The 71,045-nt window shown below is 51.6% G+C and overlaps 2 protein-coding genes across 9 annotated transcripts; both read left to right on the top strand.

Annotated features, from left to right (window-relative positions):
* Positions 1 to 6,474: 6,474 nt before the first annotated feature.
* LOC140429904 (interferon alpha-inducible protein 27-like protein 2A) lies at positions 6,475 to 31,495 on the top strand. 2 transcript variants are annotated; one of them, XM_072517456.1, is made up of 4 exons: positions 6,475 to 6,571; positions 21,157 to 21,214; positions 27,149 to 27,310; positions 31,323 to 31,495. In XM_072517456.1, the coding sequence occupies exons 1-4, from the start codon at positions 6,497 to 6,499 to the stop codon at positions 31,400 to 31,402; spliced, it is 375 nt and encodes a 124-aa protein (XP_072373557.1). In that variant the 5' UTR covers positions 6,475 to 6,496; the 3' UTR covers positions 31,403 to 31,495. The 2 variants fall into 2 exon arrangements, with proteins under 2 accessions (XP_072373557.1, XP_072373567.1); XM_072517466.1 differs by lacking the exon at positions 6,475 to 6,571 and adding an exon at positions 8,141 to 8,276.
* A 4,917-nt stretch (positions 31,496 to 36,412) lies between these two features.
* On the top strand, positions 36,413 to 59,075 carry LOC140429911 (interferon alpha-inducible protein 27-like protein 2A). Of its 7 annotated transcripts, XR_011949242.1 has the most exons (5): positions 36,602 to 36,732; positions 48,705 to 48,762; positions 49,615 to 49,684; positions 54,704 to 54,865; positions 58,903 to 59,075. XR_011949242.1 is itself a non-coding variant. In XM_072517516.1 (4 exons), exons 2-4 carry the CDS (start codon positions 48,732 to 48,734, stop codon positions 58,980 to 58,982), a joined length of 273 nt encoding a protein of 90 aa, XP_072373617.1. In that variant the 5' UTR covers positions 36,413 to 36,507; positions 48,705 to 48,731; the 3' UTR covers positions 58,983 to 59,075. The 7 variants fall into 7 exon arrangements, 5 of the variants coding, with proteins under 5 accessions (XP_072373617.1, XP_072373590.1, XP_072373609.1 ...); XM_072517516.1 differs by lacking the exons at positions 36,602 to 36,732; positions 49,615 to 49,684 and adding an exon at positions 36,413 to 36,507; XM_072517489.1 differs by lacking the exon at positions 49,615 to 49,684.
* The last annotated feature ends 11,970 nt before the right edge of the window (positions 59,076 to 71,045 follow it).

Genomic DNA, 71,045 nt, shown 5'->3' on the forward strand with positions numbered 1-71,045 from the left:
GAGGACTGAATCCCAAGTGGTTTTGTTTTGCTGGACCATTTTTCTGAGGGTTGGTTTTAGGGTCCGATTCATGCGCTTCACGATACCACTTGACTGGGGGTGGTACGCAATGTGGAATTTTTGGGTAATGCCAAATATCGTGAGGACGTTCTTCATGACACGTCCCGTAAAATGGGAACCTTGGTCGGATTCTAATGCTGCGGGGGAGTCCCCATCTCGTAAAGATGTGGTGGGTTAAGATCTTGGCTGTGGTCTTTGCCGTGTTCGTTCTGGATAGGAATGCGTCCACCCATTTTGTAAATGTGTCTATCACCACGAGTACATATTTATAACCATTCCTGCAAGGGGGCAATGGTCCAATATAATCAATCTGGAGGTTAGTCCAGGTATTATTAACAGGTCGGGTGTGACTGAGTTGAGCTTTCTTGGCATATCTGTCCGGATTGTTCTGGGCACAGATAAGGCAATTCTCAACGTAGTGGGTTACATCTTCTTTCAAACTCGGCCACCAACAGAGCTGCCTGAGGTGGGCTGTATTGGGATCAATTCCCTGATGTCCATGACTGTCATGGAATAAACAAATCAGTTGATTCCTGTCCTGTTCAGGAACCACATAAAGGGTGTCTTTTAACACCACACCGTCATGTGTGGTCAGAGCATTTTTAAATCTCTCGTAAGGTGCCTTAAATTTTCCTTTTAAAATCTCCCTGGGATTGCTATCCTGCTTCTGGGCCTGCACTAAATCCTTGATATTAGTCTGCGAAACCTGAACTGCATTCACTGGTGCGCTTTCGGGGGGTGTCCAATAATATCCGTGCCTGGAACCTGCTTTAGCCAGTGCGTCGGCTTTTACATTTCCAGGGGAGGAGGAATGATGGTGACTTCGAACTTTGATGATTCCAAAGATCCTGTTGTGTGCTCTTTCTAAAATGTGACGGAGCAATAGGGCTGAGGGGAGGGGTTTTCTGTCTGCGGAAACAAATCCTGTTGCTTTCCACAGGGGTCGGAATTCCGTAAGGCTGTTGCAGACATAGAGGTTGTCCGAATATATGTCTGCTGGGCTGGGGAAGGAATCTGGGTGTTCCACTATGTATGCAATGGCCGCAAGTTCTGCCGCCTGCGCGCCTAAGTGTCCTGGAAGTTTTATTGCTATTTCTTCTAGGGCGTGTCCCTGCGCGTCCTCAACGTAAATGCCGCATCCTGTTATGCGCTTCCCTTCTAATATTGTGAAAGATCCATCCACATATATCCTAATGGGTTCGCACGTGTCTGTGTGCTTGGGGCTCTGGGTTGAACTACCTATCTTTCTGGGGGGGGGGGTTTAGCAATAAAGGTGCCTGTGTTGTGGTGTGGAGAGATAATTTCACATTCATGGGGGGTTCCGGGGTACTGTAGGTTATCGGCTAAAAAAGTATGGGTCTTTGTCCTTTTAACAGTGATGTCCCGTCCCTGCAAAAGAAGGGTCCATCTGGCTGCTCTAATCTGACTGACTGTACCGTCCTTAAGTCGCGATCCAGTAAAAGTTGGGTGGTGGTGTGTTTCGTGAGGATTGTGATGGGGGTTCAGTCCGGTTATGTACGAAAAATACTGTACTGCCCAAAAAACTGTGAGCAGGTGCCTTTCACATGCTGAAAATCCCTGCTCCACAGCATTGAAAACTCTGGAGGCGTAAGCCACGGGCCTTAACTGTTCGTGCCATTCCTGAAGGAGCACGGCTGAAAGGGTGCGGTCTGTGGTCGCTACCTCTGTCGCATAGGGGGAAAGCGGGTCTGGAACTTGTAGTGTGGGGGCTGCTATGAGTGCTCTTTTCAACGAGTCACAGCAGCCGTATGCTGCGGAAGCCATTCCCAGGGGGCTCCTTTCTTTAGGAGTTCCGAGAGGGCTGCTGCCTTGCTGGCGAAACCATCAATGTGGTTTCGGCAGTAGCCAACCAGTCCTAAAAACGACCGGAGGGCTGAAACATTCTGGGGAAGGGGCAATTTGGCAATCGAGTCAATCCTTTTATGCTCGATCTCGTGTTTACCATGCATGATAATTGTACCCAAATATATCACTTTGTGTTCCAAAATCTGGGCCTTTTTGGGATTAACTTTACATCCAATTGCTTGTAGGAGTTCCAGGAGTTCGGACAGAAGCTCGATGTGCTCTTCCTTGGTGTCTGTCTGCAGTAGTAGGTCGTCTACGTACTGGACCAGACATTCGGGGCCAGAAAACTTTGACAAACCATTTGCCAGCAGTCGGTGGAAAATGGAGGGGGAGTTGTGGAAGCCTTGTGGCAGGCATGTCCACGTGTACTGCTGTGCTCTAAAGGTGAAGGCAAATTTGTACTGGCACGCCTTTGCCAATGGAATGGACCAGAATCCATTACTGACATCCAAAACCGTAAAGAATCGGGAATTGAGTCCCTGCTTGAGCATGGTCTGGGGACTTGTGGCTACTGTGGGGGCTGCTGCGGGGGGTGACTTTGTTGAGTTCCTGGTAATCGACGGTCATTCGCCATGATCCATCGGGCTTTCTCACTGGCCAAATCGGGGCATTATTAGTGGAGGCTACTGATCTAAGTATGCCCTGCTCTAATAAGCTGTCGATTACTTTTGCGATTTCTCCCTCTGCCTCTTGGGGAAATCCATATTGCTTTGGGGTCTCGGGTCAGGTCCTGTGATTTGTACTGAACCAGTCATCCGGCCACAGTCGTGTTTGTGGGTCGCGAATGCTGTCCTGTTCTTTTGTAACACTGCCCTAACCTGCTTGTCCGTGCTAATTGTAGTCGGGTTAAACCAAAATTCGCCTACTGCGCTAATTTTGTTGGCGTATTCACCTATTGTGAGCGTTGGGGGGGCTCTTGCGGATTTTGCCATTTTCCAGACACATTGGTTGACTGGATCAAAGGATAGGTTGTGGGAATTCATAAAATCATTGCCCAAAATTTGTTCTGCTGTGTGGGGTAGATCGACTAAAACCACGGGGTGCTTGGTGGTGATGTTGCCGATTTGAATGGGTGCAGGGGCTGTGATGTGTCCCTGCTGTGAGTGACCTGTAAAGCCGCTGAGGGTGATAGTGGCTGTAGTGGGCCACGTGTCCTTTTGAAACATGGTGGAGGAATTTATTGTGGTGCGGGACCCTCCTGTGTCCCAGAGAAACTCGATGGGCTGTCCCCGTATCTTTGCTGCAACTACCGATCGGCCGGACCTACCCCAAAGGGTGTCGCAAACCCAAATGGGGGAGCCCGAACACCATCAGGCCATTCCGTTCAGGTCCATCTGATCTGAACGGGTGCTCACACTATGTATGGGCTCTGTCTTATTCTTATTCAGGGTGCCTGCCTAGTGTGCTCTCTGTGGCTTTCGTGGGGCATTGCATTCTCTTGCAAAGTGTCCCAAATGGCCACAGTTGTAACACTCCTGTGACTTTAGTGGGGGGCTGTTCTTGCCTTCATTTATCCATGCGGGGTTCTGGTGTGCCTTAACTGCTTGTATGTCTGCTTCTGCCTGCTGTCCTTCGAGATTTTCAACTGCGGGTTTGTTTTGTACAGACTGCTCCCAGGCGCGGGACAATCTTTTTACGACCCGTTTCTCATTATGAGCCTCCTCTGAGGGGTCATAATTCGCACAAGCTTTTTGTCGTGTTTCTGTGGCATGGGAGATAAGGGTTTGGGTCCATTTGGCCATGTTGTCTGGGGACAAATGGGTGCGGTCTAAGTCTCGAAAACTGCTGCAAAATGGATCCACAGGCGTCCAGCAAACGCTGTGGGGTGCTCGGTTTTCTTTTGCCTGCATTTATTGAGGCCATCTACGGGGTCACCCCTGTTAGACCCGATCGCGTCTAGGATCGCGGTATGCATTTCTGCAAGGGTGACTCCTCCTACATTCTGTGGGTCGGGAAGGACTGCTACGACCTAAGGGTCTAAACTCAAACTGTGAGCTTTACGTGCTCACGCTCGTCCAGGCCGTACATGGTCGCCTGCAGCTTTACACTGGCAAAGAAGTGGTGGGGGTCTGAGGTGGGGAGGAACAGTTGGATTTTATCGCACGTGTCCCGTAATTGGGTCACTGTTAAGGGGGTGGTGTACAGAAATTCCATGTCGTCCGATGTGGCTGTGCGGTGGGTGGTGACTGGGTTCATTGGAGCCTGAACTATCTGCTCGGTGGGGGGTTGGGGCGCTTTTCTCTTTTGGGGCTTTCCCTGCGCACATGTTCCCTGAACATATCTCTGCACTGTCTCATTTAACTCTTCCCAATCAGGGCCGTCTTCTTCATCTAACTTTGATCCAAAAGTTTCCTGGAATCCTCTTTGAACTGAAAGCAGAGATTGCAGCTCTGCAATCTGCTTCCGGTACTTTGCGTGGTCTAGTGAGCTTTGTCTTTGCTCCGTGGTGGCAGCATGGAGTGCTCTTAACGCTGCCTTCAGGTCACTACACTGCCTCTGCAATGCCTCTACCTGCTTCTCGGTTTACTCTCGTACCAGGACTGCACATTGCGTGTCCTGATATGCCTTTTCGTCCTGGGACTGGAACCTGCTCAAGTGCGCCAGACAAGACTGGTAGCCCACTTGGCATCATCCACCTCTCCGTCCTTTGCTGCCAACTTCCTCCTTAACTCTACGTTCTCTCTCTCTACCTCACTGACACGACCTTGCTCATTCGATGTATGCCTTCTATCTCTTTCTGGAGTGTCCTAACAACCTCCTCTGTGCCTCGCAATTGTGCCAACAGGACACGATTGCCATCGGCTTGCGAGCTTTTCCTAAGCTCTTCTTGTGAATCTCGCTCGGGTTCTCCCACCAAGTATGTCCTATACTCCCGGGACCTGTTTCCTCATTGTTACAGAATTCGCTCCAAAGGGGCCATTCTTTCCCTTTGCGGTACTTCCTGATTTCTTCTTCCCAAACGGGACATTGTCCTACTGTACCGCTGCTGGTCGCTGCGACCACAAATTCTTCTGGGTTCATGAGGCGTTGCATTGCCATCTTTCCTATCTGAATGCTTTCTTAAATTTGGAACAAGGGGTATTAAGGCGGTGCTGTAACTACGGGTATGGCTTTCGCTATTTTCCAGAATACAAACTCCCGACAGTTTTGTCGCAACATAAAATCTATCAGTTTACCTTATCGCCCTGTTAGTTACGCAAACATTTAACACACTTCCGAATTATGAGGATTGATCAGAACTGCATGAACACTTGTGGTTTTCTGTTCCCAATTGGATCTCTAATTCAAATTTTTGGGTTCTCCCGGAGTGGTTAAGCCACTTCTAGATCGGGTCCCATCAGATGTTGCCAGTAATATGTTGGCAACTTTTGGTTGGTTCAATTGGCTCTGTTTTATAACCTTTGCTCTCGAGTCCCCAGGTATCTTTATGATACCGCCACGAGGTTCAAGTAATGATCAATAACTCAATACACCAATTTGTAAGATTCAAATCAAAGCACATTTATTATACATGGTAAATCGCTACTCATGCATAAATTCTACTTCTCAAATACTTCTACAACTAACAGGCCTATACTTAGCTTCGGACTGGCCCACCAGGTCAGGGGAACAAATAGCCTTTCGTTCGGGTTCTGAGTCTGCGGGATTCAAAAGCTGGTATAGACTGGTAGCTAGGAGTGCATATCTCGTAGCAAGCATTGACTTAAGACTTACAGTCTTTTGGCGGCAGCTGAACAGGTCACGGTCAAGGGTTGGTTCGCGTTGCTGAGTGACCCTGTCAAGAAAGACGATTTGAACTTGGGGGCTTAACTTTATAGTCCCCAGGGGCTTCCCGCCTTGCGGGGCGGACCCCGTACCTGGTTTCAAGTGATTGGACTTCGTTCCAATCGCTTGGTTCGATTTCTCCAATACTGGAGCGGTTCCCTGATCGATGGGCGGTCTTGAGGTGTCCGTTAACCTCTTTTGTGTTGGCTCCTGCTGGCGCTGAGGAGTTTGGCTTGGCGTTGTTTATCCCAAATTTTTTGATTGTTCCTGGGGATCGCTCATTAGGATGTAGATGCTGCTACATTATTATGCAGATGGCTGCTTGTATCGATGCTGTCTAGGCTTTTGCAGAGTTTAAAACACAGTAAACTTGCAGCTGCTAGTTTCTGCCTCTGTTGGCTGAATTTCCCTTCAGCCTTTGCTGTTCCTCATTTTACGTTGGGAGTTGGCCAACCCAGGTGGCTACAAAGCTAAGTACAGATTGTTGTGGTGTTAGGTGTAATTTAGCTTGTAGTGTTTTATGTTGCATGTCAAAGTAATTCTTGTGTGTAAATAAACTATGATTGAACTTGAACTAACTAATTGGTTGTTGGGTCTTTGATCGATATCTGGTTGAACCTTATGGTGGTATCATTTGATATCTGGCGACTCTGAAAAGCAATATTATCAAAAATAACTGTCATATCAGTATCTAATTAAAAAGAGCAACATTATTGGCGTCTTCGGTGCAAATTGGCAACAAGCACTATATTATATTTTGTTTTATCCTCATCAGCAGTAAATTCAAAGGAGTTATAAAGCTCTAATGCTTGCGTTCCAGCCAAATTTAGAAGAAGTGCTATTTTTCTCTGATTGGAAGCATTTTCTACCATGGAGGCAGGTAGGAAAACTTCAAACTGCTGTTTAAAGAATGCCCAATTTTGACATAGTTTACTGTTTGTCCCGAAGCAGTCAGACTTCTTGAGACTCTCCATCTTACGATTTTTCTTCTGTGTAGATTTTCTGATCTGTGTAGCGATTGTTTTCTTCAATCTTCTTAAAGCTAACTTGCTTAATCTAACTGCTTATTGCTTGTAGAAATAAACTCCTGGTACCATGTGGGAACGTGGTACCCTACTATTTTTTTTACTACTGGTACCATGTGGTCGTCTTTGTTTATGCTAAATTTAGGATGGTTGGCATAATGTTCACAAAGACCACAAAATAGCTTTAACTTGAACAAAGCTATAAATTTATTAACACTACTAATTTGGACTTGACATGCACTCCTACATAATACAATTGATAATTAACATACAATCTGCACTCATCTCTAACAAATCTCTACACTATTATAAACTATGATCTGCTCTCACTCACACAATCTTTCCTTCAGTCTGTACTCTAGCTATCTTCTTCACGTCCCTCCCCACAAGGCTTAACATCAATGTCTTATATAATTGTAACTCTAGTTCACTCTAGTGGCTGATCTAGACATTTCATTAACCCTTGCAGTTCTTACATTTATCATAATACCACACAGAGGAACCCAGCGCAGACAGAGGTCGAATGTGCAGACTCCGCACAGACAGTGACAAAAGCCGGGAATCGAAACTGGGCTCTTGGCGCTGTCAAGCAACAGTGCTGAACACTGTTCTACCGTGCTGCCCATCCCATACATCTGCTTACATCCCATAAACAAATAAAATAATGTTTGTATGATTTTTGATCTGGGCCAGTGCAACGGGTTCCTGATGTCCCCAGTGGGGTACAGGCGAGGCAGAGGAAAGGAAGATACACCATTTTTTATGGCACTAGCTGCCACTGTTTAATGGTCCAGCCACTTTGAGAAGCCAAGCAGTACATAAGTGTGTAAGTTGGTAGCATAGGGTGAGGTGATAAAATGAGTCATGGGGTGGGGGTTGTGTGGATGGTCAGTGGGAAGGTGATTAGCGCGCAGTGGGGAGGGGAGTTGGATGATCAATGAGGGTAGTGATCAGTGGGATGGTTGGTTCAGAGGGACGTCGGGGGTGAAGGGTTTGGTGTAAGATTTGGGGATTCTCAGGGGATGTTATGGGGGTAGTTGGGAGGTGGGGGGGATTAGTCAAGAGGTCTGGAGGATAGTCAGGGGTTTGGGACAGTAGTCAGATGTGTTGGAGTTGTAATCAGTAGTTCAGGTGGGCAGTCAAGAGGATGGGGTGTGGAGGGTGGTCAGGAAAGTATTTAGAGGTCCAGTCGGAGGTTGGTGAGGGGCAGTACTATAGTTACCCAGGGGTTCAAAATGGTGGACAATTGGAACCAACCAAAGTCACCCATTTAAATTTCAAAATATTTCAACTGGTTCCCAGTGCAGGGGAATTGCCAACAAAAGTTAGAATTTCCGGTCTTTCACATACCCCTGCCCTCCATTAACGACAACCCCCCCCCCCCCCAGTAACACTCTTGCACTGTAGTACTGGGCGTAGCCTGTTTGCTTTGGGGAGGGGAAACAGCAACTACGTGTCCTTAAATGGACAGCATCGCCGATCCTCGGCATTCAGGGTCCAGTGTCTGCACAGGGAGTGTATGGTCAACTGAGATCCGGTGTGTGTGGCTCAGTCCTGTGGGTAAGTCCAACATATATCAGGTTTGGATGAAGATATGAAAGTGAAATCTGAGGTGGTGATTTAGTGCAGCATTTTTAAAATCAATGTAGAGACCAATATGTTCAAAAGCTGTCTGTATTTGTGTTAGTTGCTCCGTCGCTTGTGCGTTGTTGAAGCAGCTCCGTTACTCGATGAGAAACAGTAAAATTCCCAACTTTGACTGCAGAAGATGTTTTTCTTCTCCCGAAATTACTCTTTGCATTTTTTTTGTCTTGACAAAAGTCCCTTTCATATCTTGGGCACAGTACGAAGTCTGACAAATAACCTGTGTTGGACTTTGACCTGGTGTTGTAAGGCTTCTTACTGTGCTCACCCCAGTCCAACGCCGGCATCTCCACATGAAAGAAATTGGGAGCAGTGGATTGTGTCATCTTGTACAATCATTCGAGCGAGAAGTTCAGCTCAAACACTTAAATCATGGAAAGGAGGGAAAAGGATTGGGAACGAGAATTGAAATGCTGGAAGAGATGAGTGAAGATGTCACAGAATACTAGAAGTTTCACCCAAGTGATGAGCCATGGGCTCCGACGGGGATTTGGACCGGCAATGAGAGATAAGAAAACAACTTTGTCGATACATATGGGGCGTCATTCTCCGCCGGCGGGAGTCTCCATTTTGCCGGTGCCCGGGGGCTTCCCGACGGCGTGGGGCTGCCCCACAATGGGAAACCCCATTGACCAGCCGGCCGGTCGGGGCAGAAATGTGGCGGGGCGGGTAGGAGAATTTCGCCCATGGTTCAAGACGCTTGTTAGAAGTGACCACAGATGGGCAGGGTGATACATGGGGCGTCATTCTCCGACCCCCCCGCCGGGTCGGAGAATGGCCGTTGGCCGCCGTGAATCCCGCCCCCGCCGAAGTCTCCGCTCCTGGAGATTGGGCGGGGGCGGGAATCCGGTTGGCGGGACCCCCCGCTGGATTCTCTGGCCCGGATGGGCCGAAGTCCCGCCCAGAAATTGCCTGCCCGCCGGCGTAAATCAAACCTGGTATTTACCGGCGGGACCAGGCAGCGTGGGCGGGCTCCGGGATTCTGGGGCGGGCGTGGGGCAATCTGACCCCGGGGGTGCCCCCACGGTGGCCTAGCCCGCGATCGGGGCCCACCAATCCGCGGGCGGGCCTGTGCCATGGGGGGCACTCTTTCCCTTCCGCCTCCGCCACGGCCTCCACCATGGCGGAGGCGGAAGAGACTCTCCCCACTGCGCATGCGTGGGAAACTGGCAGCTGACGCTCCCGCGCATGCGCCGGGAAACTGACAGCAGCCGCTGACGCTCCCGCGCATGCGCCGCATTTCCGCGCCAGCTGGCGGGGAAACAAATGCCATTTCCGCCAGCTGGCGGGGCGGAAATCCCTCCGGCGTCGGCCTAGCCCCTCAATGTTGGGGCTAGGCTGCCAAAGATGCGGGGCATTCCGCACCTTTGGGCCGGCGCGATGCCCTTCTGATTGGCGCCGGCTTTGGCGCCAGTCGGCGGACATCCCGTGTTGGGGGAGAATTTCGCCCATGGAGCGGGAGGTGGCCCTTTGAGCCTGCTCTGCCATTTGTCATGATCATGACTGATCATCCAACACAACCTACCTGCTTTCTCCCCATTTCCTTTGATCCCATTTGCCTCCAGTGCCCTATCTAGCTGCCTCTTGAATGTATTCCATGTCTGAGCCTCAACTACTCCAGGCTCCCAACTCTTTGGGTGAAGAAACAACCCTCATGTCTATCCTGAATCCTCACAATGTGACCCCTAGTTCTGGACACACTACCATCGGAAACATCCTACCTAGTCCACTACCATCGGAAACATCCAATCTAGTCCTGTTAGAATTTTCTATGTCTCTGAAATCCCTCCTCATTCGTCTGACCTCCAGTGAAAACAATTCTAACCTAGTCAATCTCCCCTCGTCAATCTCCCCTCATACGTCAGTCCCGCCATCCCCGGAATCGGTCTGGTAACCTTCGCTGAACATCCTTCCTCAGAAAGGGAGACCAAATCTGCACACAACCTCTGATCCTATACTCGAAACGTCTTGCAATAATGGCCAACATACCATTTGCCTTCTTTTCCACCTGTATGCTTGCCTTCAGCGACTGGTGCACAAGGACAACCAGGTCCTGCTACATACTCCCCTCTCTCAATTTCCAGCCATTCGGGTAGTAATCTGCCTTCTTGTTTTTGCTTCCAAAGTGAATAACCTTACATTTCTCCAAATTATACTGCATCTGCCATTGATTTGCCCACTCACCCAACCTGTCCAAATCATGCTAAAGGATCTCTGCATCCTCGTCACAGTTCACCTCCCACCCAACTTGTTATCATCTGCAACCTTTGGCATGTTACATTTTGTTCCCTCATCCAAATCATTGTTATATATTGTGACTAGCTGGGGTCTCAGCACTAATCCCTGTGGCACCCCACTATTTACTGCCTGCCAATTTGAAAATCCCTGTGGCACTCCACTATTTACTGCCTGCCAATTTGAAAATCCCTGTGGCACTCCACTATTTACTGCCTGCCAATTTGAAAAGGACTGTTGATTCCTACTCTATTTCCTTTCTGCCACCCAGTTTTCTATCCATCTCGATACACTTCTCCAATCCCATGCACTTCAACCTTGCACAATAATCTCTTATGCGGGACTTTGTCAAACGCCTTCTGAAAGTCCAAATATACCACATCGACTGGCTCCCCCTTGTCAATTCCACTTGTTACATCTTCAAAGAATGCCAATCGATCTGTCAAGCATGATTTCCCCTTTGTCAGTGGAAACGCTTTGTTGAAACTGAGTGAAATGTCAATGTCAGGGCCCAGGTCAGTGAGGAAACCGCGTTCTCATTGCAACAGCACATCCATTTGGGAGTGAGCAAAGAGCCTCAGAGAGCATTACTGACTCGGTGGGGGGGGGGGGGGGGTGAGTTCAGGGCGAATCGGGGGCTGTTTGCAAGAGGCGCGGCGGAGCACGATCTTGTTCCGTGACTTGGAGTGAGCAGGGAGGAAGGGAGAGCTCTTTCTGGGACTGGCTTATTTGTCCGATTCTTGGTTAGGATTTGGAGAGTATTTTCTTTTTGTTTTACTGATTCAGTTTAAAGAATAGATTGATCTATCATTGGTAGCACAGTTGCTTGACAGCTCCAGGATCCCAACTTCGATTCCTGCCTTGGGTCACTGTCTGTGCGGAGTCTGCAAGTTCTCTCCGTGTCTGAGTGGGTTTCCTCTGGACGCTCCGGTTTCCTCCCACAGTCCAAAGATGTGCAGGTTGGGTGGATTGGCCATGATAAATTTCCTTTCGTGGCAAAAAAGGTTAGGTGGACTTACTGGGTTACAGGGACAGAATGGAGGCTCAGGCTGAAGGATGGTGCTCTTTCCAAGAGCCGGTGCAGACTTGATGGGCTGAATGGCCTCCTTCTGCACTGTAAATTCTATGTAAGTCCATACTGATTCTGTCTGATCCTGCCACTGTTTTCTAAATGCTCCGCTATAAAGTCCATGATGGTGGATTCGAGAATTTTCCCTGCTACCGACATTGGGCTTCCTGGTCTATAATTCCCTGTTTTCTCTCTACCTCCCTTTTTGAATGTTGGAGTCACGTTAGCTGCACTGCAGTCTGCAGGGATTGCTCCAGAGTCTATAGAATCCCGGAAGATGACCAACAATGCATCCACTATTTCGAGGGCGACTTCCGTAAGTACTCTGGGATGTAGATTATCAGGCCCTGGGGATTTATCAGCCTTCAATCCCATCAATTGTCCCCAGTACCATGGGCGAAATTCTCCGTTATCGGCGGAAAGTCCGCCGATCGGCGCAAATCCGACTTGCGTCACGTCGGAAAAATGGGTCGATAGTCTCCGGCCCGAAATGGGCTAGCAGCGACGTAACGGGATCCGCGCTTGCGCAGTGGTTCACGCCGTGCAGCGTCATACGCGCTGCACGGCGTGACGGCTCATAAGGCCGCGCTGCTCCCCCCACCCGACCGCAACACCCGACTGGATGGCTGGCCATCGCTCAGCCCCGAGGTTTGAGTCACGCGATGTGGAGGCGCTCCTGGACGCGGTGGAGCAGAGGAGGGACGCCCTGTATCCCGGGCACGGCCACAGAGTTGCCCCACGCCCCAGCCAGCGTCTGTGGAGGGAAGTGGCAGAGGCCGTCACCGCTGTGGCCCTGACACCACGGACAGGCACCCAGTGCCACAAGAAGGTGAACGACCTCGTCAGAGCAGGCAGGGTGAGCCTCCTCCCCCCCTGCCCAATATCCATATCCCCCCTCCCCCATATCCCCCCTCCCCATATCCCCCCTCCCCCATATCCCCCCTCCCCCATATCCCCCCTCCCCCATATCCCCCCTCCCCCATATCCCCCCTCCCCCATATCCCCCCTCCCCCATATCCCCCCTCCCCATATCCCCCCTCCCCCATATCCCCCCTCCCCCATATCCCCTCTCCCCCATATCCCCCCTCCCCCATATCCCCCTCCCCCATATCCCCCTCCCCATATCCCCCTCCCCATATCCCCACTCCCCCATATCCCCCACTCCCCCATATCCCCCCTCCCCCATATCCCCCCTCCCCCATATCCCCCCTCCCCCATATCCCCCATCCCCCCATATCCCCCTCTCCCCCCATATCCCCCCTCCCCCCATATCCCCCCTCCTCCCCATATACCCCCTCCCCCATATCCCCCCTCCCCCATATTCCCCCTCCCCCATATCCCCCTCCCCCATATCCCCCTCCCCCATATCCCCCTCCCCCATATCCCCCTCCCCATATCCCCCTCCCCATATCCCCCCTCCCCATATCCCCCCTCCCCCATATCCCCCCTCCCCCATATCCCCCCTCCCCCATATCCCCCCTCCCCCATGTCCCCCCTCCCCCATGTCCCCCCTCCCCCATATCCCCCCTCCCCCATATCCCCACTCCCCCATATCCCCACTCCCCCATATCCCCACTCCCCCATATCCCCACTCCCCCATATCCCCACTCCCCCATATCCCCACTCCCCATATCCCCCCTCCCCATATCCCCCCTCCCCCATATCCCCCCTCCCCCATATCCCCCCTCCCCCATATCCCCCCTCCCCCATATCCCCCCTCCCCCATATCCCCCTCCCCCATATCCCCCTCCCCCATATCCCCCTCCCCCATATCCCCCTCCCCCATGTCCCCCCTCCCCCATGTCCCCACTCCCCCATGTCCCCACTCCCCCATGTCCCCACTCCCCCATGTCCCCACTCCCCCATATCCCCCCTCCCCCATATCCCCCCTCCCCCATATCCCCCCTCCCCCATATCCCCCCTCCCCCATATCCCCCCTCCCCCATATCCCCCCTCCCCCATATCCCCCCTCCCCCATATCCCCCCTCCCCCATATCCCCCCTCCCCCATATCCCCCCTCCCCCATATCCCCCTCCCCCATATCCCCCCTCCCCCATATCCCCCCTCCCCCATATCCCCCCTCCCCCATATCCCCCCTCCCCCATATCCCCCCTCCCCCATATCCCCCCTCCCCCATATCCCCCCTCCCCCATATCCCCCCTCCCCCATATCCCCCCTCCCCCATATCCCCCCTCCCCCATATCCCCACTCCCCCATATCCCCACTCCCCCATATCCCCACTCCCCCATATCCCATATCCCCCCTCCCCCCCATATCCCCCCTTCCCCGTCATATCCCCCCTCCCCCCCATATCCCCCCTCTCCCCCATATCCCCCCTATCCCCATATCCCCCCCTCACCCATATCCCCCATATACCCAAGTGAATCCAGCCCTAACCTTAACCTCTGCAATGCACGTGCAACCGATGGCGTGCATTCATATACCTGCCTAACTCTGTTGCCTTTTACCCCTGCCACCCCCCCCCACAGGAGAAGCGCGCACACAACAATAGGGAGCATGTGAGGACTGGAGGAGGGCCCGCTGATGAGAGGCCACTGACCGAACAGCAGGAAAGGGCCCTGGAACTGGCTGGCGGACCTGAGGACCGGAAGGTTGCTGATGCAGAGGTCGGGGGCGTATTAGCAAGTGAGCCACCGACAGCCCGTCCCCAAATCCCCCCTCCCCTATATCCCCCTCCCCCGTATCACCTGATCACTGCCTGATGTCTAACCATGCATGCTTCATTGTGTATCGCAGGACCAAACGTCCAGGCACCCATCCCCGCAGATGCAGACCGCCCGCAGGATGCCCCTCGGAGACCACAGGAGACGGAGAGACCCGCACCCTCCAGCATGCGACGCCCGCAGGATGCCCCTCGGAGACCACGGGAGACGGAGAGACCCGGACCCACCAGCATGCGACGCCCGCAGGATGCCCCTCGCACACCACGGGAGACGGAGAGACCTGGAGCAACAGGGAGACGACACCCCCGTCACGTGCGGGAGCGACCACCCAGCGATGAGGGGGGCAGCCACAGGCCCCCGTCACATCCGAGCCAGGACACCACTACCCAGGACACCACTACCCAGGACACCACTACCCAGGACACCACTACCCAGGACACCCCTACCCGGGACAGCACTACCCAGGAAGACGAAATACCGGACAGTGACTCAGAGTGAATGGGTGGAGACGAACCCCCACCCCAAAGTGCCATGGACTCAGAGTGGGACGAAGAGCACGACACAACGCCACTGGTGTCACTAACACCCTCCACCATCGCAGAAACACTCACCACGGTTGGGCACTTTAGTGATGAGGCGTCTGGTACACTCACTGGTGCGCACAACACCGCCGTCCTGGTACAGCAGGTGGAGGTAGGAGCAGCAGAGGAGCCGGGCGGTCGGAGGGCAGCCCAGCCCAAGCGAACATCTGCCGCCCAGATGGATCCCGGGTTCCTGGAGTTACCACACCCACACATAGATCCGATGCAACCACCGACCCGGAGACGAGCGAAGAGGGTGACGGGCGGCTTGCGGCGGCTGCGGTCGCAGGTGGAGGAGTCCACCCGCATCCAGGAGCTGGGAGTGGTGCCGGTCATGCGTGTCTCCCAGTCCGACACCGCACGGGTGGCGTCCGCGGTGGAGGCAATGGGTGCGATGGTGTCAGACATGGGGAACGGTTTGCGAGGCCTGGGGCCTTCCATGCAGGCGGCGTCTGTGGCCCAGGAAATGGCTGCCCTCTCACAGGAGGCCATGAGCCAGTGCCAGCGCCAGATGGCAGAGGCGCTCAACGCCATGGCCCAGTCTCTGCAGGCCATGGCCCAGTCTCTGCAGGCCATGGCCCAGTCTCAGCAGGCCATGGCCCAGTCTCTGCAGGCCATCACTGAGGGCATCGGCGCCAGTGGCCATGTGCGAGCCGGCGTCGCACTGTCACAGAAAGGGTTTGCCAACCCCCTGGGCTCCATGGCTGCAAACCTGCAGACCCCTGTCGATACCAGCACGGGCCTCCAGGACTGGCAGCGCCAGATGTCGGGGGGGCGTCGGATGGCCAGTCCGTTCGCATCCCGCACCCATGTAGAGGCCTGGGGGCCATCGGGCACCCCGAGGGAGGAGGAGGTGGTGTGGTCCGTCTCGGCTCCCTCTGTAGGGGAGGTCCCGGTACACCGCGACACCTCAGACTCCACCCCCCTCCCCCCCCCCCTTCCGTCCCAGGTGCATCGGGTGGGAAACGGGCAGGACAGGCTGGCAGCTCGCCATCCTAGTCGCCCGGGCCGCAGCCTGGCCCATCTAGGCCAGGACGCCCCAGGAAACGGCCGCCAAAGCGATCCAGTGTCAGAGGGCAGGAATCACAGGAGTCCACCTCCAGTTCTGCTGTACCGTCTGGGGAACCACGTAGACGTAGTCAAAGGGCCCGGAAGGCCAAACAATTAGACACGGAGTAAGTTGGCACGGATGCAGGGCACAAATGAGTTTTAGGGGCTAGGGCACGTGCATGAACTCCTTTGGTTATTAAAGTCAATGTTACACCTACAGAAGCTGCCTTTGTGCTCTGTCCAAAGTGTGCGGGGGTGTCATGTACGTTGAGCGCAAGTGTGTGTGTGAGGGGTGGTCTTACCTCAGCCCCAGGTGAGTCTGCCCCCTTCCCCCTGGGCCGCAATCAACATCCCCCGGGCAGAGGACGGGACCGTGCGCTGCAGTGTCACAGCCGCATGCAGGGATGGTCCGGGTGGATGGTGGTACTGTGGCCATGGGTCAGACATAGTCCAACGATGTAGAGCCAGGAGCTCATCGCAGGGCGGGTTGTCATCATCCTCCATGGCCTGCGATAGACACGCGTCCACCCGCAACTGTGTGAGCCCGGCCCGTTGTGCCGCAGGTGGATCGGCAATGGGGGGGGGGGGTGGTGTGCATGCGGGTGGGGTTGGGAGGGGGGTGACGGTGCTGGGTGGGTGGATGGGTGGGGGGTGTGGGTGGTCGGCTGTTGCCATGGTGTGCGGTCTGTGGCCATACTACCCGATTCCCACGCCCATCTAGTCAGTGAAGCGGGCGTCTATCAGTCTGTCCCGTGCCCGCTGGGCCAGCCGGTAACGGTGGACAGCCACCCGCCTGTGTCTACCCCGTCTGCCCTGACCATTGCCCCCATCCCCCACATCTGGGGAGGACTGGGCCTCTTCCTGCTGTTCCTCCACTCCGCCCTCCTCTGCCTGCGGCACATCGCCCCTCTGCTGGGCTATGTTGTGCAGGACGCAGCACACCACAATGATGCGGCCGACCCTATCTGACCAATACTGGAGGGCGCCCCCAGAGAGGTCCAGGCACCTGAAACGCATCTTCAACACGCCAAAGCACCTCTCGATCACTCCCCTTGTCGCTACATGGGTATCATTGTAGCGGTTCTCCGCCTCATTGCGTGGCCTCCGTATAGGCGTCATCAGCCACGATCGCAATAGGTAGCCCCTGTCGCCCAGCAACCAGCCCCTCAGCTGGGGATGGCGTCCCTCGTACATGCCGGGGATGGATGACCGCGACAACACGAATGAGTCGTGTACACTGCCTGGGTGACGGGCGCAGACGTGCAGGATCATCATGCGGTGGTCGCAGACCACCTGTACGTTCATCGAATAGGTGCCCTTCCTATTAGTGATCACGGCCCTGTTATCTGCAGGTGGCCGCACGGCGACGTGCATCCCATCGATCGTGCCCTGGACCATGGGGAACCCGGCCACGGCAGAGCAGCCCACGGCCCGGGCATCTTGGCTGGCCCGGTCCACGGGGAAGCGGATGTAGCAGTGCGCCATGGCAAATAGGGCACCTGTCACTGCCCGGATGCACCGGTGCACCGATGTCTGCGATATGCCGGACAGGACCCCTCTCGGTGCCTGGAATGACCCCGTTGCATAAAAGTTCAGGGCCACCGTAACCTTGAAGGACACGGGGAGAGGGTGTCCCCCGCCAGTGCCACGCGGTGACAGGTGTGCCAGCAGGTGGCAGATGTGTGCCACGGTCTCCCGGCTCATCCGGAGTCTCCTCCTGCATTCCCGGTCCGTGAGGTCCTGGTATGACTGCCGGGGCCGGTACACACGGGGCGCCCTCGGGTGCCTCCGTTGCCGTGGGGCCGCGACGTCTTCCTCCCCCTCCTCATTCTGTCGGTCAGGTGTCCCTCCAGCCTGGACAGCTGCCGCCTGCCCCTCTGCGGCAGCCTGCGCCGCCTCTCTGGCACGCTCCTCCTCCTCCTCCTCCTCCTCCTCATCCAGGGCAACATAGACATGAGCGGCAGCCACCACGGCGGCCAACATCGCTGGATGATCTGAAAACATGACGGCCTGGTGGGGGGGGAGGGGAACGACGACATGTCATCATTGCCCATATCCCATCCTCCCCCCAGCCAGGTGGCATGGACTGCATGGATCCAACTGTTGGAGGCTGGCACCTGGCCTGGTGGACCAACTCACTTGCCCTCCCATCCCCCTCCTCGGCACGGAACCCCCCTCCCCCCCAACCTCCACCCCGGCACAGACCCCCCCCCCCAACATCCACCCCAGCACGGACACCCCCCAACCTCCACCCCGGCACGGACCCCCCCCCCCACTAACCTCCACCCCGGCACGGACCCCACCCCAACCTCCCCCCCAGCACGGACCCCCCCCCAACCTCCACCCCAGCAAGGACTCCCCCCCCAACCTCCACCCCGGCACGGACCCCCCCCCAACCTCCACCCTGACACGGACCCCCCCCCCAGCATCCACCCCGGCACGGACCCCCCCCAACCTCCACCCCGGCACGGACCCCCCCCAACCTCCACCCCGGCACGGACCCCCCCAACCTCCAGCCCGGCACGGACCCCCCCCCAACCTCCACCCCGGCACGGAACCCCTGCCCCAACCTCCACCCCGGCACGGAACCCCCCCCCCCCAACCTCCACCCCGGCACGGACCCTCCCCCCAACCTCCACCGCAGCACGGAGCCCCCCCCAACCTCCACCCCAGCATGGACCCCCCCCAACCTCCACCCCGGCAAGGACTCCCCCCCCCAACCTCCACCCCGGCACGGACCCCCCCCCCCCCACTAACCTCCACCCCGGCACGGACCCCCCCCCAACCTCCCCCCCAGCACGGACCCCCCCCCAACCTCCACCCCAGCAAGGACTCCCCCCCCCAACCTCCACCCCGGCACGGACCCCCCCCCAACCTCCACCGCAGCACGGAGCCCCCCCCCAACCTCCACCGCAGCACGGACCCCCCCCAACCTCCACCCCGGCACGGACCCCCCCCCCAACCTCCACCCCGGCACGGACCCCCCCCCACTAACCTCCACCCCGGCACGGACCCTCCCCCCAACCTCCCCCCCAGCACGGACCCCCCCCCAACCTCCACCCCAGCAAGGACTCCCCCCCCCAACCTCCACCCCGGCACGGACCCCCCCCCAACCTCCACCCTGACACGGACCCCACCCCCCAGCATCCACCCCGGCACGGACCCCCCCCAACCTCCACCCCGGCACGGACCCCCCCAACCTCCACCCCGGCACGGACCCCCCCAACCTCCAGCCCGGCACGGACCCCCCCCCAACCTCCACCCCGGCACGGAACCCCTGCCCCAACTTCCACCCCGGCACGGAACCCCCCCCCCCAACCTCCACCCCGGCACGGACCCCCCCCCCCAAACTCCACCGCAGCACGGAGCCCCCCCCAACCTCCACCCCAGCACGGACCCCCCCCCAACCTCCACCCCAGCACGGACCCCCCCCAACCTCCACCCCGGCACGGACCCCCCAACCTCCACCCCAGCACGGACCCCCCCCAACCTCACCCCGGCACGGACCCCGCCCCCCCCCAACCTCCACCCCAGCACGGACCCCCCTCCACCTCCACCCCAGCACGGCCCCCCCCCCCCAACCTCCACCCCAGCACGGACCACCCCCAACCTCCACCCCAACACAGACCCCCCCCCCCAACCTCCACCCCAGCACGGACCCCCCCCAACCTCACCCCGGCACGGACCCCCCCCCAACCCTCCACCCCAGCACGGAACCCCCCCAACCCTCCACCCCAGCACGGACCCCCCCCAACCCTCCACCCCAGCACGGAACCCCCCCAACCTCACCCCAGCACGGACACCCCCCCCCCCAACCTCCACCCCGGCACGGACCCCCCCCCAAGCTCCACCCCGGCACGGACCCCCCATCCACCTCCCCGGCACGGACCCCCTCCCGGCACTCCCCCGGAGCCCAGCCTACTCTAACCACCCCCCCTCCCCCGCCCCCGCCGCGCACACACACACACAACCCGAGACACACCTCTCCTCACGCATTCAGACTGCGGCCACGCCATTGCCTGCCCAGAGCCAACCCCCCAGGCCGTCACTCACCTCCACGCTGGTCGGCGTGACCCTGGAGCACAGGGTCACGCCGATGAAAAGGAGGTTTGATTCACGTTGACGTGAACGGTCATCACGTCGACGGGACTTGGGCCCATCCGGAAGGGAGAATATCGGCAGGCCGAAAATCGGCTGCCTTGCGCAGACCCGTGACATTCTCCGCGGCACTGAACAGACAGGGACATACTGTTGGATCCAATAGCTCCTCTTGCAGGAAATATGGAAACATGTTTCCACATATGTAGGTCTTGTTTTATACAATTAAATCATAATGATGACCTTCAGTTATAATTGGGTTCAGGATTAGGGGCTGAATTTAACATTTCTATGGGTTTGAAGGTTGGGGTGGCCAGGGGTCTCATGAAACTCAGCAGGTGGACGATACATCATCCCTTAATAGTTACAGGGGTGGTTTTGACAGCCCACCCACCCAATTGAGGTCCTTAAGTAGTTAATCAATGCCAATTTAGGATCTTATCTCACCACTTCCAGGGTTTAACTTGCAACAAGTGAAGTCTATGCAAAGCGTCCAGTATGGCTGGAGGTCTCCCTCTTTAACAGGTCCCCTGGCCTCATTAGTAGGTTCCTGCAAGACTTTCCATCCTTGGGTTTTCTCCCTAAAATGGGGGCTCAGATCCTGATCTCCCACCCCCCTCAGTGCTCCTTCCTGTGGACTATCCGATTGGCAACAGGCAAGACTCCAGGATTTGAGTACAAAATTCAAAGCAGGCATGAGAGCTAAACTTTTTTTGCATGAGCTAATAATTGGAGGCTCTGTCTGTCCTGTCAGATGGTTGAAAAAATCCCAGGTCATGGCACTATTTTGAAGGGGAGATATCCTTGGTATCATGGCCAGTGTGTGCCCCTCAATCACATCGTAAATCAGATTACCTGTCCATTATTGCATTGCTGTTTGTGGATGCTTGCTGTGCTCAAATTCTAGATAATTGTACCTGATGTTATGAATTCATGGTAATGTATTGAAATGAAAGAACATTAACAAAGGTGTTGGTCTCTGTGTATGTGGGGAGGGGGAAATGAGGGAGGGTGAGATATCTGCAGTATTTGCCCATAATGTGGTTTATGGATTGCGTTGAACATGAAACCTTATTTAGTTACAGAGTGAAAATCAGCAGAAAATTATGTTGGGAGTTGTTGTAGCTGTAACTGCAGGTAAGCCTTATTAAGCATAAACTTTTCATTCATCTCTTTATTTTACATTATGGCATGCCAAGAAGACACACAAGAAAAAATATATATCTATCATCATTAGTTACAGAGGTGGTCAGTGGCGCAGTGGTTAGCACTGCTACCTACGGCGCTTCAGGACCCGGGTTCAATCCTGGCCCCAGGTCAATGTCTATGTGCAGTTTGCACAGACCCCCGTGTCTGTGTGGATTTCACCCCCACAACCAAAAATTATGCAGTCAGATGGATGGCCATGCTAAATTGCCCCTTAATTGGAAAAAATAATTGGGTACTCTAAATTTATTTTTTAAAGTTGCAGGGATGGCTGGATAGAGGAGTAGACCTGAGTGGAGTGCTCTTTCGGAGAGTTGGTGCTCTTTCGGAGGGTTGGTGCAGACTCATGGCCTCCTTCAGACATTCAAGAGCATCTCTACTATTATTCCAGGCATGGCATTTGGATATGCTGTAGAACTATAAATATTAACTGATATTACAAAATGCTGGTTTGAAGTGTTGAGAATTCTGTTGTTTATTTCAGGCTTTCGGCAAACTTTTTATGTGAAAACAATATCACTTAAATCTCTGGTGTCGACAGCAAAGCGGCACAGTGGTTAGCACCGCAGTCTCACGGCGCCGAGGTTTTCCAGTTCTATCCCGGCTCTGGGTCACTGTCCGTGTAGTTTGCACAATATTCCCGTGTCTGCGAGGGTTTTGCCCCCACAACTCCAAAGATGTGCAGGGTAGGTGGATTGGCCACGCTAAATTGCCCCTTAATTGGATAAAATGAATTGGGTACTCTAATTTTTTTTTTTTAATCCCTGGTGTTTGTATATACAGGTGCTAAATGAGGTCAGTGCTGTGGTGTTGGGTGCTCTGATGCACAGATGAACCAACACAGTTGTATCTGGTACAACTCTATTTTATTTTAACTTCTATATACAGTTCGTTCTGGATGCTCCTCTGCATGTTGTGTCTCCCTGAGTGTGTAGTGTAACAGGTCTGTCCTTGTCCTGGTCGCCAGCTAATACTGGCCACCAGGTGTCGTGTTTGTCCTTTTATACTGTCCCTGTCCTTGTCTGTGATTGGTTGTGGTGTTGTGTGTTCTGATTTGTCTGTTGGTGTGTCTATCATGATGTGTGTGTTTGAATATCATGACATCCCCCTTTTTACAAAGATATGTGCCTACTTGGTTATAAATATAATCGTGTCATGTATGCATCTAAGAGTGTGTGTGTGTGTTATTTACAGCATGTGCATACGACGTAACTATATACATGGGGCGATGTCGGGTGCATCATGCTAATGAGGTTTTACCGTAACAAAACATGAATGCAAAAAAACTTTGACTAGTGGTCCTGTCAAACGATATCTGGAACGATAAAACAACAACAGGTTATAATACAGTAGTGTTTAACGTTTAAACGTATGAGCAGTGTTATAAGTCCAGTCTAATAGGTGTGCGACAAATTCGGGTTGACCGCCTCAAGGGTGGGTCAAGAACCACCGGCTGATGTGCAAGCCTGGTCAACTTCTGTTTGTTCATTTTCGGCATTACAAATATCCGTCCCATTTTCTGTTTCTGTATCCCCGCGAACATGTTTGTCGACTTCATTGAGGTGGCCTGATTCAGGCACCTGTGACACCTCAAGAATAGGCTGGTCCTCAAGTCGGTTCAGTTGTGGAGATTCGGGTTCACACTGGTTCACATTGGACTGTTGGAGGTGATGCTGTTGCCGAAGTCTCTCCTTTTCCATTTGTTTTACTTCCTGCAGTGCTTGGTTTTCCATTGGTGCAAATATAACATTCAACATCTGTGTTAGTGTTGCCTTGGCTGTGGTTTGGTTTATTAAGTTTTTGCTGGCCAGGTAAATATTGTAGCATGTTCTAACAGCCTGTAACACAGTTCCTTCGTGTATTTCTATATGCTGAGATGTTACTGCAGTTAGTAAGGCCTTAATTATCTGCAACTGAACACCTTCGTCGGTTTGTGGTCCTTGAAAACAACCACATGTTGTCTCTATGATTCTATCAATTAATTTCTTGCCAAGTGTTGTACTGTCTGGGACATTACCAGTGAGATGCCCATAGGCAATTAATTTCTGTAAACAGTCAAGTGATGTGCTGACTATGCGGGGACATTTCGACTGGCATGCCAACTCAAAAGGGAGAAAATACTTGTCTGCTTCAATAAAGTTTGCCTTGGATTTGACAGGTGGCAAGGTCCCAGAAACAGCCTTAGCTTCTGCATGGGGAGGATTTTAGCTGCTGTAGCCTGGTCACGGGTGGCGATGGAAGGGGCATGATCCGTGGCAGCTCCACAAAGTCATCCTTGGGAACCAGTGGAGGATCTGGCGTGTGTGTGCGGTTCAGTTGCGAGCGTGGAAGGCGGCGCAAGGCTCGCCGATTGAGCCTACACACCAATCCATCCGCCATGCATACCAGGAACGAGATGGAGTCTTTTTATGTTTGTGGTGGTGCCGCTGGACGGCATCTTGTAGCCGATGGGTCGTTGCCATTGAAGAGGCACCATCACTAATGTCATGCAAGGCGATTGAATGTGCCAGATGTTGAAGTCGGCCGAGACCGTGCACGCTGGTTCCGGCCACATGCTGTGCTGGAAGGGCGACTCCGCAGAGAAACGTCGAAGCATGTCGCCTTGGAGAGAGAATTGTTGCTCGCATCAACGTCTGGCGATGGCGCGAATTGGTGTATCCGTCTTGGACCGCCAGTGCTGGTCGCCACTGTCGACCCAGTGTGACTGCCACGCGATCCATTCCCTGTCGCCGTGGCATCCGCCGTCACCCTGAGCATGCCATCACCGAGGCCGCGACACTGCCCGTCCGGAGCAAAGTCTGGCGTACGCGAATCGGAGTCGGCGCTTGGCTGCTCCCCATCTGGAGTCCGTCTGGAGTCCCCATCTGCCTTCCGTCGATGCTCCCCGTCCGGAGTCCCAACAGGTTCACTGGAGGCAGCCGAGATTCCCTGAAGCTGCACTTCTGGAGTCGGAACATGCAGGAATGCACCGACCAGTGGAGAGGCTCGAGTCATCGAGGGTGGAAGCGGTGCGGCACCACCGCAGTCGTCAGTGGTCCCACCGTGATCGTCGAGTGCCTCTGTACTCACTAGGCGAGGTCTGTCACCTTGCACCTTTTGCATGGGAAGTGGGATGCTGTCGTCACTCATCTCACATCCCGTGGATAGATCCTCATTAGCAGCTTGCTGTTCACTAGGGTTGGGTAAATTGTCAGAGTTTTCATCTGGTGGTGCAAACCATGTCGGTGGACTGTCATTGTCTTGCCGTTGTCCTTCATTTGGGCTTTTCTTCTTTGGAATTTTAAATCTTCCCCCAGACATTGCAGAACCTTGTTTATTACCCTCAAATTCTCCCATATGTATGGTCTCGAATGTAGGATCCAATGTTTCTTTTTTTCGACATTGTACTATTTTCCAAAGAACATTCCGTTTCAATTTTCTTCTCAGTTACCTTATATGTATCTTTGTCTAATGTACATGCCTTCATAGTCTCTGGGTCTGATTTTGCTGGGACTGGCATAGTCACAGTCTCTCTTTTACTGTTCTCAATTGCCCACATTGTACTCCCCAGACATAACTGCTTAATCACTGGGGTTAGTGTGGTACAATGGATAATCGGGTCAACCTTATCTGCATCTTCACCATTAGTGGAAAGCACACTTAGTTCACTTGAAACTGCTGCGGGTTTTAAGTTCTTTATCTGGCTACTCGATGTCGGTGTCCTCAGGATTCTTGCTCCAATGTTCTGCTCATTTATCAGTGGAGTGTGTATAGGTTCAATGCAATTAATGTTCCCCTCAAGGTTTGAAGAGTCATTACTGACTAACTGCTGGTCTCTGAAGTTGGGACTTTGCGGTGTTGTGTTGAAGGGAGACATTTGTCCCTGCTGTAGGTATGATTCAGGTTGTGTTATTTCCATCAACTGAGGATCAATGTCTTGTCCATTTTTTTTTATCCATACTAAAACACTGGCAATTCTCAGTCTGCTCCTTTAAAGTTAAACATACAAGTAATTTCTTTAGCAAATCCTCAGCATCCTTCTGTGACCGTGCAGCATTATTAATCTCTGTTCGGCTATAATGATCCTGAAGGTCAGCGCATAAACCTTTTTCCTTCGGGCTTGGAAGAGGAGATTCCTTTGGCTTGTCTTCAGTTGGGCTTGAACAGTCATCAGCGCTGTGCCCTTCATTGTAGCATGAGAGACCGTCATGGTCATGCTGCTGTGCAGTGGAGCATGGTAGGCTGTTATAGCCGCCTTGCTGTTCACGTGAGCATGGCAGACATGCATCGTCTGCCGCTGGTTGGTCAGGCGAGGTTGCTAGACCCTCATGGTCTTGTTCGTGCAAGGACTGCGCTCTGGAGTCTTGCATGTCTTCTTTCATAGAGTCGGGAACGCTGAGCGGGACGTGGACCATGCTCTGTGTGGCAGCAGGCCGTTCTCTGTGGGCTTGCACTGCTCCCTGTCTGTTAATTTCAGGCTTCGGCATCATCCTGCACTGATGCGTTGGGACGTCATATCTGCTGGGTTGAAGAGCTTCAAATCCGAAAAATGAATCCGCATCTGCGTCGGATTTAATGTGAGGGTCGCCAATGTGCAACACGAAAGGTTCGTCCGAGTCGTAGTCGTCTAGGACCATGAAGCTGTCCTTGGGCTCGCGAGGTCCAGAAACAATGTAAAGATCAGTATCGAAGTATTCGAGGTCGGAATCATCGGATTGTGCGTAGGTAACTGCTTGTTGCAGGGTTCTTCGGAGGTCAAATTCATCTCCTGGGTCAATTTGCGGCAATGTGCTGTCATTCCAGGTGAGGGAAGGTTGTTTTACAGCTTTAACAGATTTTTGTTTTTTTGATTTGGGACGTTTCCCTTTTAAATTGGATTTGGGACGTTTCCCCTTTAAATTGGTGCGTTCTGGGGCCTCTGACATCCTGACGCTCGGTATGTAGCACGTAGGAAGTGACTGCGCATGCGCAGATCGCTGTCCCTTTACCTATGGCCGTTTTCTTGACTGCGCATGCGCAGCGTCTCGCACACGCGCAAAGGAAACTTCCGGTTCTGCGCACTGCTCGCGCAACTGTGCTAGCGTGATACCTTTAGCAAGATGGCCGCCGACCTCGACCCAACTCTCTCTCATGCCCGGGATTTCGGCCTCTGGGAATTCGGCCTCCGGGATCCCGGCCACGAGGTGAGTACTGCCGCTTTTCTTACCTTTACTTGCCGATTGGAGTGCGTTTTCCTCACAGTACTTGGCGAATTTGTCCAGGACTGCCTGGTAATCGTACCTTTGTTGCCTCCTGAAGAACCTGAACCTTGTGAAGATTTCTTTAGCTCTTGCACCGGTGATGGTGAGGAGAAATTCAATTTTTTCATTATCATCCAGGTCTTTGAGTTCAGCTGCCACCAGGAACAATTCAAACGCTTGCCGGAATCGCCGCCAGTATTCGCGGAGATCGCCGTGGCACTGGAACGGCTGCGGAACCGGGAGCCAATACATCTTGCCTGGGTACTGCTGGTTGTCTCTGTACACTGAGGTATGCCGGCAGGTATCGATCCACTCCTGTACCATGTGGTGTTGGGTGCTCTGATGCACAGATGAACCAACACAGTTGTATTTGGTACAACTCTATTTTATTTTAACTTCTATATACAGTTCGTTCTGGATACTCTACACGTTGTGTCTCCCTGAGTGTGTAGTGTAACAGGTCTGTCCTTGTCCTGGTCGCCAGCTAATACTGGCCACCAGGTGTCGTGTTTGTCCTTTTATACTGTCCCTGTCCTTGTCTGTGATTGGTTGTGGTGTGTGTTCTGATTTGTCTGTTGGTGTGTCTATCATGATGTGTGTGTTTGAATATCATGACAAGTGCCATGTTTCATTTTTTGTCTTTCAGCTGGTGCTATCGCTGCTGCTCCAGTGGTTCTGGGAGTAGTGGGATTTACCAGTGCTGGAATAGCAAGCGGTTCTGTTGCAGCAGGTATGATGTCTGCAGCAGCTGTTGCCAATGGAGGAGGTGTAGCAGCTGGAAGTCTGGTGGCTCTCCTGCAATCTGCAGGTAAAGTTCAGTAATGGCTATTTGTTTAAAGCCTCTGATAATGTTTGACTTTCTAACATTAATAAGTAGAGCTGAATAATTTTTTTAAAAAAATAATTTTTATTAAAGGTTTTCATAAAATATCAATAACAAAATGAGAAAGAAAAAAGAACCCAACAGGGTTAAGTACAAAACACAATCTAAAAAAGCAACCCCCCAAACCCCTCCCCCCTGTACATAAATAATAAATTAACATTAACACCCCGACTTAACACAACAGGTGTATACACCCCCTCAGACCCTCCAGTGTAAATAACATAAACAAAAATAAAGTAAACCCCCCGCCCCCCCCCCCCCCCCCGAGCTGCTGCTGCCATTAACCAATGTCTATCGTTCTGCCGGAAAGTCTAAGAACGGTTGCCACCGCCTAAAGAACCCTTGTACCGACCCTCAAAAGGCGAATTTCACCCTCTCCAATTTAATGAACCCTGCCATATCACTGATCCAGGATTCCACGCTTGGGGGCCTTGCATCTTTCCACGGAAGGAGAATCCTTCGGCGGGCTACCAGGGACGTAAAGGCCAGAATTCTGGCCTCTTTCGCCTCCTGCACTCCCAGCTCCTCTGCCACCCCAAATATTGCAAGCCCCCAGCCCGGTCTGACCCTGGATCCTACCACGCTCGACACCGTCCTCGCTATGCCCTTCAAAAATTCCTCCAGCGCTGGGCATGGCCAGAACATATGGGTGTGATTTGCTGGGCTCCCTGAGCACCTAACACACCTGTCCTCACCCCCAAAGAACCGGCTCATCTTTGTCCCGGTCATGTGTGCCCTGTGCAGCACCTTAAACTGTATGAGGCTGAGCCTCGTGCACGAAGAGGAAGAGTTCACCCTCCCTAGGGCATCTGCCCACGTCCCCTCTTCGATCTCCTCTCCCAACTCCTCCTCCCACTTATCTTTCAACTCCACCACCGAGGCCTCCTCCTCCTCCTGCATCACCTGATACGTTTCCGAGATCTTCCCCACTCCCACCCACCCCCCCGAGAGCACCCTGTCCTGTACTGTGTGTGGCAGTAGCCGCGGGAATTCCACCACCTGCCATCTGACAAACGCCCTCTTACCTGTAAGTACCTGAAGGTGTTCCCCAGGGGGAGCCTGTACTTCTCCTCCAGCTCACCCAAGCTCGCGAACCTCCCGTCCACAAACAGGTCCCACAACTTTCGTATCCCTGCCCTGTGCCACCCCGAAAACCCTCCACCTGTTCTTCCTGGGGCGAACCGGTGGTTCCCCCATAATGGGGTCCACGCCGAGGCCCCAACTTCCCCCCTAAGCTGCCTCCACTGCCCCCAAATTTTGAGGACCGCCACCACCACCGGGCTCGTGGTATACCTCCCTGGAGGGAGCGGCAGCGGCGCCGTTGCCAACGTCCCCAGAACCGTGCCCACATAGGACGCCGTCTCCAGCCTCTTCCATGCAGCCAACTCGCCCTCCATCACCCACTTGCGCACCATCGGCACATTGGCGGCCCAGTAGTACCCACAGAGGTTGGGCAGCGGCAGCCCCCCCCCCCCCATCCCATCTCTACTCTGCTCCAGGAACAACCTTCTCACCCTCGGAGTCCCTCGCGCCCACACAAACCCCATTATACTCCTGTTAACCCGCCTGAAAAAAGCCTTCGGGATAAACACGGGGAGGCACTGGAACAGGAACAAAAACCTTGGGAGCACCGTCATTTTGATTGACTGCACCCTACCCGCCAAGGACAGCGGTAATGCGTCCCACCTCTTGAACTCCTCCTCCATTTGCTCCACCAGCCTTGTAAAGTTAAGACTATGCAGGGCCCCCTAGCTCCTGACCACCTGGACCCCCAAATATCTGAACTCCTCTCCGCCCTTTTTAGTGGGAGCTCGCCAATCCCCCTCTCCTGGTCCCCTAGCTGAACTACGAACAGCTCACTCTTCCCCATATTGAGCTTGTACCCCGAAAAGTCCCCGAATTCCCTAAGCATCCTCATTACCTCTGACGTTCCTCCCACCGGGTCCACCACATACAGCAGCACCTACCAGGCCCCGCCACCGACCAAAACAGTGCTCAACCTGCCCCATCCTCCCTCCCCAAAAGAAAAAAATACAGAGAAAAAGAAACCCCAAACAATGCAAAGGCCCCCCCCCCCCCCACCGAACAGAAAATAGGCATAACATATCCACCGCAGTCCCCAATCGCCCATCCCGACCCTCAGTCTGTGTCCAGCTTCTCGGCCTGAACAAAGGCCCACGCCTCCTCCGGAGACTCAAAATAATGGTGCCGGTCCTTGTAGGTAACCCACAGTCGCGCCGGCTGCAACATGCCAAACTTCACCCCCTTCCTGTGCAGCACCGCCTTCGCTCGATTGTACCCAGCCCTCCTCTTCGCCACCTCCGCACTCCAGTCCTGGTATATCCGAACCTCCGCCTTCTCCCACCTGCTGCTCCTCTCCTTCTTGGCCCACCTGAGCACACACTCCCGATCGACGAACCGATGCAACTGCACCAGCAGCGCCCGCGGAGGCTCGTTAGCCTTGGGCCTCCTCGCCAGCACTCTATGGGTCCCTTCCAGCTCCAGGGGCCCCTGGAAGGACCCCGCTCCCATCAGCGAGTTCAACATGGTGACCACATAGGCCCCCATGTCCGGCCCCTGCAGCTCCTCCGGGAGGCCCAGAATCTGCAGATTCTTCCGCCACGACCGATTCTCCATCTCCTCGAACCGCTCCTGCCATTTCTTGTGGAGCGCCTCGTGCGCTCCTTTACCGCCAGGCCTAAGATCTCGTCCTCATTGTCAGAGATCTTTTGCCGAGCCTCTCGGATCGCCACCCCCCTGGGCCGTCTGTGTCTCCAGCAGCTTATCAATAGAAGCCTTCATCGGCTCTAGCAGGTCCGTTTTAATCTCTCTGAGGCAGCACTGGATACCCTCCTATTGCCCCTCCGCCCATTGCCTCCACGCTGCCTGGTCTCCGCCCGCTGCCATTTTGTACTTCTTCCCTCCCTTCTTCGGGTCCACCACCACCTTTTTTGTCACCCCGCTCCCTAGTTACAGCCATATACTGATGGGGAGCTATTAATAACTCCTTCCCACACCGGGAAAAGTCGGAAAAGTGCCCTTGGGGGACCTGAAAAGAGCCCAAAAGTTTTTTACGGGAGCCGCTGAATGTGCGACTTAGGTCCGCACAGCCACAACCGGAAGTCTCGAGAGGGAATCCTTTTGGCAGTGTTCGCTTCACCAATCTGCCCCCAAAAGTCTGTGGAAACTCCTGAAAAAGGTCTGAGAGTCCGTTCCAGATGGGAACTGCCGAATGTGCGACCTACTCCTCCGTGACCACCACCAGAAGCCTCGGCCCCGCTTCTTCAATGGCCTTGGTAGATCTTTTCACAGTTGTTCCCTCTGCTGCTAGAATTCACCTTTAATAAAGGCCCTCAAGTAAGCTTGCAGCCTTTAAGCTTGCCCTTCCCCCGTCTGCATGCTGGAAGAGGCCCCTCTCTCCCCTGCAGCTACAGCCAAATCTTTTACTGTTTCTGCCGGGTCTGGTAACCAAGAGACATACCATTCCTGGGGGACACTGTCGGGGGAATGTTGCAGTCTTCTTCCCACACTGGGAAATGTCAAACAAATGCCATTGGGGGCCCTGTGAAGAGCCCCAAAGTCCGTTCCAAGCGGGAGCTACCGAACATGCAATCTAGCTCTGCATAGCCGCACCCAGAAGTTGATGAATAATTTTTATATTGTACCATTGTCTTGGAAACATCTCTCCACTAAATGACTTTTTCTTTACAATAAATGTCAATCTGTTATGTTTAATATCAACCAACAATTGGCTAATGGTACATTGGTTGGCCTTTTCGTGACTGCAAAAGAAAGTTCAAATGTCCATTCTTTAGTATGTATGGATCCTACCTTTCCCTGAGATGCTGTTTAGTTCTTGATTATAAGAAATGTTGATTATAAGAAATGTTAATTGATCTCAGTGTGCAAGTTATATTTTCCTTTTTTTTCTCTTAAGGAGCTGTTGGGTTGTCGGCCGGAACCAAAGTTGTTCTGGGTATTGGAGGTGCTCTTGTGGGTTCGATCCTCGGGCTCTAAAACAGCTGGAGATGAATGAATGCCTCTTTCGTTCTGAATATAGAGGGAGAACATTTTAAACTAAAATTTAATAAAATGCCCTGCATAATTTAATTTTGGGATTCGCTTTTTTTTCTATTATGCGGTAGATGATTTTATTTAAATTTGTTCATCACACAATGTGGATGTCACTGGCTACGCCAGCACTTATTACCCACCTCTAATGACTTGACAAAGATAGTGGTGAGCCACTGCCCTGAACTGTTATTGTCCATGTTATAAGTGTTAGGAACTGAGTTCCAGGCTTTTGACCCAAACCCAGTAACAGTGCAGAAACAAGTCAGGATGGTGGTGTTCCTGGCAGATGCCAAGTGGAACCCATGAGTGTCAGGGGAAGGTTATTGCTGGGCAACTGCTATTTCGTAGAACACTGACGACACCTTCCATCACTTAGCTCACTGAAAATAGCCTGATGGAGTGGTAATTGGCTGGGTTGGATTTGTCCTTGTTTTGGTGAACAGGATATACCCAGGCAACATGGTAGATGCCAGTGTTATAGCTGTACTAGAACAGCTTAGCCAGGGCACAGCTAGTTTTGGAGTACAAGTCTGCAGTGCTATTGTTGCCCGGGTCCATGGCCTTTGCAGTATCCAGTGCCACCAGTCATTACTTTATATTATAGAGTCAATAGAATTGGCTGAGCACTGGCATCTGTGATGCTGGGGCCCTCGTGAGTAGGCTGAGATCATCTACTTGGCACTTCTGGCTGAAGGTGGTTGCACATGATTCAGCCTTGTCTTTTGCACGGATATGCTGCATTCCCCTATCATTGAGATGGCTCGGGGCATTTCTCGAGTCTCTTCCTCCTTATTAGTTTGATTTTTCAAGCACCATTCACAATAGTGACTAACTGCAAAGCTTAGATATGTTCCATTGATTGTTGGATCACTTGGCTCTGTCTATAACATCCTGCTAATAATACTCTTTGGCATGCAAGTAGACCTGTGTAGCTTCCCCATATTAACACCTATGCTTGATTTTCCTCCTGTGCTCTTCTTTGAACCAGGGATAATCCCTCCACAGTGATGCACATTGTAGAGTGGTGGATATCTTGGCCCACCATCTCATTGTGCCCGGATTTTTAAAGTTGCTTGATCTGTTTTAAATCTCTCTGAGTTAACAGGGCTGGTAGTGCCACAACACAATGGAGGTTATCCTGTGAAGATGGGACATTGTCGCCACAAAGCCTGGGCACGTTATGGACAGATGTGAACGGTAGATTGGAGAAGAGGGAAAGTGGGGTTTTCCCTCCGTTATAAAACTCCCTCTGTTCTAAAACCCAAATTTAGCTTGGGTTTTTAGCACAACCAAGTTCAGGAACTCCAATTCCCGATGGACCTCTGTCTGCACACACCAGGGGTGGGCTGCCCACGTGCAGTTGCACGCTTTCACGTACTTTGGGCCCAGTGCAAGAAGGAAAATTGGGCAACAGCTCAGGTCAGGTAACTGGGTGTGGTGCGCTATTGTCAGCAAGTGTCCCGGACAGGGAGAGGACCCATAATGATGTCCCAGGTAGGGGGCAGAAATCAGTCCCAGTTAAGGAGAGCAAGAAGAGCAGAGAAGGTTCCAAACAGGGAAAAGGCTGAAGGGGAGCAGATTCTCTATCTATATTTTTTTAAAAAGGCAAACCAGCTGAAGGTTGGTGAATTCATGCTGTGAGCATTGGACAGTAGAACTCTGCTCTGTACAAGAGCTGAAGTTGTGCCAGTAATCTGGTGCTTGGGTGCACACTCCGGAATCCGGGGGAATGGAAACTTGGGAGACGGAGGTCGGCTGTCATTGATGCCATATGAGTTGGAATGTCTTTTGCTGAGAGATCCTTTTTCATTTGTTCCAAGGGTTGGCTAGGCCAACATTTTAATTGCACACCCCTAATTGCCTTTGAGAAGGTGGTGGTGAACCACTGTAGTCCATCTGCTGTAGGAAAACTGCAATCATCAGGTTTGTGAAGTTTAAACACCCTACCTATGCAGCCATAGCAAACTCTTAGACACCATTAAAACCCTACTTACTTCATTTGCACCACCTTTTGACAGGGCACACGTTCTACCTGTGACTTATTAACAAATTCAAAGCACTGACATTGAATCATTGAAACACATACGAGGGTCCTCCTTGCATTAAGTATCAGATCTAACTTTCTGCAGCCAGTTTAAGTTGTTTTAACAGGGCTAATGTAGAATAATTTGACATTCACAAGGAGGTTATAGACAAGCTGCTATTCTTTGCAGACTAATGACAGAGAACCATAAATCAGCCTGCAGAGTCAGTTGTCAGCTCCCATCATGTCCCTTCACAACTACAAATTGATGGGTTAATAACATATCAATATTGGCTCTGCATTAACCTCACCCTCATTTTGTCAGCATACTGGGCAGCACGATAGCACAGTGGGTAGCACTTCGCAGTGCCAGGGTCCTAGGTTCGATTCCCGGCTTGGGTCACTGTCTATTTGGAGTCTGCACGTTGTCCCCGTGTCTGCGTGCGTTTCCTCCCGGTGCTCCCATTTCCTCCCACAAGTCCTGAAAGACATGCTGTTAGGTGAATTGGACATTCTGAATTCTCCCTCTGTGTACCCGAACAGGTGCCGGAATATGGCGACTAGGGGCTTTTCACCGTAACCTCATTGCAGTGGTAAGTCTACTTATGACAATAATAATTATTATTATCCTAGACCATTGGACATAGGACTTTAGGACTAGGAGTAGCACATTTGGCCCTTCAGGCCTGTTCTGCCATTCAATACGATCATGTCTGAGCGAGTTGTGGTCTCATCTCCACTTTGGCATGTGGTTCCCCCGCAAGAACGACCTGGATGGGGGCCTGATGAAAACAAATCATGTGGGCATTGTGACTGGGCCTCCTTCAGCCACATTATGATAATCGAGCTGGGCTACGCGGTGATCTCTATTGCCCAGCATTGTGCCAATAGGCTGAGATGCCTATTAGGGGTGGGCAGCTCAGTTCAACTTAAATTAAACCAGCTCGTCTAAAATGGCTCCGGCCTTGATGCGCAATCAATTGCACAAAGACTAATGTTGGGTACAACTGTGGCTTTATTGCAGTCAGATGTGTGGCCTCCTGCTGCAGCTGGCGAAATGGCAGAGCAATGGAGGTCACGCATATTTATACAGATCTTAGTAGGCGGAGCCAGCCGGCAGGGGCTACCGGCGAACCTGTAGTGCAGGTCCTACCTTACATCCCATAATGCAGTGGTTCACCACATTCACACCCTGTTAAAAATGAGTCCGGCGTGGGTGATGTGAAACTATATACAAATAGTGCAATTATGTACAGTGTTAAGAATGGGGAAAACAAGGAAGAAAAAAAAGAAAAGTCCATGTTGACGGTCCGGAGTCCGTCAAAGGTTCAGCCGATCCGATGCTTTGGTGCTTCGTTGGGAGCGGCGTAATGGTGGCAGCGAAGTCGGTGCTGGTGGAAGTGGCACCAATGGCAGTGGTGGCGGTGCTGATGCTGGCCAGTCATCGGGGAACTCCGGGAGCATGCCAAAATCCCCTTCGTCCTCTTGTGCGGGAAGTGGGGGGGGGGTTGGTCTGGCGGGGTCAATATCGGCGGCGCGGTGGGAGGGAAGGGGGGTCGTGGGTGGGGGAGTGTGTTGGGGTGGAACCTTACGGTGCCAGGTCCCTGAGTGAGACAGTATCTTGGCGGTCGTCGGGGAACTCAACGTAGGCTTATTGAGGGTTGGCGTGGAGCAGGTGAACCCTGTCCACAAGGGGTCCGCCTTGTGGAGTCGGACGTACCTACGGAGAAGGACCGGTCCTGGAGCTGCGAGCCAGGTCGGGAGCGACACCCCGGATGTGGACTTCATCGCTCATGAATGAGGATCCCCTGTCACTGTGGATGTAGGCGGGGAAACCGAAGAGTGAAGATGGTGTTGAGGGCCTTGGTGACGGTGGCAGATGTCATATCGGGGCATGGGATGGCGAAGGGGAATCTGGAGCACTCATCGACCACACTGAGAATGTACGTGTTACGGTCGGTGGAGGGGAGGGGCCCTATGAAATCCACGCTGAGGCGTTCAAAGGGGTGGGAAGCCTTCACCAGGCGCACACGGTCCGGCCGGTAGAAGTAAGCTTGCACTCCGCACAGACCTGGCAGTCCCTAGTGACTGTCACTTCCTCGACGGAGTAGGGCAGATTGCGAGCTTTGACCAGATGGTACAATCGAGTGACCCCTGGGTGACAAAGGCTGTCGTGTAGGGCCTGGAGTTGGTCCACTTGTGCGCTGGCACATGTACCTCGGGAGAGGGCATCTGGGGGCTCGTTGAGTTTACCGGGGCGATACAAAATCTCGTAATTATAGGTGGAGAGCTCGATTCTCCACCGCAAGATTTTATCATTTTTGATCTTGCCCCGCTGTGTGTTATTGAACATGAAGGCAACCGACCGTTGGTCAGTGAGGAGAGTGAATCTCTTACCGGCCCCACCGGTAGCCCCTGCCGGCTGGCTCCGCCCACTCAGATCTGTATAAATATGCATGACCTCCATTGCTCTGCCATTTCGCCAGCTGCAGGCGATCTGGTTTGATTCTGATATCCATTCTGTGGAACAATCTGACTGCAATAAATTGATGCGCAATCAATTGCACAAAGACGCAGATTGTGTACAACTGTGGCTTCATTGCAGTCAGATTGTTACCAAAGGTTTGGTGCATTGGCTGTGATTAAAATTGCCCTTAGTGTTCAGGAATGTGTAGGTTAGGTGGGGTTACAGTGATAGAGCTGGGGCAGTGGGCCGAGTGCTCTTTCAGAGGGTAGATGCAGAATCGATGGGCCGAATGCCCTCCTTCTGCACTGGAGGGACTGTCTATGGATCAACCCCCTTTCCACTCATAAAGGAGATGATTGTCGCCTGGGTGCCACTCTAAGCTTTCCACTACAACCGGTGTCATTTAAACAACTTCCCTGTTTTTTGTATTTCTGTTGCAATTAATGATGCAACTCATTTCCATGTCAGTGCGTTTTCTATCCGCTGGTTCAGTTGTGAACAGACTTCTTGTTGTGGAATTGTGATGCATTTCAGAGGAAACGAAACTAAAAAACTCAGGTTTGGATTCTTGATTATCTGGTTGACCGCGATTCTGTTTACAAATTAGGCAATGCAAACTAAAGTGATGCATTGGCTTTCTCTGCTAAGCTGCATAAAGTCTGTGCTGCGGCTCCATTGAGCACTGGGAGCGAGCAGAGAGCTGCATATCTGCACTTCCCTCAGTGTGCGGCTGAATTGAGACCGGCTGGAGATTCAAGTTGAGTTTATCCAGTCTCAGGTCAGGTAACAACTAAGAATTTCAGGAAATTTGGGATAATGATTCAATGCAGTATAACTGTACAGTTGACAGTTTTATCCATATTGCTCTCCCAGAATAACAATCATTGCAGGTAAGTATTCATAAGATATGAGGGCATTTTCTTCAGTGTTCGTTGATGTATTGTGCGGTCTTGAATATAATACTTTCAAACAGGAAATCTAGCTTTGTTTTTTCAACTGTGAGGAACCTGACTGTGATGATTGTCCCCTTAAGGGCTGGCTAAGGCAGAGAGACATTTCAGGACCTAGGAGCAGTTATGCTGCTGATGTAGGCTGCTGCTGAACAATTCTTATTAATAAATCCTTTTGTGTATCTAATTAAGTCTCTGGAAGTGCACCATTACAAGGTCCCTCTGCTGAAATTCCCCTCTTTCCAATTTTCGACAGTGTTAAAGCATCCCTTTCATATTCTTAATTCACCGGTATAGCGAAGGACATGATGAACTTTTATTGGATAATAAAGAATGCTGATGGAATTTATCACAGTAAACTGAAAAGTGTCTGTGGATTGAGTTGATTAAAGTTAGCAAATGGGCGCGGTTTCATCTGTCTGTTGCTCAAACCTATTTCAGGCTTTAAACAAATGAAGGAATTGGGATCGTGCCGTCTTGCACAAGGGGGAAGTTCAGCTCGAACACTTGAGAACCTTTTTGCAAGTCATGGAAATGAGGGAAAGGGCAATAGAATTGGGGGCTAGGAGTGAAATGTTGGTAGATATGAGTAAATGTCGCAGGTTTCTAGAAGTGTTTAACCCAAGGAGTAAGCCATGGCTACAAAAGGGGGAATGGTTCACCATTTAAACCACCTGTAAGAGATAAGAAAGCCACTTTGTTGAAAGTGGCAATGGTTCAAGATACTGACAGCAGATAGGACATGACTGCGGTTGGGCAGGGTGTTAAGAGAAAGCATGTAGAAACAAAAAAGTTACATTTAAAGCAACAAGGAGTTTTCAGGCACACAGTTGCACCGAGAGATACGGGAAAATGTGGTCTGGAGAGACACCCTCTGCAGTCGTCCAACAGGTTTGAGGTGCTTTCAGCTTGTCTGGATGAGAGTGGGCTGCACTGCGGGTGAGCTGACTGATCATGGCACTGTGGTATAGGATACCATTCAGGTGTGGGGAACACATAAACATGTAGTGGTAGGAGGGGCAGTATAGTGACGGTGCGTGACACTATTCTCTGTGGCAAGGAAAACGAGTCCAGACGGTTGTGCTGATTGGTACCAGATCCCGGGACGTCGCTCGGGGCTGGAAAGGAACTTGCAGTGGGAGGGGGAGGATCCAGTGGCGGTGGTCCAAGTAGGTACCAGCGACAAAGACTGGACGAGGAAGGAGATTGTGCACAGCCAGTAAGAGAAACCAGGCACCAAATTAAAGAAGCAGAAGCTCAAGAGGTATTAATTCCTGAATTATTACCTGAGCAAGTTGCAGATTGGCATAGGACAAATATCTTCGAGAACCTAATGCATGGCTCAAAGACTAAATCGGCAGGTAAGGCTAGGTGCGAGTAAATGATAAAAATGACAAAATTTAAGGTTCTAGATCTTAATGCCCTTGGCATTCGAAACACATCTGATGAACTGATACTGCAAATAGAAATGATTAAGTGCGATCAGGATGACAAGCCTAAATATTAAAGGTATGTAACGCTTCGGAAAGACAGGAAATCAGGGGCCAGTTTAGCTCAGTTGGCTGGACAGCTGGTTTGGGATACAGATACACAGTGGGGTTAGCAGTGCAGGTTCAATGCTCATAACGCCTGAGAGTATTCATGATGGCTCTGCCTTCTCAACTTTGCCCCTCTCCTGAAGTCAAATCACCACCAATCATCTCCTCCTCAAAGGGGAAAGCAGCCTATGGTGTTGGATCAAGTGGAACCCTTGAAGAGTATGGAAGTTGTCGGAATAGCGTTAAGAGAGAAATCAAGAGGGCAAAAATGAGATGAGATTACTTTGGCAGATAAGGCAAAGGAGTATCTAAAGAACTTCTTCAAATACATAAAGGGCAAAAGAGTAACTAGGAAGAGAGTAGAAGCTCTTAAGGATCTCAAGGGTCATCTATATGCATATCCACAAGAGATGGGTGAGATCCTAAATGAACATTTCTCATCGGTATTTACTATTGAGAAAGGCATGGATGAGGGGCAGCACGGTGGTGCAGTAGTTAGCACTGGGACTATGCCGCTGAGGACCCAGGTTCGAATCCCGGCCCTGGGTCACTGTCCGTGTGGAGTTTGCACATTTTCTCCGTGTCTGTGTGGGTTTCACCCCCAAACCCAAAGATGTGCTGGTTAGGTGGATTGGCCACGTTAAATTACCCCTTAATTGGAAAAAAAATAATTGGGTACTCTAAATTTTTTTTAAAAGATGTTAGGGAACTTGGAGAACTATATAGTGATGTGTACATATTACAGAGAAGGAAATGCTGGAAGTCTTAAAGCGCATCAAGGTAGATAAATCGCTGGGACCTGATGAAAAGTACCCAGGACGTTGTGGAAGGCTAGGAAGGAAATTGTGGGCTCCTCGCAGAGATATTTGAATCATTATCAGCCACAGGTGAGATTGGAGGGAGGAAAGCAAATGTTGTAACTTTGCTTAAGAAGGGCTGCAGGGAAAAGCCTGGGAACTACAGACGGATGAGCCTAACGTCTGTGATGGGTAAATTGTTCGAAGGTATTCTCAGAGACAGGATTTACAGGCATTTAGAGAGGCAAGGACTGATTAGGAACAGTCAGCATGGCTTTTGTGAGTGGAAAATCATGTCTCACGAATTTGAGTTTTTGAAGGGGTAACCAAGAAAGTAGATGAGGGCAGTGCAGTTAATGTTGTCTACATGGACTTTAGCAAGGCCTTTAACAAGGTACCACATGGTAGGTTGGTGCATAAGGTTAAATCTTATGGGATCCAGGGTGAGGTAGCCAATTGGTTACAAAATTGGCTTGACGACAGATGACAAAGGATGGTTGGAGAAGGCTGTTTTTCAAACTGGAGGCCTGTGACCAGCAGTGTGCCTCAGGGATAAGTGCTGGGTCCACTGTTATTTGTTATTTATATTAATGATTTGGATGAATGGCAGATGGAGTTTAATTTAGATAAATGTGAGGTGAGCCATTTTGTTAGATCGAATAAGGGCAAAACCTTCGCAGTTAATGGTAGGGAGTTGGGGAGAGTTATAGAACAAAGAGCTCGAGGAGTACAGGTTCATTGCTGCTTGAAAGTGGAGTCACAGGGTGGTGAAGGTGGCATTTGGCATGTTTGGTCAGAAAATTGAATACAGGATTTGGGACATCTTGTTGCAGTTGCACAAGACATTAGTAAGGTCACACTTAGAATTCTGTGTACATTTCTGGTCACCCTATTATAGAAAGGATATTATTAAACTAGAAAGAGTGTAGAAAAGATTTACTGGGATGCCACTGGGACTTGATGGTTTGAATTATAAGGAGAGGCTGGATAGACTGGGACTTTTTTCCCTGGAGCATAGGAGGCTTAGGGGTAATCGTATAGAGGTCTATAAAATAATGAGGGTCAGAGATAAGGTAGATAGTCAACATAAGAACATAAGAACTAGGAGCAGGAGTAGGCCATCTGGCCCCTCAAGCCTGCTCCACCATTCAATGAGATCATGGCTGATCTTTTGTGGACTCAGCTCCACTTTCTGGCCCGAACACCATAACCCTTAATCCCTTTATTCTTCAAAAAACTATCTATCTTTATCGTAAAAACATTTAATGAAGGAGCCTCTACTGCTTCACTGGGCAAGGAATTCCATAGATTCACAACCCTTTGGGTGAAGAAGTTCCTCCTAAACTCAGTCCTAAATCTACTTCCCCTTATTTTGAGGCTATGACCCCTAGTTCTGCTTTCATCCGCCAGTGGAAACAACCTGCCCGCATCAATCCTCTCTATTCCCTTCATAATTTTATATGTTTCTATAAGACCCCCCCTCATCCTTCTAATTTCCAATGAGTACAGTCCCAGTCTACTCAACCTCTCCTCGTAATCCAACCCCTTCAGCTCTGGGATTAACCTAGTGAATCGCCTCTGCACACCCGCCAGTGCCAGTATGTCCTTTCTCAAGTAAGGAGACCAAAACTGAACACAATACTCCAGGTGTGGCCTCACTAACACCTTATACAATTGCAGCATAACCTCTCTAGTCTTAAACTCCATCCCTCTAGCATTGAAGGACAAAATTTCATTTGCCTTCTTAATCACCTGTTGCACCTGTAAACCAACATTTTGTGACTCATGCACTAGCACACCCAGGTCTCTCTGCACAGTAGCATGTTTTAATATTTTATCATTTAAATAATAATCCCTTTTGCTGTTATTCCTACCAAAAGGGATAACCTCACATTTGTCAACATTGTATTCCATCTGCCAGACCCTAGCCCATTCACTTAGCCTATCCAAATCCCTCTGCAGACTTCCAGTATCCTCTGCACTTTCTGCTTTACCACTCATCTTACTGTCGTCTGCAAACTTGGACACATTGCCCTTGGTCCCCATCTCCAAATCATCGATGTAAATTGTGAACAATTGTGGGCCCAACACTGATCCCTGAGGGACACCACTAGCTACAGATTGCCAACCAGAGAAACACCCATTAATCCCCACTCTTTGCTTTCTATTAATTAACCAATGCTCTATCCATGCTACTACTTTCCCGTTAATGCAATGCATATTTATCTTATGCAGCAACCTTTTGTGTGGCACTTTGTCAAAGGCTTTCTGGAAATCCAGATATACCACATCCATTGGCTCCCCGTTACCTACCGCACTGGTAATGGCCTCAAAAAATTCCACTAAATTAGTTAGGCACGACCTGCCCTTTATGAACTCATGCTGCGTCTGCCCAATGGGACAATTTCCATCCAGATGCCTCGCTATTTCTTTCTTGATGATAGATCCCAGCACCTTCTCTACTACCGAAGTTAAGATCACTGGCCTATAATTAGCCGCTTTTTGCTTACCTCCTTTTTTAAACAGTGGTGTCACGTTTGCTAATTTCCAATCCACCAGGACCACCCCCAGAGTCTGGTGAATTTTGGTAAATTATCACTAGTGCATTTGCAATTTCCCTAGCCATCTCTTTTAGCACTCTGGGATGCATTCCATCAGGGCCAGGAGACTTGTCTACCTTTAGCCCCATTAGCTTGCCCATCACTACCTCCTTAGTGATAACAATCCTCTCAAGGTCCTCACCTGTCATAGCCTAATTTCTATCAGTCACTGGCATGTTATTTGTGTCTTCCACTGTGAAGACAGACCCCATATCCCCCTCCCCCATCTCCCCCTCCCCATATCCCCCCTCCCCCCTATCCCCCCTCCCCCCCATATCCCCCCTCCCCCCCATATCCCCCCTCCCCCCCATATCCCCCCTCCCCCCCATATCCCCCCTCCCCCCCATATCCCCCCTCCCCCCCATACCCCCCCTATCCCCATACCCCCCTCACCCATATCCCCCATATCCCCAAGTGAATCCAGCCCTAACCTTAACCTCTGCAATGCACGCGCAACCGATGGCGTGCATTCATATACCTGCCTAACACTGTTGCCTTTTACCCCTGCCCCCCCCCCCCCAACAGGAGAAGCGCGCACACAACAATAGGGAGCATGTGAGGACTGGAGGAGGGCCCGCTGATGAGAGGCCACTGACCGAACAGCAGGAAAGGGCCCTGGAACTGGCTGGCGGACCTGAGGACCGGAAGGTTGCTGATGCAGAGGTCGGGGGCGTATTAGCAAGTGAGCCACCGACAGCCCGTCCCCATATCCCCCCTCCCCTATATCCCCCTCCCCCGTATCACCTTATCACTGCCTGATGTCTAACCATGCATGCTTCATTGTGTATCGCAGGACCAAACGTCCAGGCACCCATCCCCGCAGATGCAGACCGCCCGCAGGATGCCCCTCGGAGACCACAGGAGACGGAGAGACCCGCACCCTCCAGCATGCGACGCCCGCAGGATGCCCCTCGGAGACCACAGGAGACGGAGAGACCCGCACCCTCCAGCATGCGACGCCCGCAGGATGCCCCTCGGAGACCACGGGAGACGGAGAGACCCGGACCCACCAGCATGCGACGCCCGCAGGATGCCCCTCGCACACCACGGGAGACGGAGAGACCTGGAGCAACAGGGAGACGACACCCCCTGTCACGTGCGGGAGCGACCACCCAGCGATGAGGGGGGCAGCCACAGGCCCCCGTCACATCCGAGCCAGGACACCACTACCCAGGACACCACTACCCAGGACACCACTACCCAGGACACCCCTACCCGGGACAGCACTACCCAGGAAGACAAAATACCGGACAGTGACTCAGAGTGGATGGGTGGAGACGAACCCCCACCCCAAAGTGCCATGGACTCAGAGTGGGACGAAGAGCACGACACAACGCTACAGCTGTCACAAACACCCTCCACCATCGCAGAAACACTCACCACGGTTGGGCACTTTAGTGATGAGGCGTCTGGTACACTCACTGGTGCGCACAACACAGCCATTCCGGTACAGCAAGTGGAGGTAGGAGCAGCAGAGGAGCCGGGCGGTCGGAGGGCAGCCCAGCCCAAGCGAACATCTGCCGCCCAGATGGATCCCGGGTTCCTGGAGTTACCACACCCACACATAGATCCGATGCAACCACCGACCCGGAGACGAGCGAAGAGGGTGACGGGCGGCTTGCGGCGGCTGCGGTCGCAGGTGGAGGAGTCCACCCGCGTCCAGGAGCTGGGAGTGGTGCCGGTCATGCGTGTCACCCAGGCCGACACCGCACGGGTGGCGTCCGCGGTGGAGGCAATGGGTGCGATGGTGTCAGACATGGGGAACGGTTTGCGAGGCCTGGGGCCTTCCATGCAGGCGGCGTCTGTGGCCCAGGAAATGGCTGCTCTCTCACAGGAGGCCATGAGCCAGTGCCAGCGCCAGATGGCAGAGGCGCTCAACGCCATGGCCCAGTCTCTGCAGGCCATGGCCCAGTCTCTGCAGGCGATGGCCCAGTCTCTGCAGGCCATGGCCCAGTCTCAGCAGGCCATGGCCCAGTCTCTGCAGGCCATCGCTGAGGGCATCGGCGCCAGTGGCCATGTGCGAGCCGGCGTCGCACTGTCACAGAAAGGGTTTGCCAACCCCCTGGGCTCCATGGCTGCAAACCTGCAGACCCCTGTCGATACCAGCACGGGCCTCCAGGACTGGCAGCGCCAGATGTCGGGGGGGGGGCGTTGGATGGCCAGTCCGTTCACATCCCCCACCCATGTAGAGGCCTGGGGGCCATCGGGCACCCCGAGGGAGGAGGAGGTGGTGTGGTCCGTCTCGGCTCCCTCTGTAGGGGAGGTCCCGGTACACCGCGACACCTCAGACTCCCCCCCCCCCCCCCTCCGTCCCAGGTGCATCGGGTGGGAAAAGGGCAGGACAGGCTGGCAGCTCGCCATCCCAGTCGCCCGGGCCGCAGCCTGGCCCATCTAGGCCAGGACGCCCCAGGAAACGGCCGCCAAAGGGATCCAGTGTCAGAGGGCAGGAATCACAGGAGTCTACCTCCAGTTCTGCTGTACCGTCTGGGGAACCACGTAGACGTAGTCAAATGGCCCGTAAGGCCAAACAATTAGACACGGAGTAAGTTGGCACGGATGCAGGGCACAGATGAGTTTTAGGGGCTAGGGCACGTGCATGAACTCCTTTGGTTATTAAAGTCAATGTTACACCTACAGAAGCTGCCTTTGTGCTCTGTCCAAAGTGTGCGGGGGTGTCATGTACGTTGAGCGCAAGTGTGTGTGTGAGGGGTGGTCTTACCTCAGCCCCAGATGAGCCTGCCCCCTTCCCCCTGGGCCGCAATCAACATCCCCCGGGCAGAGGACGGGACCGTGCGCTGCAGTGTCACAGCCGCATGCAGGGATGGTCCGGGTGGATGGTGGTACTGTGGCCATGGGTCAGACATAGTCCAACGATGTAGAGCCAGGAGCTCATCGCAGGGCGGGTTGTCATCATCCTCCATGGCCTGCGATAGACACGCGTCCACCCGCAACTGTGTGAGCCCGGCCCGTTGTGCCGCAGGTGAATCGGCAATGGGGGGGGGAGTGGTGTGCATGCGGGTGGGGTTGGGAGGGGGGTGAGGGTGCTGGGTGGGTGGATGGGTGGGGGGTATGGGTGGTCGGCTGTTGCCATGGTGTGCGGTCTGTGGCCATACTACCCGATTCCCACGCCCATCTAGTCAGTGAAGCGGGCGTCTATCAGTCTGTCCCGTGCCCGCTGGGCCAGCCGGTAACGGTGGACAGCCACCCGCCTGTGTCTACCCCGTCTGCCCTGACCATTGCCCCCATCCCCCTCATCTGGGAGGACTGGGCCTCTTCCTGCTGCTCCTCCACTCCGCCCTCCTCTGCCTGCGGCACATCGCCCCTCTGCTGGGCTATGTTGTGCAGGACGCAGCACACCACAATGATGCGGCCGACCCTATCTGACCGATACTGGAGGGCGCCCCCAGAGAGGTCCAGGCACCTGAAACGCATCTTCAACACGCCAAAGCACCTCTCGATCCCTCCCCTTGTCGCTACATGGGTATCATTGTAGCGGTTCTCCGCCTCATTGCGTTGCCTCCGTATAGGCGTCATCAGCCACGATCGCAATAGGTAGCCCCTGTCGCTCAGCAACCAGCCCCTCAGCTGGGGATGGCGTCCCTCGTACATGCCGGGGATGGATGACCGCGACAACACGAATGAGTCGTGTACACTGCCTGGGTGACGGGCGCAGACGTGCAGGATCATCATGCGGTGGTCGCAGACCACCTGTACGTTCATCGAATAGGTCCCCTTCCTATTAGTGATCACGGCCCTGTTATCTGCAGGTGGCTGCACGGCGACGTGCATCCCATCGATCGCGCCCTGGACCATGGGGAACCCGGCCACGGCAGAGAAGCCCACGGCCCGGGCATCTTGGCTGGCCCGGTCCACGGGGAAGCGGATGTAGCAGTGCGCCATGGCATATAGGGCATCTGTCACTGCCCGGATGCACCGGTGCACCGATGTCTGCGATATGCCGGACAGGTCCCCTCTCGGTGCCTGGAATGACCCCGTTGCATAAAAGTTCAGGGCCACCGTAACCTTGATGGACACGGGGAGAGGGTGTCCCCCGCCAGTGCCACGCGGTGACAGGTGTGCCAGCAGGTGGCAGATGTGTGCCACGGTCTCCCGGCTCATCCGGAGTCTCCTCCTGCATTCCCGGTCCGTGAGGTCCTGGTATGACTGCCGGGGCCGGTACACACGGGGCGCCCTCGGGTGCCTCCGTTGCCGTGGGGCCGCGACGTCCTCCTCCCCCTCCTCATTCTGTCGGTCAGGTGTCCCTCCAGCCTGGGCGGCTGCCGCCTGCCCCTCTGCGGCAGCCTGCGCCGCCTCTCTGGCACGCTCCTCCTCCTCCTCCTCCTCCTCCTCCTCATCCAGGGCAACATAGACATGAGCGGCAGCCACCACGGCGGCCAACATCGCTGGATGATCTGAAAACATGACGGCCTGGTGGGGGGGAGGGGTCGGACGACATGTCATCATTGCCCATATCCCCTCCTCCCCCCAGCCAGGTGGCATGGACTGCATGGATCCAACTGTTGGAGGCTGGCACCTGGCCAGGTGGACCAGCTCACTTGCCCTCCCATCCCCCTCCTCGGCACGGACCCCCCCCCCCAACCTCCACCCCGGCACGGACCCCCCCCCCCCCAACCTCCACCCCGGCACGGACCCCCCCCCCAACCTCCACCCCAGCACGGACCCCACCCCCCAACCTCCACCCCGGCACGGACCCCCCCCAACCTCCACCCCGGCACGGACCCCCCCCCCCAACCTCCCCCCCCCCAAGCACGGACCCCCCCCCAACCTCCACCCCAGCAAGGACCCCCCCCAACCTCCACCCCGGCACGGACCCCCCCCCAACCTCCACCCCGGCACGGACCCCCCCCCAACCTCCACCCCGGCACGGACCCCCCCCAACCTCCACCCCGGCACGGACCTCCACCCCGGCACGGACCCCCCCAACCTCCACCCCGGCACGGACCCCCCCCCAACCTCCACCCCGGCACGGAACCCCCCCCCCAACCTCCACCCTGGCACGGAACCCCCCCCCCCAACCTCCACCCCGGCACGGACCCCCCCCCCAACCTCCACCCCAGCACGGACCCCCCCCAACCTCCACCCCAGCACGGACCCCCCCCCCAACCTCCACCCCAGCACGGACCCCCCCCCAACCTCCACCCCGGCACGGACCCCGCCCCCCAACCTCCACCCCAGCACGGACCCCCCCCAACCTCACCCCGGCACGGACTCCCCCCCCACCCCCCCAACCTCCACCCCAGCATGGACCCCCCCCCCACCTCCACCCCAGCACGGACCCCCCCCAACCTCCACCCCAGCACGGACCCCCCCCCAACATCCACCCCAGCACGGACCACCCCCAACCTCCACCCCAGCACAGACCCCCCCCCCCCAACCTCCACCCCAGCACGGACCCCCCCCAACCTCACCCCGGCACGGACCCCCCCCCCAACCCTCCACCCCAGCACGGACCCCCCCACAACCTCACCCCGGCACGGACACCCCCCCCCCAACCTCCACCCCGGCACGGACCCCCCCCCAACCTCCACCCCGGCACGGACCCCCCATCCACCTCCCCGGCACGGACCCCCTCCCGGCACTTCCCCGGAGCCCAGCCTACTCTAACCACCCCTCCCCCCCCCGCCGCGCACACACACACACAACCCGAGACACACCTCTCCTCACGCATTCAGACTGCGGCCACGCCATTGCCTGCCCAGAGCCAACCCCCCAGGCCGTCACTCACCTCCACGCTGGTCGGCGTGACCCTGGAGCACAGGGTCACGCCGATGAAAAGGAGGTTTGATTCACGTCGACGTGAACGGTCATCACGTCGACGGGACTTGGGCCCATCCGGAAGGGAGAATATCGGCAGACCGAAAATCGGCTGCCTTGCGCAGACCCGTGACATTCTCCGCGGCACTGAACAGACAGGGACATACTGTTGGATCCAATAGCTCCTCTTGCAGGAAATATGGAAACATGTTTCCACATATGTAGGTCTTGTTTTATACAATTAAATCATAATGATGACCTTCAGTTATAATTGGGTTCAGGATTAGGGGCTGAATTTAACATTTCTATGGGTTTGAAGGTTGGGGTGGCCAGGGGTCTCATGAAACTCAGCAGGTGGACGATACATCATCCCTTAATAGTTACAGGGGTGGTTTTGACAGCCCACCCACCCAATTGAGGTCCTTAAGTAGTTAATCAATGCCAATTTAGGATCTTATCTCACCACTTCCAGGGTTTAACTTGCAACAAGTGAAGTCTATGCAAAGCGTCCAGTATGGCTGGAGGTCTCCCTCTTTAACAGGTCCCCTGGCCTCATTAGTAGGTTCCTGCAAGATTTTCCATCCTTGGGTTTTCTCCCTAAAATGGGGGCTCAGATCCTGATCTCCCACCCCCCTCAGTGCTCCTTCCTGTGGACTATCCGATTGGCAACAGGCAAGACTCCAGGATTTGAGTACAAAATTCAAAGCAGGCATGAGAGGTAAACTTTTTTTGCATGAGCTAATAATTGGAGGCTCTGTCTGTCCTATCAGATGGTTGAAAAAATCCCAGGTCATGGCACTATTTTGAAGGGGAGATATCCTTGGTATCATGGCCAGTGTGTGCCCCTCAATCACATCGTAAATCAGATTACCTGTCCATTATTGCATTGCTGTTTGTGGATGCTTGCTGTGCTCAAATTCTAGATAATTGTACCTGATGTTATGAATTCATGGTAATGTATTGAAATGAAAGAACATTAACAAAGGTGTTGGTCTCTGTGTATGTGGGGAGGGGGAAATGAGGGAGGGTGAGCTATCTGCAGTATTTGCCCGTAATGTGGTTTATGGATTGCGTTGAACATGAAACCTTATTTAGTTACAGAGTGAAAATCAGCAGAAAATTATGTTGGGAGTTGTTGTAGCTGTAACTGCAGGTAAGCCTTATTAAGCATAAACTTTTCATTCATCTCTTTATTTTACATTATGGCATGCCAAGAAGACACACAAGAAAAAATATATATCTATCATCATTAGTTACAGAGGTGGTCAGTGGCGCAGTGGTTAGCACTGCTACCTACGGCGCTTCAGGACCCGGGTTCAATCCTGGCCCCAGGTCAATGTCTATGTGCAGTTTGCACAGACCCCCGTGTCTGTGTGGATTTCACCCCCACAACCAAAAATTATGCAGTCAGATGGATGGCCATGCTAAATTGCCCCTTAATTGGAAAAAATAATTGGGTACTCTAAATTTATTTTTAAAAGTTGCAGGGATGGATGGATAGAGGAGTAGACCTGAGTGGAGTGCTCTTTCGGAGAGTTGGTGCTCTTTCGGAGGGTTGGTGCAGACTCATGGCCTCCTTCAGACATTCAAGAGCATCTCTACTATTATTCCAGGCATGGCATTTGGATATGCTGTAGAACTATAAATATTAACTGATATTACAAAATGCTGGTTTGAAGTGTTGAGAATTCTGTTGTTTATTTCAGGCTTTCGGCAAACTTTTTATGTGAAAACAATATCACTTAAATCTCTGGTGTCGACAGCAAAGCGGCACAGTGGTTAGCACCGCAGTCTCACGCCGCCGAGGTCTTCCAGTTCTATCCCGGCTCTGGGTCACTGTCCGTGTAGTTTGCACAATATTCCCGTGTCTGCGTGGGTTTTGCCCCCACAACTCCAAAGATGTGCAGGGTAGGTGGATTGGCCACGCTAAATTGCCCCTTAATTGGATAAAATGAATTGGGTACTCTAATTTTTTTTTTTTAATCCCTGGTGTTTGTATATACAGGTGCTAAATGAGGTCAGTGCTGTGGTGTTGGGTGCTCTGATGCACAGATGAACCAACACAGTTGTATCTGGTACAACTCTATTTTATTTTAACTTCTATATACAGTTCGTTCTGGATGCTCCTCTGCATGTTGTGTCTCCCTGAGTGTGTAGTGTAACAGGTCTGTCCTTGTCCTGGTCGCCAGCTAATACTGGCCACCAGGTGTCGTGTTTGTCCTTTTATACTGTCCCTGTCCTTGTCTGTGATTGGTTGTGGTGTTGTGTGTTCTGATTTGTCTGTTGGTGTGTCTATCATGATGTGTGTGTTTGAATATCATGACATCCCCCTTTTTACAAAGATATGTGCCTACTTGGTTATAAATATAATCGTGTCATGTATGCATCTAAGAGTGTGTGTGTGTGTTATTTACAGCATGTGCATACGACGTAACTATATACATGGGGCGATGTCGGGTGCTTCATGCTAATGAGGTTTTACCGTAACAAAACATGAATGCAAAAAAACTTTGACTAGTGGTCCTGTCAAACGATATCTGGAACGATAAAACAACAACAGGTTATAATACAGTAGTGTTTAACGTTTAAACGTATGAGCAGTGTTATAAGTCCAGTCTAATAGGTGTGCGACAAATTTGGGTTGACCGCCTCAAGGGTGGGTCAAGAACCACCGGCTGATGTGCAAGCCTGGTCAACTTCTGTTTGTTCATTTTCGGCATTACAAATATCCGTCCCATTTTCTGTTTCTGTATCCTCGCGAACATGTTTGTCGACTTCATTGAGGTGGCCTGATTCAGGCACCTGTGACACCTCAAGAATAGGCTGGTCCTCAAGTCGGTTCAGTTGTGGAGATTCGGGTTCACACTGGTTCACATTGGACTGTTGGAGGTGATGCTGTTGCCGAAGTCTCTCCTTTTCCATTTGTTTTACTTCCTGCAGTGCTTGGTTTTCCATTGGTGCAAATATAACATTCAACATCTGTGTTAGTGTTGCCTTGGCTGTGGTTTGGTTTATTAAGTTTTTGCTGGCCAGGTAAATATTGTAGCATGTTCTAACAGCCTGTAACACAGTTCCTTCGTGTATTTCTATATGCTGAGATGTTACTGCAGTTAGTAAGGCCTTAATTATCTGCAACTGAACACCTTCGTCGGTTTGTGGTCCTTGAAAACAACCACATGTTGTCTCTATGATTCTATCAATTAATTTCTTGCCAAGTGTTGTACTGTCTGGGACATTACCAGTGAGATGCCCATAGGCAATTAATTTCTGTAAACAGTCAAGTGATGTGCTGACTATGCGGGGACATTTCGACTGGCATGCCAACTCAAAAGGGAGAAAATACTTGTCTGCTTCAATAAAGTTTGCCTTGGATTTGACAGGTGGCAAGGTCCCAGAAACAGCCTTAGCTTCTGCATGGGGAGGATTTTAGCTGCTGTGGCCTGGTCACGGGTGGCAATGGAAGGGGCATGATCCGTGGCAGCTCCACGAAGTCATCCTTGGGAACCAGTGGAGGATCCGGCGTGTGTGTGCGGTTCAGTTGCGAGCGTGGAAGGCGGCGCAAGGCTCGCCGATTGAGCCTACACACCAATCCATCCGCCATGCATACCAGGAACGAGATGGAGTCTTTTTTCTTTTTATGTTTGTGGTGGTGCCGCTGGACGGCATCTTGTAGCCGATGGGTCGTTGCCATTGAAGAGGCACCATCACTAATGTCATGCAAGGCGATTGAATGTGCCAGATGTTGAAGTCGGCCGAGACCGTGCACGCTGGTTCCGGCCACATGCTGTGCTGGAAGGGCGACTCCGCAGAGAAACGTCGAAGCATGTCGCCTTGGAGAGAGAATTGTTGCTCGCATCAACGTCTGGCGATGGCGCGAATTGGTGTATCCGTCTTGGACCGCCGGTGCTGGTCGCCACTGTCGACCCAGTGTGACTGCCACGCGATCCATTCCCTGTCGCTGTGGCATCCGCCGTCACCCTGAGCATGCCATCACCGAGGCCGCGACACTGCCCGTCCGGAGCAAAGTCTGGCGTACGCGAATCGGAGTCGGCGCTTGGCTGCTCCCCATCTGGAGTCCGTCTGGAGTCCCCATCTGCCTTCCGTCGATGCTCCCCGTCCGGAGTCCCAACAGGTTCACTGGAGGCAGCCGAGATTCCCTGAAGCTGCACTTCTGGAGTCGGAACATGCAGGAATGCACCGACCAGTGGAGAGGCTCGAGTCATCGAGGGTGGAAGCGGTGCGGCACCACCGCAGTCGTCAGTGGTCCCACCGTGATCGTCGAGTGCCTCTGTACTCACTAGGCGAGGTCTGTCACCTTGCACCTTTTGCATGGGAAGTGGGATGCTGTCGTCACTCATCTCACATCCCGTGGATAGATCCTCATTAGCAGCTTGCTGTTCACTAGGGTTGGGTAAATTGTCAGAGTTTTCATCTGGTGGTGCGCACCATGTTGGTGGACTGTCATTGTCTTGCCGTTGTCCTTCATTTGGGCTTTTCTTCTTTGGAATTTTAAATCTTCCCCCAGACATTGCAGAACCTTGTTTATTACCTTCAAATTCTCCCATATGTATGGTCTCGAATGTAGGATCCAATATTTCTTTCTTTCGACATTGTACTATTTTCCAAAGAACATTCCGTTTCAATTTTCTTCTCAGTTACCTTATATGTATCTTTGTCTAATGTACATGCCTTCATAGTCTCTGGGTCTGATTTTGCTGGGACTGGCATAGTCACAGTCTCTCTTTTACTGTTCTCAATTGCCCACATTGTACTCCCCAGACATAACTGCTTAATCACTGGGGTTAGTGTGGTACAATGGATAATCGGGTCAACCTTATCTGCATCTTCACCATTAGTGGAAAGCACACTTAGTTCACTTGAAACTGCTGCGGGTTTTAAGTTCTTTATCTGGCTACTCGATGTCGGTGTCCTCAGGATTCTTGCTCCAATGTTCTGCTCATTTATCAGTGGAGTGTGTATAGGTTCAATGCAATTAATGTTCCCCTCTAGGTTTGAAGAGTCATTACTGACTAACTGCTGGTCTCTGAAGTTGGGACTTTGCGGTGTTGTGTTGAAGGGAGACATTTGTCCCTGCTGTAGGTATGATTCAGGTTGTGTTATTTCCATTAACTGAGGATCAATGACTTGTCCATTTTTTTTTATCCATACTAAAACACTGGCAATTCTCAGTCTGCTCCTTGCAAGTTAAACATACAAGTAATTTCTTTAGCAAATCCTCAGCATCCTTCTGTGACCGTGCAGCATTATTAATCTCTGTTCGGCTATAATGATCCTGAAGGTCAGCGCATAAACCTTTTTCCTTCGGGCTTGGAAGAGGAGATTCCTTTGGCTTGTCTTCAGTTGGGCTTGAACAGTCATCAGCGCTGTGCCCTTCATTGTAGCATGAGAGACCGTCATGGTCATGCTGCTGTGCAGTGGAGCATGGTAGGCTGTTATAGCCTTCTTGCTGTTCACGTGAGCATGGCAGACATGCATCGTCTGCCGCTGGTTGGTCAGGCGAGGTTGCTAGACCCTCATGGTCTTGTTCATGCAAGGACTGCGCTCTGGAGTCTTGCATGTCTTCTTTCATAGAGTCGGGAACGCTGAGCGGGACGTGGACCATGCTCTGTGTGGCAGCAGGCCGTTCTCTGTGGGCTTGCACTGCTCCCTGTCTGTTAATTTCAGGCTGCGGCATCATCCTGCACTGATGCGTTGGGACGTCATATCTGCTGGGTTGAAGAGCTTCAAATCCGAAAAATGAATCCGCATCTGCGTCGGATTCAATGTGAGGGTCGCCAATGTGCAACACGAAAGGTTCGTCCGAGTCGTAGTCGTCTAGGACCGTGAAGCTGTCCTTGGGCTCGCGAGGTCCAGAAACAATGTAAAGATCGGTATCGAAGTATTCGAGGTCGGAATCATCGGCTTGTGCGTAGGTAACTGCTTGTTGCAGGGTTCTTCGGAGGTCAAATTCATCTCCTGGGTCAATTTGCGGCACTGTGCTGTCATTCCAGGTGAGGGAAGGTTGTTTTACAGCTTTAACAGATTTTTGTTTTTTTGATTTGGGACGTTTCCCTTTTAAATTGGATTTGGGACGTTTCCCCTTTAAATTGGTGCGTTCTGGGGCCTCTGACATCCTGACGCTCGGTATGTAGCACGTAGGAAGTGACTGCGCATGCGCAGATCGCTGTCCCTTTACCTATGGCCGTTTTCTTGACTGCGCATGCGCAGCGTCTCGCACACGCGCAAAGGAAACTTCCGGTTCTGCGCACTGCTCGCGCAACTGTGCTAGCGTGATACCTTTAGCAAGATGGCCGCCGACCTCGACCCAACTCTCTCTCATGCCCGGGATTTCGGCCTCTGGGAATTCGGCCTCCGGGATCCCGGCCACGAGGTGAGTACTGCCGCTTTTCTTACCTTTACTTGCCGATTGGAGTGCGTTTTCCTCACAGTACTTGGCGAATTTGTCCAGGACTGCCCGGTAATCGTACCTTTGTTGCCTCCTGAAGAACCTGAACCTTGTGAAGATTTCTTTAACTCTTGCACCGGTGATGGTGAGGAGAAATTCAATTTTTTCATTATCATCCAGGTCTTTGAGTTCAGCTGCCACCAGGAACAATTCAAACGCTTGCCGGAATCGCCGCCAGTATTCGCGGAGATCGCCGTGGCACTGGAACGGCTGCGGAACCGGGAGCCAATACATCTTGCCTGGGTACTGCTGGTTGTCTCTGTACACTGAGGTATGCCGGCAGGTATCGATCCACTCCTGTACCATGTGGTGTTGGGTGCTCTGATGCACAGATGAACCAACACAGTTGTATTTGGTACAACTCTATTTTATTTTAACTTCTATATACAGTTCGTTCTGGATACTCTGCACGTTGTGTCTCCCTGAGTGTGTAGTGTAACAGGTCTGTCCTTGTCCTGGTCGCCAGCTAATACTGGCCACCAGGTGACGTGTTTGTCCTTTTATACTGTCCCTGTCCTTGTCTGTGATTGGTTGTGGTGTGTGTTCTGATTTGCCTGTTGGTGTGTCTATCATGATGTGAGTGTTTGAATATCATGACAAGTGCCATGTTTCATTTTTTGTCTTTCAGCTGGTGCTATTGCTGCTGCTCCAGTGGTTCTGGGATTAGTGGGATTTACCAGTGCTGGAATAGCAAGCGGTTCTGTTGCAGCAGGTATGATGTCTGCAGCAGCTGTTGCCAATGGAGGAGGTGTAGCAGCTGGAAGTCTGGTGGCTCTCCTGCAATCTGCAGGTAAAGTTCAGTAATGGCTATTTGTTTAAAGCCTCTGATAATGTTTGACTTTCTAACATTAATAAGTAGAGCTGAATAATTTTTTTTTTAAAAATAATTTTTATTAAAGGTTTTCATAAAATATCAATAACAAAATGAGAAAGAAAAAAGAACCCAACAGGGTTAAGTACAAAACACAATCTAAAAAAGCAACCCCCCATACCCCTCCCCCCTGTACATAAATAATAAATTAACATTAACACCCCGACTTAACACAACAGGTGTATACACCCCCTCAGACCCTCCAGTGTAAATAACATAAACAAAAATAAAGTAAACCCCCCCCTCCCCCCCCCCCCCCCCCCCCCCGAGCTGCTGCTGCCATTGACCAATGTCTAGCGTTCTGCCGGAAAGTCTAAGGACGGTTGCCACCGCCTAAAGAACCCTTGTACCGACCCTCAAAAGGCGAATTTCACCCTCTCCAATTTAATGAACCCTGCCATATCGCTGATCCAGGATTTCACGCTTGGGGGCCTCGCATCTTTCCACGGAAGGAGAATCCTTCGGCGGGCTACCAGGGACGTAAAGGCCAGAATTCTGGCCTCTTTCGCCTCCTGCACTCCCGGCTCCTCTGCCACCCCAAATATTGCAAGCCCCCAGCCCGGTCTGACCCTGGATCCTACCACGCTCGACACCGTCCTCGCTACGCCCTTCAAAAATTCCTCCAGCGCTGGGCATGGCCAGAACATATGGGTGTGATTTGCTGGGCTCCCTGAGCACCTAACACACCTGTCCTCACCCCCAAAGAACCGGCTCATCTTTGTCCCGGTCATGTGTGCCCTGTGCAGCACCTTAAACTGTATGAGGCTGAGCCTCGTGCACGAAGAGGAAGAGTTCACCCTCCCTAGGGCATCTGCCCACGTCCCCTCTTCAATCTCCTCTCCCAACTCCTCCTCCCATTTACCTTTCAACTCCACCACCGAGGCCTCCTCCTCCTCCTGCATCACCTGATACGTTTCCGAGATCTTCCCCACTCCCACCCACCTCCCCGAGAGCACCCTGTCCTGTACTGTGTGTGGCAGTAGCCGCGGGAATTCCACCACCTGCCATCTGACAAACGCCCTCTTACCTGTAAGTACCTGAAGGTGTTCCCCAGGGGGAGCCTGTACTTCTCCTCCAGCTCACCCAAGCTCGCGAACCTCCCGTCCACAAACAGGTCCCCCAACTTTCGTATCCCTGCCCTGTGCCACCCCGAAAACCCTCCACCTGTTCTTCCTGGGGCGAACCGGTGGTTCCCCCATAATGGGGTCCACGCCGAGGCCCCAACTTTCCCCCTAAGCTGCCTCCACTGCCCCCAAATTTTGAGGACCGCCACCACCACCGGGCTCGTGGTATACCTCCCTGGAGGGAGCGGCAGCGGCGCCGTTGCCAACGTCCCCAGAACCGTGCCCACATAGGACGCCGTCTCCAGCCTCTTCCATGCAGCCAACTCGCCCTCCATCACCCACTTGCGCACCATCGGCACATTGGCGGCCCAGTAGTACCCACAGAGGTTGGGCAGCGGCAGCCCCCACCCCCCCCCCCCCCCCCCATCCCATCTCTACTCTGCTCCAGGAACAACCTTCTCACCCTCGGAGTCCCTCGCGCCCACACAAACCCCATTATACTCCTGTTAACCCGCCTGAAAAAAGCCTTCGGGATAAACACGGGGAGGCACTGGAACAGGAACAAAAACCTTGGGAGCACCGTCATTTTGATTGACTGCACCCTACCCGCCAAGGACAGCGGCAATGCGTCCCACCTCTTGAACTCCTCCTCCATTTGCTCCACCAGCCTTGTAAAGTTAAGACTATGCAGGGCCCCCTAGCTCCTGACCACCTGGACCCCCAAATATCTGAACTCCTCTCCGCCCTTTTTAGTGGGAGCTCGCCAATCCCCCTCTCCTGGTCCCCTAGCTGAACTACGAACAGCTCACTCTTCCCCATATTGAGCTTGTACCCCGAAAAGTCCCCGAATTCCCTAAGCATCCTCATTACCTCTGACGTTCCTCCCACCGGGTCCACCACATACAGCAGCACCTACCAGGCCCCGCCACCGACCAAAACAGTGCTCAACCTGCCCCATCCGCCCTCCCCGAAAGAAAAAAATACAGAGAAAAAGAAACCCCAAACAATGCAAAGCCCCCCCCCCCCCCCCCCCCCCACCGAACAGAAAATAGGCATAACATATCCACCGCAGTCCCCAATCGCCCATCCCGACCCTCAGTCTGTGTCCAGCTTCTCGGCCTGAACAAAGGCCCACGCCTCCTCCGGAGACTCAAAATAATGGTGCCGGTCCTTGTAGGTAACCCACAGTCGCGCTGGCTGCAACATGCCAAACTTCACCCCCTTCCTGTGCAGCACCGCCTTCGCTCGATTGTACCCAGCCCTCCTCTTCGCCACCTCCGCACTCCAGTCCTGGTATATCCGAACCTCCGCCTTCTCCCACCTGCTGCTCCTCTCCTTCTTGGCCCACCTGAGCACACACTCCCGATCGACGAACCGATGCAACTGCACCAGCAGCGCCCGCGGAGGCTCGTTAGCCTTGGGCCTCCTCGCCAGCACTCTATGGGTCCCTTCCAGCTCCAGGGGCCCCTGGAAGGACCCCGCTCCCATCAGCGAGTTCAACATGGTGACCACATAGGCCCCCATGTCCGGCCCCTGCAGCTCCTCCGGGAGGCCCAGAATCTGCAGATTCTTCCGCCTCGACCGATTCTCCATCTCCTCGAACCGCTCCTGCCATTTCTTGTGGAGCGCCTCGTGCGCTCCTTTACCGCCAGGCCTAAGATCTCGTCCTCATTGTCAGAGATCTTTTGCCGAGCCTCTCGGATCGCCACCCCCTGGGCCGTCTGTGTCTCCAGCAGCTTATCAATAGAAGCCTTCATCGGCTCTAGCAGGTCCGTTTTAATCTCTCTGAGGCAGCACTGGATACCCTCCTATTGCCCCTCCGCCCATTGCCTCCACGCTGCCTGGTCTCCGCCCGCTGCCATTTTGTACTTCTTCCCTCCCTTCTTCGGGTCCACCACCACCTTTTTTGTCACCCCGCTCCCTAGTTACAGCCATATACTGATGGGGAGCTATTAATAACTCCTTCCCACACCGGGAAAAGTCGGAAAAGTGCCCTTGGGGGACCTGAAAAGAGCCCAAAAGTTTTTTACGGGAGCCGCTGAATGTGCGACTTAGGTCCGCACAGCCACAACCGGAAGTCTCGAGAGGGAATCCTTTTGGCAGTGTTCGCTTCACCAATCTGCCCCCAAAAGTCTGTGGAAACTCCTGAAAAAGGTCTGAGAGTCCGTTCCAGATGGGAACTGCCGAATGCGCGACCTACTCCTCCGTGACCACCACCAGAAGCCTCGGCCCCGCTTCTTCAATGGCCTTGGTAGATCTTTTCACAGTTGTTCCCTCTGCTGCTAGAATTCACCTTTAATAAAGGCCCTCAAGTCAGCTTGCAGCCTTTAAGCTTGCCCTTCCCCCGTCTGCATGCTGGAAGAGGCCCCTCTCTCCCCTGCAGCTACAGCCAAATATTTTACTGTTTCTGCCGGGTCTGGTAACCAAGAGACATCCCATTCCTGGGGGACACTGTCGGGGGAATGTTGCAGTCTTCTTCCCACACTGGGAAATGTCAAACAAATGCCATTGGGGGCCCTGTGAAGAGCCCCAAAGTCCGTTCCAAGCGGGAGCTACCGAACATGCAATCTAGCTCTGCATAGCCGCACCCAGAAGTTGATGAATAATTTTTATATTGTACCATTGTCTTGGAAACATCTCTCCACTAAATGACTTTTTCTTTACAATAAATGTCAATCTGTTATGTTTAATATCAACCAACAATTGGCTAATGGTACATTGGTTGGCCTTTTCGTGACTGCAAAAGAAAGTTCAAATGTCCATTCTTTAGTATGTATGGATCCTACCTTTCCCTGAGATGCTGTTTTGTTCTTGATTATAAGAAATGTTGATTATAAGAAATGTTAATTGATCTCAGTGTGCAAGTTATATTTTCCTTTTTTTTCTCTTAAGGAGCTGTTGGGTTGTCGGCCGGAACCAAAGTTGTTCTGGGTATTGGAGGTGCTCTTGTGGGTTCGGTCTTCGGGCTCTAAAACAGCTGGAGATGAATGAATGCCTCTTTCGTTCTGAATATAGAGGGAGAACATTTTAAACTAAAATTTAATAAAATGCCCTGCATAATTTAATTTTGGGATTCGCTTTTTTTTCTATTATGCGGTAGATGATTTTATTTAAATTTGTTCATCACACAATGTGGATGTCACTGGCTACGCCAGCACTTATTACCCACCTCTAATGACTTGACAAAGATAGTGGTGAGCCACTGCCCTGAACTGTTATTGTCCATGTTATAAGTGTTAGGAACTGAGTTCCAGGCTTTTGACCCAAACCCAGTAACAGTGCAGAAACAAGTCAGGATGGTGGTGTTCCTGGCAGATGCCAAGTGGAACCCATGAGTGTCAGGGGAAGGTTATTGCTGGGCAACTGCTATTTCGTAGAACACTGACGACACCTTCCATCACTTAGCTGATTGAAAATAGCCTGATGGAGTGGTAATTGGCTGGGTTGGATTTGTCCTTGTTTTGGTGAACAGGATATACCCAGGCAACATGGTAGATGCCAGTGTTATAGCTGTACTAGAACAGCTTAGCCAGGGCACAGCTAATTTTGGAGTACAAGTCTACAGTGCTATTGTTGCCCGGGTCCATGGCCTTTGCAGTATCCAGTGCCACCAGTCATTACTTTATATTATAGAGTCAATAGAATTGTCTGAGCACTGGCATCTGTGATGCTGGGGCCCTCGTGAGGAGGCTGAGATCATCTACTTGGCACTTCTGGCTGAAGGTGGTTGCACATGATTCAGCCTTGTCTTTTGCACGGATATGCTGCATTCCCCTATCATTGAGATGGCTCGGGGCATTTCTCGAGTCTCTTCCTCCTTATTAGTTTGATTTTTCAAGCACCATTCACAATAGTGACTAACTGCAAAGCTTAGATATGTTCCATTGATTGTTGGATCACTTGGCTCTGTCTATAACATCCTGCTAATAATACTCTTTGGCATGCAAGTAGACCTGTGTAGCTTCCCCATATTAACACCTATGCTTGATTTTCCTCCTGTGCTCTTCTTTGAACCAGGGATAATCCCTCCACAGTGATGCACATTGTAGAGTGGTGGATATCTTGGCCCACCATCTCATTGTGCCCGGATTTTTAAAGTTGCTTGATCTGTTTTAAATCTCTCTGAGTTAACAGGGCTGGTAGTGCCACAACACAATGGAGGTTATCCTGTGAAGATGGGACATTGTCGCCACAAAGCCTGGGCACGTTATGGACAGATGTGAACGGTAGATTGGAGAAGAGGGAAAGTGGGGTTTTCCCTCCGTTATAAAACCCCCTCTGTTCTAAAACCCAAACTTAGCTTGGGTTTTTAGCACAACCAAGTTCAGGAACTCCAATTCCCGATGGACCTCTGTCTGCACACACCAGGGGTGCGCTGCCCACGTGCAGTTGCACGCTTTCACGTACTTTGGGCCCAGTGCAAGAAGGAAAATTGGGCAACAGCTCAGGTCAGGTAACTGGGTGTGGTGCGCTATTGTCAGCAAGTGTCCCGGACAGGGAGAGGACCCATAATGATGTCCCAGGTAGGGGGCAGAAATCAGTCCCAGTTAAGGAGAGCAAGAAGAGCAGAGAAGGTTCCAAACAGGGAAAAGGCTGAAGGGGAGCAGATTCTCTATCTATATTTTTTTTAAAAGGCAAACCAGCTGAAGGTTGGTGAATTCATGCTGTGAGCATTGGACAGTAGAACTCTGCTCTGTACAAGAGCTGAAGTTGTGCCAGTAATCTGGTGCTTGGGTGCACACTCCGGAATCCGGGGGAATGGAAACTTGGGAGACGGAGGTCGGCTGTCATTGATGCCATATGAGTTGGAATGTCTTTTGCTGAGAGATCCTTTTTCATTTGTTCCAAGGGTTGGCTAGGCCAACATTTTAATTGCACACCCCTAATTGCCTTTGAGAAGGTGGTGGTGAACCACTGTAGTCCATCTGCTGTAGGAAAACTGCAATCATCAGGTTTGTGAAATTGAAACACCCTACCTATGCAGCCATAGCAAACTCTTAGACACCATTAAAACCCTACTTACTTCATTTGCACCACCTTTTGACAGGGCACACGTTCTACCTGTGACTTATTAACAAATTCAAAGCACTGACATTGAATCATTGAAACACATACGAGGGTCCTCCTTGCATTAAGTATCAGATCTAACTTTCTGCAGCCAGTTTAAGTTGTTTTAACAGGGCTAATGTAGAATAATTTGACATTCACAAGGAGGTTATAGACAAGCTGCTATTCTTTGCAGACTAATGACAGAGAACCATAAATCAGCCTGCAGAGTCAGTTGTCAGCTCCCATCATGTCCCTTCACAACTACAAATTGATGGGTTAATAACATATCAATATTGGCTCTGCATTAACCTCACCCTCATTTTGTCAGCATACTGGGCAGCACGATAGCACAGTGGGTAGCACTTCGCAGTGCCAGGGTCCTAGGTTCGATTCCCGGCTTGGGTCACTGTCTATTTGGAGTCTGCACGTTGTCCCCGTGTCTGCGTGCGTTTCCTCCCGGTGCTCCCATTTCCTCCCACAAGTCCTGAAAGACATGCTGTTAGGTGAATTGGACATTCTGAATTCTCCCTCTGTGTACCCGAACAGGTGCCGGAATATGGCGACTAGGGGCTTTTCACCGTAACCTCATTGCAGTGGTAAGTCTACTTATGACAATAATAATTATTATTATCCTAGACCATTGGACATAGGACTTTAGGACTAGGAGTAGCACATTTGGCCCTTCAGGCCTGTTCTGCCATTCAATACGATCATGTCTGAGCGAGTTGTGGTCTCTTCTCCACTTTGGCATGTGGTTCCCCCGCAAGAACGACCTGGATGGGGGCCTGATGAAAACAAATCATGTGGGCATTGTGACTGGGCCTCCTTCAGCCACATTATGATAATCGAGCTGGGCTACGCGGTGATCTCTATTGCCCAGCATTGTGCCAATAGGCTGAGATGCCTATTAGGGGTGGGCAGCTCAGTTCAACTTAAATTAAACCAGCTCGTCTAAAATGGCTCCGGCCTTGATGCGCAATCAATTGCACAAAGACTAATGTTGGGTACAACTGTGGCTTTATTGCAGTCAGATGTGTGGCCTCCTGCTGCAGCTGGCGAAATGGCAGAGCAATGGAGGTCACGCATATTTATACAGATCTTAGTAGGCGGAGCCAGCCGGCAGGGGCTACCGGCGAACCTGTAGTGCAGGTCCTACCTTACATCCCATAATGCAGTGGTTCACCACATTCACACCCTGTTAAAAATGAGTCCGGCGTGGGTGATGTGAAACTATATACAAATAGTGCAATTATGTACAGTGTTAAGAATGGGGAAAACAAGGAACAAAAAAAAGAAAAGTCCATGTTGACGGTCCGGAGTCCGTCAAAGGTTCAGCCGATCCGATGCTTTGGTGCTTCGTTGGGAGCGGCGTAATGGTGGCAGCGAATTTGGTGCTGGTGGAAGTGGCACCGATGGCAGTTGTGGCGGTGCTGATGCTGGCCAGTCATCGGGGAACTCCGGGAGCATGCCAAAATCCCCTTCGTCCTCTTGTGCGGGAAGTGGGGGGGGGGGTTGGTCTGGCGGGGTCAATATCGGCGGCGCGGTGGGAGGGAAGGGGGGTCATGGGTGGGGGAGTGTGTTGGGGTGGAACCTTACGGTGCCAGGTCCCTGAGTGAGACAGTATCTTGGCGGTCGTCGGGGAACTCAACGTAGGCTTATTGAGGGTTGGCGTGGAGCAGGTGAACCCTGTCCACAAGGGGTCCGCCTTGTGGAGTCGGACGTACCTACGGAGAAGGACCGGTCCTGGAGCTGCGAGCCAGGTCGGGAGCGACACCCCGGATGTGGACTTCATCGCTCATGAATGAGGATCCCCTGTCACTGTGGATGTAGGCGGGGAAACCGAAGAGTGAAGATGGTGTTGAGGGCCTTGGTGACGGTGGCAGATGTCATATCGGGGCATGGGATGGCGAAGGGGAATCTGGAGTACTCATCGACCACACTGAGAATGTACGTGTTACGGTCGGTGGAGGGGAGGGGCCCTATGAAATCCACGCTGAGGCGTTCAAAGGGGTGGGAAGCCTTCACCAGGCGCACACGGTCCGGCCGGTAGAAGTGAGCTTGCACTCCGCACAGACCTGGCAGTCCCTAGTGACTGTCACTTCCTCGACGGAGTAGGGCAGATTGCGAGCTTTGACCAGATGGTACAATCGAGTGACCCCTGGGTGACAAAGGCTGTCGTGTAGGGCCTGGAGTTGGTCCACTTGTGCGCTGGCGCATGTACCTCGGGAGAGGGCATCTGGGGGCTCGTTGAGTTTACCGGGGCGATACAAAATCTCATAATTATAGGTGGAGAGCTCGATTCTCCACCGCAAGATTTTATCATTTTTGATCTTGCCCCGCTGTGTGTTATTGAACATGAAGGCAACCGACCGTTGGTCAGTGAGGAGAGTGAATCTCTTACCGGCCCCACCGGTAGCCCCTGCCGGCTGGCTCCGCCCACTCAGATCTGTATAAATATGCATGACCTCCATTGCTCTGCCATTTCGCCAGCTGCAGGCGATCTGGTTTGATTCTGATATCCATTCTGTGGAACAATCTGACTGCAATAAATTGATGCGCAATCAATTGCACAAAGACGCAGATTGTGTACAACTGTGGCTTCATTGCAGTCAGATTGTTACCAAAGGTTTGGTGCATTGGCTGTGATTAAAATTGCCCTTAGTGTTCAGGAATGTGTAGGTTAGGTGGGGTTACAGTGATAGAGCTGGGGCAGTGGGCCGAGTGCTCTTTCAGAGGGTAGATGCAGAATTGATGGGCCGAATGGCCTCCTTCTGCACTGGAGGGACTGTCTATGGATCAACCCCCTTTCCACTCATAAAGGAGATGATTGTCGCCTGGGTGCCACTCTAAGCTTTCCACTACAACCGGTGTCATTTAAACAACTTCCCTGTTTTTTGTATTTCTGTTGCAATTAATGATGCAACTCATTTCCATGTCAGTGCGTTTTCTATCCGCTGGTTCAGTTGTAAACAGACTTGTTGTTGTGGAATTGTGATGCATTTCAGAGGAAACGAAACTAAAAAACTCAGGTTTGGATTCTTGATTATCTGGTTGACCGCGATTCTGTTTACAAATTAGGCAATGCAAACTAAAGTGATGCATTGGCTTTCTCTGCTAAGCTGCATAAAGTCTGTGCTGCGGCTCCATTGAGCACTGGGAGCGAGCAGAGAGCTGCATATCTGCACTTCCCTCAGTGTGCGGCTGAATTGAGACCGGCTGGAGATTCAAGTTGAGTTTATCCAGTCTCAGGTCAGGTAACAACTAAGAATTTCAGGAAATTTGGGATAATGATTCAATGCAGTATAACTGTACAGTTGACAGTTTTATCCATATTGCTCTCCCAGAATAACAATCATTGCAGGTAAGTATTCATAAGATATGAGGGCATTTTCTTCAGTGTTCGTTGATGTATTGTGCGGTCTTGAATATAATACTTTCAAACAGGAAATCTAGCTTTGTTTTTTCAACTGTGAGGAACCTGACTGTGATGATTGTCCCCTTAAGGGCTGGCTAAGGCAGAGAGACATTTCAGGACCTAGGAGCAGTTATGCTGCTGATGTAGGCTGCTGCTGAACAATTCTTATTAATAAATCCTTTTGTGTATCTAATTAAGTCTCTGGAAGTGCACCATTACAAGGTCCCTCTGCTGAAATTCCCCTCTTTGCAATTTTCGACAGTGTTAAAGCATCCCTTTCATATTCTTAATTCACCGGTATAGCGAAGGACATGATGAACTTTTATTGGATAATAAAGAATGCTGATGGAGTTTATCACAGTGAACTGAAAAGTGTCTGTGGATTGAGTTGATTAAAGTTAGCAAATGGGCGCGGTTTCATCTGTCTGTTGCTCAAACCTATTTCAGGCTTTAAACAAATGAAGGAATTGGGATCGTGCCATCTTGCACAAGGGGGAAGTTCAGCTCGAACACTTGAGAACCTTTTTGCAAGTCATGGAAATGAGGGAAAGGGCAATAGAATTGGGGGCTAGGAGTGAAATGTTGGTAGATATGAGTAAATGTCGCAGGTTTCTAGAAGTGTTTAACCCAAGGAGTAAGCCATGGCTACAAAAGGGGGAATGGTTCACCATTTAAACCACCTGTAAGAGATAAGAAAGCCACTTTGTTGAAAGTGGCAATGGTTCAAGATACTGACAGCAGATAGGACATGACTGCAGGTGGGCAGGGTGTTAAGAGAAAGCATGTAGAAACAAAAAAGTTACATTTAAAGCAACAAGGAGTTTTCAGGCACACAGTTGCACCGAGAGATACGGGAAAATGTGGTCTGGAGAGACACCCTCTGCAGTCGTCCAACAGGTTTGAGGTGCTTTCAGCTTGTCTGGATGAGAGTGGGCTGCACTGCGGGTGAGCTGACTGATCATGGCACTGTGGTATAGGATACCATTCAGGTGTGGGGAACACATAAACATGTAGTGGTAGGAGGGGCCGTATAGTGACGGTGCGTGACACTATTCTCTGTGGCAAGGAAAACGAGTCCAGACGGTTGTGCTGATTGGTACCAGATCCCGGGACGTCGCTCGGGGCTGGAAAGGAACTTGCAGTGGGAGGGGGAGGATCCAGTGGCGGTGGTCCAAGTAGGTACCAGCGACAAAGACTGGACGAGGAAGGAGATTGTGCACAGCCAGTAAGAGAAACCAGGCACCAAATTAAAGAAGCAGAAGCTCAAGAGGTATTAATTCCTGAATTATTACCTGAGCAAGTTGCAGATTGGCATAGGACAAATATCTTCGAGAACCTAATGCATGGCTCAAAGACTAAATCGGCAGGTAAGGCTAGGTGCGAGTAAATGATAAAAATGACAAAATTTAAGGTTCTACATCTTAATGCCCTTGGCATTCGAAACACATCTGATGAACTGATACTGCAAATAGAAATGATTAAGTGCGATCAGGATGACAAGCCTAAATATTAATGGTATGTAACGCTTCGGAAAGACAGGAAATCAGGGGCCAGTTTAGCTCAGTTGGCTGGACAGCTGGTTTGGGATACAGATACACAGTGGGGTTAGCAGTGCAGGTTCAATGCTCATAACGCCTGAGAGTATTCATGATGGCTCTGCCTTCTCAACTTTGCCCCTCTCCTGAAGTCAAATCACCACCAATCATCTCCTCCTCAAAGGGGAAAGCAGCCTATGGTGTTGGATCAAGTGGAACCCTTGAAGAGTATGGAAGTTGTCGGAATAGCGTTAAGAGAGAAATCAAGAGGGCAAAAATGAGATGAGATTACTTTGGCAGATAAGGCAAAGGAGTATCTAAAGAACTTCTTCAAATACATAAAGGGCAAAAGAGTAACTAGGAAGAGAGTAGAAGCTCTTAAGGATCTCAAGGGTCATCTATATGCATATCCACAAGAGATGGGTGAGATCCTAAATGAACATTTCTCATCGGTATTTACTATTGAGAAAGGCATGGATGAGGGGCAGCACGGTGGTGCAGTAGTTAGCACTGGGACTACGCCGCTGAGGACCCAGGTTCGAATCCCGGCCCTGGGTCACTGTCCGTGTGGAGTTTGCACATTTTCCCCGTGTCTGTGTGGGTTTCACCCCCAAACCCAAAGATGTGCTGGTTAGGTGGATTGGCCACGTTAAATTGCCCCTTAATTGGAAAAAAAATAATTGGGTACTCTAAATTTTTTTAAAAAGAGAAAGGTATGGATGTTAGGGAACTTGGAGAACTATATAGTGATGTGTACATATTACAGAGAAGGAAATGCTGGAAGTCTTAAAGCGCATCAAGGTAGATAAATCGCTGGGACCTGATGAAAAGTACCCAGGACGTTGTGGAAGGCTAGGAAGGAAATTGTGGGCTCCATGCAGAGATATTTGAATCATTATCAGCCACAGGTGAGATTGGAGGGAGGAAAGCAAATGTTGTAACTTTGCTTAAGAAGGGCTGCAGGGAAAAGCCTGGGAACTACAGACGGATGAGCCTAACGCCTGTGATGGGTAAATTGTTCGAAGGTATTCTCAGAGACAGGATTTACAGGCATTTAGAGAGGCAAGGACTGATTAGGAACAGTCAGCATGGCTTTTGTGAGTGGAAAATCATGTCTCACGAATTTGAGTTTTTGAAGGGGTAACCAAGAAAGTAGATGAGGGCAGTGCAGTTAATGTTGTCTACATGGACTTTAGCAAGGCCTTTAACAAGGTACCACATGGTAGGTTGGTGCATAAGGTTAAATCTTATGGGATCCAGGGTGAGGTAGCCAATTGGTTACAAAATTGGCTTGACGACAGATGACAAAGGATGGTTGGAGAAGGCTGTTTTTCAAACTGGAGGCCTGTGACCAGCAGTGTGCCTCAGGGATAAGTGCTGGGTCCACTGTTATTTGTTATTTATATTAATGATTTGGATGAATGGCAGATGGAGTTTAATTTAGATAAATGTGAGGTGAGCCATTTTGTTAGATCGAATAAGGGCAAAACCTTCGCAGTTAATGGTAGGGAGTTGGGGAGAGTTAAAGAACAAAGAGCTCGAGGAGTACAGGTTCATAGCTGCTTGAAAGTGGAGTCACAGGGTGGTGAAGGTGGCATTTGGCATGTTTGGTCAGAAAATTGAATACAGGATTTGGGACATCTTGTTGCAGTTGTACAAGACATTAGTAAGGTCACACTTAGAATTCTGTGTACAGTTCTGGTCACCCTATTATAGAAAGGATATTATTAAACTAGAAAGAGTGTAGAAAAGATTTACTGGGATGCCACTGGGACTTGATGGTTTGAATTATAAGGAGAGGCTGGATAGACTGGGACTTTTTTCCCTGGAGCATAGGAGGCTTAGGGGTAATCGTATAGAGGTCTATAAAATAATGAGGGTCAGAGATAAGGTAGATAGTCAACATAAGAACATAAGAACTAGGAGCAGGAGTAGGCCATCTGGCCCCTCAAGCCTGCTCCACCATTCAATGAGATCATGGCTGATCTTTTGTGGACTCAGCTCCACTTTCTGGCCCGAACACCATAACCCTTAATCCCTTTATTCTTCAAAAAACTATCTATCTTTATCGTAAAAACATTTAATGAAGGAGCCTCTACTGCTTCACTGGGCAAGGAATTCCATAGATTCACAACCCTTTGGGTGAAGAAGTTCCTCCTAAACTCAGTCCTAAATCTACTTCCCCTTATTTTGAGGCTATGACCCCTAGTTCTGCTTTCATCCGCCAGTGGAAACAACCTGCCCGCATCAATCCTCTCTATTCCCTTCATAATTTTATATGTTTCTATAAGACCCCCCCTCATCCTTCTAATTTCCAATGAGTACAGTCCCAGTCTACTCAACCTCTCCTCGTAATCCAACCCCTTCAGCTCTGGGATTAACCTAGTGAATCGCCTCTGCACACCCGCCAGTGCCAGTATGTCCTTTCTCAAGTAAGGAGACCAAAACTGAACACAATACTCCAGGTGTGGCCTCACTAACACCTTATACAATTGCAGCATAACCTCTCTAGTCTTAAACTCCATCCCTCTAGCATTGAAGGACAAAATTTCATTTGCCTTCTTAATCACCTGTTGCACCTGTAAACCAACATTTTGTGACTCATGCACTAGCACACCCAGGTCTCTCTGCACAGTAGCATGTTTTAATATTTTATCATTTAAATAATAATCCCTTTTGCTGTTATTCCTACCAAAAGGGATAACCTCACATTTGTCAACATTGTATTCCATCTGCCAGACCCTAGCCCATTCACTTAGCCTATCCAAATCCCTCTGCAGACTTCCAGTATCCTCTGCACTTTCTGCTTTACCACTCATCTTACTGTCGTCTGCAAACTTGGACACATTGCCCTTGGTCCCCATCTCCAAATCATCTATGTAAATTGTGAACAATTGTGGGCCCAACACTGATCCCTGAGGGACACCACTAGCTACAGATTGCCAACCAGAGAAACACCCATTAATCCCCACTCTTTGCTTTCTATTAATTAACCAATGCTCTATCCATGCTACTACTTTCCCGTTAATGCAATGCATATTTATCTTATGCAGCAACCTTTTGTGTGGCACTTTGTTACAGGCTTTCTGGAAATCCAGATATACCACATCCATTGGCTCCCCGTTACCTACCGCACTGGTAATGTCCTCAAAAAATTCCACTAAATTAGTTAGGCATGACCTGCCCTTTATGAACTCATGCTGCGTCTGCCCAATGGGACAATTTCCATCCAGATGCCTCGCTATTTCTTTCTTGATGATAGATCCCAGCACCTTCCCTACTACCGAAGTTAAGATCACTGGCCTATAATTAGCCGCTTTTTGCTTACCTCCTTTTTTAAACAGTGGTGTCACGTTTGCTAATTTCCAATCCACCAGGACCACCCCCAGAGTCTAGTGAATTTTGGTAAATTATCACTAGTGCATTTGCAATTTCCCTAGCCATCTCTTTTAGCACTCTGGGATGCATTCCATCAGGGCCAGGAGACTTGTCTACCTTTAGCCCCATTAGCTTGCCCATCACTACCTCCTTAGTGATAACAATCCTCTCAAGGTCCTCACCTGTCATAGCCTAATTTCTATCAGTCACTGGCATGTTATTTGTGTCTTCCACTGTGAAGACAGACCCAAAAAACCTGTTCAGTTCCTCAGCCATTTCCTCATCGCCCATTATTAAATCTCCCTTCTCATCCTCTAAAGGACCAATATTTACCTTAGCCACTCTTTTTTGTTTTATATATTTGTAGAAACTTTTACTATCTGTTTTTATATTCTGAGCAGGTTTACTCTCATAATCTATCTTACTCTTCTTTATAGCTTTTTTAGTAGCTTTCTGTTGCCCCCTAAAGATTTCCCAGTCCTCTAGTCTCCCACTAATCTTTGCCACTTTGTATGCTTTTTCTTTCAATTTGATACTCTCCCTTATTTCCTTAGATATCCACGGTTGATTTCCCCTCCTTCTACCGTCCTTCCTTTTTGTTGGTATAAACCTTTGCTGAGCACTGTGAAAAATCGCTTGGAAGGTTCTCCACTGTTCCTCAACTGTTTCACCAAAAAGTCTTTGCTCCCAGTCTACCTTAGCTAGTTATTCTCTCATCCCATTTTAATCTCCTTTGTTTAAGCACAAAACATTAGTGTTTGATTTTACCGTCTCACCCTCCAACTGTATTTTAAATTCCACCATATTGTGACCGCTCCTTCCGAGAGGATCCCGAACTATGAGATCATTAATCAATCCTGTCTCATTACACAGGACCAGTCTAGGACCGCTTGTTCCCTCATAGATTCCAATACATACTGTTCTAGGAAACTATCGCGGATACATTTACCTTATTCCGAATACTACGAGCATTCAGGTAAAGTACACTTATGTTGGTTTTTTTTACCTCTGTTCTGAATCTTAACACCTTGATCAGTCACCTCTCCTAAGTTATATTTCCTCTTAACTTTTCTCCTAATTTTCCTTGTCGTTGAACCCATATCTTCATGTAACAACCTGCTGTGTCGCTGACCATGAATGTTTTTACTTCCCGTTTTATTCCTTTTAGTATTTCTGATCCTATTCACTGAGCTCCCCTCAGTCACTGTACCTTGTACTGTCACCCTTTCTGATTTTTGACTTTGGCTTCTCTGCCTTACACTTTTCCCCTTACTGCCTTTTGTTTCTGTCCCTGTTTTACTACCTTCCAACTTCTTGCATCGGTTCCCATCCACCTGCCACATTAGTTTAAACTCTCCCCAACAGCTCTAGCAAACACCCCCCCCCCCTAGGACATCGGTTCCAGTCCTGTCCAGGTGCAGACCGTCCGGTTTGTACTGGTCCCACCTCCCCAGAACCGGTTCCAATGCCCCAGGAATTTGAATCCCTCCCTCTTGCACCATCTCTCAAGCCACGCATTCATCCTCTCTATCCTGACATTCCTACTCTGATGAGCTCGTGGCACTGGTAGTAATCCTGAGATTACTAGCTTTGAGGTCCTACTTTTCAGTTTAACTCCTAACTCACTGAATTCAGCTTGTCGGATCTCGTCCCGTTTT

This window comes from Scyliorhinus torazame, chromosome 1 (assembly GCF_047496885.1).
Source record: "Scyliorhinus torazame isolate Kashiwa2021f chromosome 1, sScyTor2.1, whole genome shotgun sequence".
In the NCBI taxonomy this organism is placed as follows: domain Eukaryota; kingdom Metazoa; phylum Chordata; class Chondrichthyes; order Carcharhiniformes; family Scyliorhinidae; genus Scyliorhinus; species Scyliorhinus torazame.

Coding starts and splice junctions, on each gene's coding strand:
- LOC140429904 (XM_072517456.1), top strand. CDS start 6,497: ATGCTTGCGTTCCAGCCAAATTTAGAAGAAGTGCTATTTTTCTCTGAT. Junction 6,572..21,156: donor ATTTTCTACCATGGAGGCAG/GTAGGAAAACTT, acceptor AACCTTATTTAG/TTACAGAGTGAAAATCAGCA. Junction 27,311..31,322: donor GGCTCTCCTGCAATCTGCAG/GTAAAGTTCAGT, acceptor TTTTCTCTTAAG/GAGCTGTTGGGTTGTCGGCC.
- LOC140429911 (XM_072517479.1), top strand. CDS start 38,237: ATGGCTCAAAGACTAAATCGGCAG. Junction 48,763..54,703: donor TGTTGTAGCTGTAACTGCAG/GTAAGCCTTATT, acceptor TTTGTCTTTCAG/CTGGTGCTATTGCTGCTGCT. Junction 54,866..58,902: donor GGCTCTCCTGCAATCTGCAG/GTAAAGTTCAGT, acceptor TTTTCTCTTAAG/GAGCTGTTGGGTTGTCGGCC.